Genomic DNA, 60,948 nt, shown 5'->3' with positions numbered 1-60,948 from the left:
GGTGAGATATCTTTGGTATGGTCAAGAGCCCTACTTACTCACTCACGCTAGAGGTCAGTTACATTTATATTGAGTCACATTTATCCGGGGTGAGCAGTCACACTAATTTGGACATGCATTCATTTAAGGATATATTATTGATCTTACATACATCTTGCTCTTTATCAGAGTAATTGCCTGAAATTTGTGATGAAAGTCTAATCCTGAATAGGTTTGAACACTCTATTTACAGGCAGGGGCTCGGTTAACATTATCCTGGCATAATCAGAAACAAAAATGTGTCGGGACAGCATGGTGAAGACACTGGACCAACATACTTGAGAATTAGTTTGGTTTCATCAAGATGGTTGACATATAAGCGTGATTAGACCTGTCACTACTTAAGCTTTCCTCCTTCATCACGCTGACGTGCAGTTATATTACTGAAATACTGTTTAATGTGCTATTTAATCAAACTCACAAAGTCAATATACACCAAACCACAACTGTTTGCAGTCAAAATATAAGTACTCACTACAAAGAACCTTTGTGACTTATAGAATTGATAAGTCATGTGGAGTTAATTACTATCCCTAAGTGCATACATACTTATGACTATATATATATCGTGCATATTTCATGTAGGCAAAAATCATGATGAAGATACCAATATCACATCTACTATCTTTATGACATGAAATTGTGAAATTTTGTTTTCTTGTTTTACTTTGAAATGTTGTTGATTACATTCATAGTATTCTGAATATACAAAACATAAAATGTGCAAACTTAACGATGTTTCATTTTTCATATTTTACCCCTTTATTAGAAATTTCATGAAATTCATCACTACCGTTACGAAATTTGTAACATCATTTTGAAAAGAAAAAAATCCAAAGATGATATTTATTTAATGTACATATATATTAAACTATCTAGTTTTACAATATAACATGGTTAATGAGTTTTGAAATGTTATATTTATTGCTTAAAAGGGGCCAACAAGCCACAAAAATTCTTTCATTTCTGATTTGCAAATCTAAAGTAAAATGTAGTGAAAAATTCAAAACGAGAATATGAATTATATTATGCTTACTTGAATTTGTACTACCAAACATAGTTGCACTACAAATTCCAGACATAAACAGATAAATCAATTTTACTTAAATAAGGAAAATGATATTGTTATGGCATGGACATTGGAATTAACTGTTACGGTAGTAACATAAAGATGCACGAATTTTGAGAATGACTCATATACTGTCAAATTATCCGTCTCTGAAGAATATGATTTAGTCTATAGCAAAATGAATGAATATAAAATGAACAAATTCACCTAAAGACATTTTATCATCTTGGTGTCAGAACTCGAACGCCACTTCTGACTGCCACGCGCTTCCAGGAAAACCTACCTATCTCGGCCCGGTTGTTCAAAACTCGGTTATCTTTTAACCACTGGTTAAATACTCTTAACCGGCCGTTAAAGTTAACCAAGTGTTAAGATAACCGAGTTTTGAACAACCGGGCCCTGGTGGAGAGTTACCTAAGCTGGGCCCCGTCTCGCATATCGCAAAGGGAGCCGGGAACCAGCTTAGAGAGTTACCTACCTAAAAGCGGAGGAATCCACTTATCACATTCCTTTGGCATAATTAATTAATTCCTTTGGCGTAATTTATTCATTAGAAAACAGCTGTTACACTGTGAGTATATCATACTTATAATCATGTCACAATCGCTGTTTGTTTATGGGCCTTTATTTCGCTTGCGATATCGAACTTGATTTCGCGCATTGCGTTGTCACTTGGAGTGATTAGGATGTAAACAATATGGCGACGAAAAGGCAGCACTGGTCGTGAGGTATGTGTTACTAACGACGCTATCTCTTAATGTCGTTGTCTGTCACACTATGGGTGCATAACTTTAAGACAGACATAACAGGTATATTTACTGACCGAAAACACACACTGTGTTCTGTCTGCAAGGAGTACATTTTATATGCGTTGTGATGACAAAATACTCGACAGCTCGATTGAGAACGCAAATCGGGCAAATTGGTCGCAGGCCATGTTACATGTAGAAGAATTTTAGCAAACCCACCCATTTAATGCTTACATATATTTATCTTGCGGTTAAATGCACCATGTAAATACTACAGTACATACCATTAATAAAAAAGGCCAGGCATTAGACTTACCTCCCTTACATTAGACTCACAGCAATGCAATATGTGGTTTGTTTTGATCTCAGATATCGATAACGGTGTCACTGAAAACTTACATAGAGTTCTAATTACACTCAAATCTGACCTCCATTATTTCTTCATAGACTGACATATATTTTATTTACTTCTCACCACTGTACATATGCAGATATAGTACTCACAGTAAGAATATGTCATTCTATATCCATATAGAATACGTTTTTATGTTGTAGTATTAAAAAGCGGGTTTTGGCAGTAAGGTTGATCTTATGCTTGAAAAGCACACATGACTTTTCGTAGTTTGACATTGTTAAAAAGTTGGATACATTAGACAGAACATTTGGAAAAGAGAAATATTCTAGATTTTTGATATAAGCAAGGGAAACTGTAACAAAACATGCTCCTCGTCTTTAATAAATTCATGACAGTTAAAACATACTATCCTCAACATTTAATTTAATATATCTGCTCTGTTCCTACTCTTAAAGGTACAATAAAACTTCTAAATTTTGTAGAAGTGCTGACATAATTTTCCCAGCAATAAAAAGCATTAAAAGGTCTGTGGGTACGGAGCTTACTTCTACCAGTAACATCATTATCTTTCCATGAAATCTGTTACCCTCTCTGACATGTCTGATAATAATAGTTCAGTGTAAAAATCTGGTCCATGAGCAGTGTTTGCCTGGTATGACGCAGAAAACCTGCGTATTTAACGCACAAATTATTTCAAATACGCAGTGAATTTAGAAGCTTGAGTCATTGTTGACGCAATGCTACTGGGCCCTTAGTTCAGATAATCTAAACTTCGGTTTCTCTGCGATGAGTGGGTTTTTTTGACTGCTCGGTGCTGATTAAATATCTGCCCTGCCTTACCTTGTTTTTTGTCATTATTAAACAATCACAGTTGATGTCTTGATGAAAGTTCTAAACTGAAGTTGACTCCTAAAATGATGTCCATGACTCCCTCTCATGACACCAGGAAGTCATGATGACTCCTAAATTTTTATGCCCAGGGCAAACACTGCATGAGCACAAAGGAATCTATTCTGCTCTCATCAGCAGTGCTTTTGATGTGACTTTCATCAAGTAAGTATGACTGTTGACTGGTGTGATGCATTATCATGATTATGTCTCAGCAAAAGTATAGATCCTCATCATGCTTATGTCTCGCCTATTCCAAATGATTCCTACCACTTTTCTGTGTTCCTTACTGTGTGCACCTTGAGCATGCATTGTGCGTGGAAAGGCGCCTTATAAATGGACTATTATTATTATTATTTATTATTATACATGATGTGGCGTGCACGGATGTTGCAGGTCACAGTGCTAGGTATGTTGAAGGGCCCGGCCACATAACAAGTTCCAGGATGTCAGGAGTGAATCCTGGGGGGTCAGCCCTCTACCCAGGTTTAGACACACTCTCCAAAGCTGACCCCGATGTTGTCATTGCAATGGACCTAGAATACACCAAAAGAAACCAGAAATGTGTCAGCCCATTTCAAAACAAATCAAAGAAGTCTGTCAAATCTAGAATGTCTGATAAGAACATGAAGAAAGAAGGAACGTCGGCATCACTTAAAACAAGAGCCAGACAGATAAAGGCACATGAGGTTAGTACAAATAACACTGAACATACCCTGCTGAAGTAGGTTTTATCTACTTCATGGGATCTACTGAAGTAGAATGTAACATAATGTCCTCTTAATAAGAAGCTCTACGTCCCATGAATAGTTCTTTACAAACATGGTCACAATCTGTTTCTTCTCTGATAAGTCTTAAAAAACATCTACCTCCAAAACAATGACCTGTGATGCAAGAACTGACTTTTCTAAAAATAGTTCATGACCCTGATATACAAACCTGAATGCAGCATGATAATTTCTCATTGATTCCAAGTGGTAACAATTTGCATACAGAAATCTCACACTTAGATATGATAAAAATGAATTTGTTTTAAGTCAGTGTTTGGAAATACTATGAATTACCTAAGAATTGGTTTTCATCAGAACAAGGATTCCCAAAACACATAACAAACTCAAGATTGAGAAAGGGATTCATGTTGCAGTGGTTAAATATGTTGAATTGTGTTTTTCGATAGACGGAACCATTCTTGTCTGTGGACACCATTCCAGCTGATAAAAGGAATCTATCCACAGGTCTGTATGTCTTTCTAACTTGTCACATTGAAGGATTATAGTTATGTAAACGTCTGTTTATCTTTACATCACATTGCTGATCATCATCTATATCTAGCTATGGCGACGGTCTGTAAATAATTGAGTGGGGACCAGACAATCCAGTGATCAAACAGCATGAACCTTTATCTAGACAAATGGGATGCAATGACATGTGGCAACAACGTCAGTGAGTCTGACCACCCGATCCTGTTAGTAGCCTTTTACGACATGCATGAGTTGCTGAAGACCAATTCCATCCCGGACCTTCATGGGTTGCTAAAATGGAAAGATATAGAAAGTACATTAAAATGGAAAGATATGTAAAGTCATGGTAGTTATAACAAGATGGTTGGTTATACAAGCACCTAACATTGACTGAATAAAACAGTGTTAGTTGTTCAAGCATTAATATTTACAAATATTTTTGTATATACATGTGTTGTATATGCCAGTGTAGTCATTTTATACTCTATTATCACATTGTTATACTGACTGACTGAGTTTAGTTTTACGCCACTTTTAGCAATATTCCAGCAACATCACTGTGGGGATGCCAGAAATGGGCTTCACACATTGTACCCATGTGGGGATTCGAACCCGGGTCTTCAGTGTGACGAGCCAACACTTTGACCACGAGGCTACCCCACCGCCCTCACATTGATATAACATGCTTATAATGACATATCATTCTGGCAGAGTAATTCAGTTAGCCGGAGGCCAGTAAGTACTCACGGTCATGATCTTATTGTACAGACACACGCAATATGTAAGGCCTAAAACGGGTGATGTATCACCATGCTGAGATAATGTATGATCTCCAACCAAGGAACATCTACCTAAACTGAGAGTTTGTACAAACCAGATACAGATAGCGTTTTTTCATAATAATTCCAATATGCTTACATGAAATCTGTATGAGCTATTTTACCAGGTTAGAAATACAGGTGAAAAGGTCTTTGTGTTAATCCTAATCTTACAAAGTTAATTGTAGGTGCCTTGATTTCAAATATTACAGCAGGGCCCCTATAATGTCTAGCATTGCTGTTTACACAGATGTTAGCAACATGTGAATTCCAATTTTAATGTGAAGTTAGATTTTGAATACATTATGGTGATACTTGTAGAGGGATCAGCTCGACATAGTCACCATAGCATGAGCAGGGGACAGTCAAGCAGCTGGGCCAGTCCTGGTTCTCCCAGCGGTCAGAGGGGGATGTCTCGCTTCTCCATGTACTCGTCGGCCAGCGTACCTGCCAGGTGTGTAGCCATTCAGCTTAGTGTACCAGCCATCTAGGTGTACACATGATCTTGTATAGCAGCTTAGTGTACCAAGATTAGTGTAGCAGCCATCTAGGTGTACACATGATCTTGTTTAGCTGCTAGGTGTATAGCCATTGCTTAGTGTACAAGCCTGGTGTGTTGTTGACATGTGTTGTATCCCTTGTATAATGCTATGTGTTGTATATTGCCATGTTTTGTATTCTCTTGTGTGTTGTATAATGTTGTGTGTTGTACGTTGTGTGTTTTATGTTGCTGTGTGTTGTATACTGCAGTGTGTTGTATGTTGCTGTGTGTTGTATACTGCAGTGTGTTGTATAATGCTGTATGTTGTATGTTGCTGTGTGTTGTTTACTGCAGTGTGTTGTATGTTGCTGTGAGTTGTATAATGCTGTGTGTTGTATGTTGCTGTATGTTGTATGTTGCTGTGTGTTGTATGTTGCTGTGTGTTGTATAATGCTGTATGTTGCTGTGTGTTGTATGTTGCTGTATGTTGTATGTTGCTGTGTGTTGTATAATGCTGTGTGTTGTATGTTGCTGTATGTTGTATAATGCTGTGTGTTGTATGTTGCTGTGTGTTGTATACTGCTGTGTGTTGTATGTTGCTGTGTGTGTGTTGTGTGTTGCGTATACTGCTGTGTGTTGTATGTTGCTGTGTGTTGTATGTTGCTGTGAGTGTGTTGTATGTTGCTGTGTTTTGTATGTGCTGTGTGTTGCATAATGCTGTATGTTGTATGTTGCTGTATGTTGTATCTTGCAGTGTGTTGTATACTGCTGTGTGTTGCATACTGATGTGAATGCTGTGTGTTGTATCTAATGTTTATTATATGGTGCTGTCTGTTGCTACAGACACAACTTGACTCGGAGCAGTCGAAGAGGAATGGCTTCATCCATGTCTCAAAGAACCCTGCCTTCCACCAGCAGCAAAGCCAGGACGCTGAACTCACACATCAAGAGTCCATTCAAGCACTCCGTACACAAGCCGACCGTCGCAGTACCACCAGTGAGTATGGCCGACTCATGTCATTACCAGCAGATTATTTACACTTCATGTTTTACAGCTGTAGAACTTGTCTGCAGGGTATTATGTTATTCCTGTGGAACTAAGAGTTTCTGTTCAGTGAGGTATTCCATTCTGTGTGACAGGAGAATGAGAGCCCCTCCCAGGATCTGAAGGACCGGACTGCCCTGGCCACCTACCACATCAACAAGATGCTGCTACTGGATACCCACAGCAGTGGACAGAGGCCAAGGGGGAAACTCCTCAAAGCCAAGTACGTACCAGACATATGTTAGACCTGTTATCTAGTGTATGAAACTTTAGGAGCTAAACAAGATCCTGTCGTTCCCAGTCCTTCCTTTTTTTTCAACCATTAGCTAAATCTACACACATAGCACAACAATCTTTATCAGTTGTCAATCCGCACATTTCTTGAATAAAATCATCAAATTTAGTTTGTATTAAATCACAATTAAAATAACCACTTTGCATGTATATTTCTGGAAAATAGCTCTGTAGTGGACACTGATTATCATAGATGGCCAGTTGTTAATACATACTGACTGTGGAACCAGTTTCCAGTATACCATGATGTCACAACTTTTTTGTCTTCATACTCTTATGGTGCTGAATATTTTGTATGCATATGTGGATTATATTTTGTTTCCCAATAGCCAGGATCTTATGTATTTGTAATGGTTAATTAGTTTATCAAGGGATACATTATGTACCATTTGACTGTTTGAGACACTCCTGTCTACTACTTGGAACGTGCTGCTCCACAAACTCAGGAGAACATTTCTTACCTTGATTCATCTCCTGACCAGACAAGTCTGCTATTTGGGCTGGGCTGGGTAGCCCGGATATCCAGGATGGGTGGGTAAAGAGTTGGACCTGGGTACCCATCACATTACCCGCACCTGCTTTGATCACGTGACTAATGAATGAAGAATTAATTGAATGTGTTTGTCTTTGTGCCTGATGCGACGGATTAAAAATGTTTCCAGATGCCGCTCTTAATCTCGGCCATGACTGATTTTATTGAAAGGGAATAACTCACAATTAGTTTTGTAAGGGGTGCCCGGGTCGGGTCGGGTAATAGGGGGTTGGGTACCCAGATAGGAAATTTGGACCTATCCCAGCCCTAATAATATATATATGGATATGACACGACCAGATGTTTTTGTAGAATCTACATTTACAGATTGACAACATTTTCTGGAGGAAAAAATGGATATTGCTTCACAAGCAACTAATTATTTTTTTTATGTGTTTTGTTGGTTGTCCAAGTGTTAAAAAAGTTGGTGTCATTTGACATGTTGAGATAGGTAGCATGATGAGAGCTGGGTGATCCTTGTCCAGTGTTTTATGTGTGTGTTATAGCTGTGTGTGATGGTTTCCACTCTAGCTCTACCACTAGCTGCTGTATGGAGATACTGTATGGGTATGTTGATGTACTAGCACAGTGTACTGAGTGGATCATACTAACATTGTAACACGAGGGACTGGCAACAGAGGTGGGCAGCATCACATCCCTGTCCATGAAGGATTGACCGCAACATCATGTGCAACATGTCTAGGTTCAAATAGGCAGTATTCCCCCTGAAGGTCCCAGTACAATGTGTTGAGGTTCACTGACAAGTGAACAATGTTTTCCTCGGCACGAGCATGTTAAGGTAATGAATTCTATGAATAAGAACTGGGTGTATTAATTAGGAAAATTCTTATGGAACATTGTGTCGGTATTTATTACTCATGTAAACTTAATCAAAAATGTTAATTGTTATTGATATTTAAGGAAGATGACATGATTACTTTTTGTTTTTGTAGTAATAATGATTTCAGCGACAATGATGGGTTTTGAGTAGTTTATCGACAGTGATTAATAATCAATGTTAATAATCCACCATGTTGATGCATAATAATCTCACACACTTCACGTGTTTATTTGATGAATATGTATTTTCTCCACTGTGTGTTGCATGGTATGTGAATAACTGGTATGATGGTATCACAAATTCAAATCATTATCGTGACTTATCTGATAACAACTCACATCATCGTAATCATCAAGTCACCAGTGCGATACAATGTTCATGTACAGAAAAATAGGATTCAGATAGTAGTCAGGATAAGTATAAAAATATTAATTTTACTTTAAAAATTTCATACATTAGTGGTCTGGGACCAGATCCATGTAACCCTAAGATGATCGTTACTCCATTACTTTAACATAGACTTATCACAATCATATCACTACGATCACTTTGTAGAACGAGTGCCATGGTACTGTCCATGCTGACCTGTGAAGATTAAGGTTAGAATTGATTTTCAGCAAGAGGCAGACAGGCTTGCTGACTTGGTCGATGCATGTTGTATCGCAATAGCGTTGTGCAAACAGGGCCAAAACTGCTATCATACATTTTGTGCTGAATGGGTAACTCCAAAGTGGTTTCATGTGCTTCACTGCGGTAAAGAACTGTATGCATTTTGATAACATCAACAGTCAACAATATATGTCAGATATGAAACAAGAGGAAAGTAACGGCACTTACAACAGTTAAGCATACAATTTGTTATGTCTACATGAGTTACAAAATGTGTGAACTTAGATAGTAATCATCCTGGTGAATAGTATATATTGTTAAGATGTCCGGGAATGACTCCTCCAAAACAAGTGTGCAGGTTGGAGAGTCAGAAATGGGGAAAGAGTCAGAAGGACAGTTTGTCCGACAGTGTGGTGGTCGAGTGACAGTATACACTAGCAGTGTTCACGAATAGTGCCTGACCCTCTGACAAATCCGGCAGATTCGCTAATGGTCCGATAGAACTGTACAACCCGCCGGCCCCAGTGTCTGACTGCATACTTCACAATGACTTTGACTGAAGTTGTTATATGTGACATGTCACACTTGTTTGCTGTTTATAAATCTTATGTATGTTAATAATTTCAATGTAAATTATAAGAAATATTAAATCTGTAATGTGTGTTTAATTTTATTCTATTGGTCCTGTGAATTTTCAATGGGTCAGACAGACATCTGAAACTTACAGGACCCAATGTCCTGTTACTTTGAAACACCATTCGTGAACACTGCACTAGAGAGGAAAATTTGATGAGACATTGCTAACTGACTTGATAATCATCCTTGTAAATACTGTCTCTGATTGTAACCTACTGACATCTACATCTCCTACAGTAGTGGCATGTTTATAATGTACCCTTCTGTACAGAGTTAGTCAGGCACTGGGATGACAGCCAGGGTTGATTCTGTGAGGGTTGAGACTGTGATGCTGGATGCTTGGGTTATCACAGAACATATGCATGGTGTGACTTAGCAATATCGTGTGTGGTGATATGATACTGACAACACTTCACCGTTGTCTTCACCTTTCAACTGTAATCATGTTAAAGGTCACATGCAACCAAAAAATTAAGCATAATTAAAACACATTTATCACTTATTCATGACATATAATATACATTGCCGATTATGAAAAAACATATAAACAAAATAATAAGCGTACAATCGCAAATCAAAAGTGCAATATTTTGTACTTGGGTTTACTTCCCTAGAAACGAAGCAGTCGGGATACTGAACCCAGTCAGAGCGGGTGGGTGTGCACTCAAGTGTAACAGCTGGTTCATTTGCCGATGCCCTCATGGCTCATTGTGTGTGTGTGTGTATATAGAGATGTTGGGTTTTGTAAATACATGCTCAATTTTTTTGTATAACATTTTGCAGTCAACAGACATCATAACATGTCATGTGTTCAAGTATCACACCTGCCTGTCTGTGTAATTACATAATGTGACAGAGACCGAACTCGGGCCATAAATCAATGCGTTTTGTTTAGTGTTTTTATGTTTTTCATCACTTGCTTGATAACAGTGTTAGAACTTAAAGCGAAACATCGCTCTCATTGTAATAAAGAAGTTGTTCATCCATATATTTATATTCTTCCTTTACTGCCCCAACTTTTAAATGCCTCTCAAAGAAGTTATAGACTGATGAGTTTGTGATCAGCCATTGCTAATTATTGTTGACAACAACATCTTCCCATCTACCATCTGGACTCTCCGCTCTACATGCTTGTGTTTCAGTCTTGTGACTGTTTGTTTGATATTGTTGCAGGCTGAAGCCACTGTACCCAGTCAAAGTTCAAGGCCCACAGATTGAACACTGTAGAGGAATTGTTGCAGGTATCCAAGCTTCTATGTTTTTATTCTGTGGTTGTAATCTTCATTCATCACTGAAATCCTTCTGGACATGATGCTATGAATAACAAACCTTACTATCAGGATAATATGAGTTCTGTTGTAGTAATGTTTACTGTTAATATTTTCACCATGTCGAAGTTCTTGAAAAAGGACTGTCTATAGATGATGTACATTGTCAAACACGAGAATCAGTTACAGGTAGTTTATGTTTTTATTCTGACCCTGTGAAATGGTAGCTATGATTGGCTCTGTGTGTCCTCCATGCAACAGACACACACTCATACAGCGCCAGCCCAAGCAAATCCTTGCAGCGCAGGAAGCAGATCATGTCCAGCATGAACGGTGGTGAGCTGAAGGACCTGATGGACCGACCACGGACAGTGGAGTCTATACACCGGACATCTGTGGCCTCCAGTGTAGATGAGAATCGGGACAACTTGCTGGAGGAAGACATCAGTCAACTCTCACAGGGGTATGTAGGGTAGTGCAGCAGCTCCACCAGGAGACACATGGGTATGTAGGGTAGTGCAGCAGTTCCACCAGGAGACACAGGGGTATGTAGGGTAGTGCAGCAGCTCCACCAGGAGACACAGGGGTATGTAGGGTAGTGCAGCAGCTCCACCAGGAAACACAAGGGTATGTTGGGTAGTGCAGCAGTTCCACCAGGAGACACAGGGCTATGTAGGGTAGTGCAGCAGCTCCACCAGGAGACACAGGGCTATGTAGGGTGGTGCAGCAGCTCCACCAGGAAACACAAGGGTATGTAGGGTAGTGCAGCAGCTCCACCAGGAGACACAGGGGTATGTAGGGTAGTGCAGCAGCTCCACTAGGAGACACAGGGGGGTAGTGTGTCCAGGGACACAGTAGGGTAGTGCAGCAGCTCCACTAGGAGACACAGGGCTATGTAGGGTAGTGCAGCAGCTCCACCAGGAGACACAGGGGGTATGTAGGGTAGTGCAGCAGCTCCACCAGGAGACACAGGGCTATGTAGGGTAGTGCAGCAGCTCCACCAGGAGACACATGGGTATGTAGGGTAGTGCAGCAGCTCCACCAGGAAACACACAGGGTATGTAGGGTAGGTGCAGCAGCAGCCCCACCAGGAGACACAGGGCTATGTAGGGTAGTGCAGCAGCTCCACCAGGAGACACAGGGGTATGTAGGGTGGTGCAGCAGCTCCACCAGGAGACACAGGGGTATGTAGGGTAGTGCAGCAGCTCCACCAGGAGACACAGGGCTATGTAGGGTAGTGCAGCAGCTCCACCAGGAGACACATGGGTATGTAGGGTAGTGCAGCAGCTCCACCAGGAAACACAGGGGTATGTAGGGTAGTGCAGCAGCTCCACCAGGAGACACAGGGCTATGTAGGGTAGTGCAGCAGCATCCCCAGGATGTTTAGTTTGTTGTTTAATTGTGGCCCATTGTCTGTTGTCGGTGAACATGTCAGACATTGTTTTTGGTAGCATTTCAAACTGTAGCAACCGTGAATTATCAGATGAATTATGGATGTTTTGGCAGTTACAAAGATTTGAATCTTTCCACCTTTGATATGTAAACATTTTTCCTTATCCTGACTCATGCTTATTTACTTTCTCATCCTCTTTTCCAAACGGTCAAGTGGAAACTTGAATCCCTTCAATTCCCTTGAAGCGAACGTACAATCACTCACCCTGAATTACCTCCCTTTTCCCGCCAAAACTGGCACGTGACCTGCCATGCCTTGCTCCTCACTCTCTCCTCTATCGCCCAAGCGGACGGTTGGGCGGTCACTTCAGGGTCCCTTCGCGGCTTATAACCTCAAACATTTTGGATATATAGTACAAGTTCTGCCATGATTCACAATTTCACTTCGTTCCAGGTGACTGTTTGTTCACATGTTTTCAATGTAAACAACAGTCCATCACGTCTCAACACTTGATTTACACCCTAGGTGTTCTTCTTGGCTGGTTTACGGTTTGAATAGGTCTTGATGACCTCTACGATGTCATCACAGTCGATGTCTGCGACGTCACCAGTAGGGGAGAAGTCTACCCCACGTACTGTAAGTAAAAGGAAGTCCCCACAGGCAGAGACGGCGCAACATAAGAAACACCGGACGGCCTCTACGATGTCATCACAGTCGAACTCTGCGACGTCACCAGTAGGGGAGAAGTCTACCCCACGTACTGTAAGTAAAAGGAAGTCCCCACAGGCAGAGACGGCGCAACATAAGAAACACCGGACGGCCTCTACGATGTCATCACAGTCGAACTCTGCGACGCCACCAGTAGGGGAGAAGTCTACCCAACGCATGTAAGTAAAAGGAAGTCCCCACAGGCAGAGACGGCGCAACATAAGAAACACCGGACGGCCTCTACGATGTCATCACAGTCGAACTCTGCGATGTCACCAGTAGGGGAGAAGTCTACCCCACGTACTGTAAGTAAAAGGAAGTCCCCACAGGCAGAGACGGCGCAACATAAGAAACACCGGACGGCCTCTACGATGTCATCACAGTCGAACTCTGCGATGTCACCAGTAGGGGAGAAGTCTACCCCACGTACTGTAAGTAAAAGGAAGTCCCCACAGGCAGAGACGGCGCAACATAAGAAACACCGGACGGCCTCTTCAGGGAAGCAGTGCACGTCATCCAGGCACTCATCTAGATCTTCCCACTCTACAAGATCTTCGAGGTCGTCGTTGCATAACCCTATGCATCGACTTTCAACAGATGTTGGGGCGCCTGGTGCTGAAGTAGTTGGTTCCAGTCCTTTGGGACCTCCAGTGTTGCAGCCTGAGGTCTTCCTTGCAGCGTCGCAGAGAGTATCCAGTGCTGAGAACTTGTCAGCGCAGAAGTATGTCATCGTTGCAGTCTACCCCTGGCAGTGATGCTGTGAGATCATCGAAGATGTAACATCTTCCTGTTGGCAGTCTACCACAGCAGGAGCAGACCATACTCAGAACCCTTTGGCGTTTGAAAACGCTACGTCGTCAGCGATGTCGACAGACGAGTCAGTTGCAGTCATCCCGCAGCAGCGTCCGATTTTGAACGCAGAGATCCTCAACGTGGAAGATTTTGCTGACACCATTACCCGTAGGGTGATGCAGGCCATGGAGAAGAGGCTAGAGTGGGAGAAGAAGCAGACGGTTCCTGAGAACAACGCTGCAGAGGGCGAGATGATGGCAGACATCGCAGACCAGTCCTTTACTACGTCGTCAGCAGTCAACGTAGACATCTCTAGTCAGAGCCTAGCAGCTGAGCGGGGACAACCTGCAGAAGATGATGACTTTGTCTTCACTGAGGCAGAGGTACTGGCGTGGGTGGCTGATGGTCTCCCGATATCGTCTCCATCCAGAGACTCCAATCCGGCCGAGACGCACTGCATGAAGGAAGATGACTTCGAGTCGATTACCATACTGCCGATGAAGCCCATTGCGCAGGTTGCAGACAACCTGAAAACAGCCTTTGAAAAGGCTTCAAAGACACAAGGGCAGCATACTCCTTAGTTCAGCACTAGATGGTTCCGGCATCATAACGTGGACCACTTCAACAAGGCGCCTGACATCGATGAAGATTTCTACCTTGTATCAGACTCAAAGTCTCGCAGTTACAAGGTGGAAGACAAGAAGTTTGCACAGCTTGATACGACAATCTGTAGGGCTTTTTACGGGTTAGCAAGGTCCAGAGCCATTAATGAAGCGCTGATGTGTGCTTTCAAGCATCCTAAGACGGAAGAAGAAAGAATGATCTGGTCTACACTAGTGTTACAGCGCAAGGATCAGGAGTTTATCTCCGATCACTTGGCCTCTACGCCGGCGGGCATCACACTATTACGTCGTCAGGGGCTGCTGAGTTCCTCTACATTGCCAGATGTCTACACCAAGCCTTTACTACGAAACCCTTGGGCAGCGCCTACACTGTTTGACGGCGGCATCCAGCAGTTGTCGCGTGAAGTAACTCAAGATTCCAAGGACTTGATGTTGATCAAGTTGGTCCAGACGATAAAAACCATGGTGCGTCAATCTACTCAGTGCAGTCAACTACGATCCCGCTTCTCAGGTATGCAGAGGTCCAAAGAGAAGAAGTTCCCATCCACACGTGGCGGCAACTCAGGATCTTTTCGTCGCCCAAGTAATACCAGAAGTTACTCCAGCCGTGGGCGGTCCTTCGGCGGGAGCAGGAGGTCCCGTTATTGAAGATCAGGTTTGGAACGACTGGCGTCTCACATCCCCAGCCGTTCCTGTACAACCGTCAACCGTGGGTGGACGGTTCTTAAGTCTAGTCTATACTGGGAGAATTGGAGAGTACTACAGGACGACTATGTCATAGAAGTATTACGAGAGGACCACAGTATCCAGTTGCAGTCGACGCCGCCGTTGACCAACAACCCGTTGGTCTTCAAATATCCGCAGCTGCAGTGAGACAAGCTCACCGAAGCTATCGAGATGTTATTGATGAAAGGTGTGGTATTACTCTCCAATTTTCCTAGTACCCAAAAGAGAACTCCAAAGAGAAGTTTCGACTTATCTTCAACATGAAAAGCTTCAACAGAGATTACCTGTTGAAACCAGAGAAGTTCAAGATGCTACATCTACCTCAGCTGAGACATCTTATTCGACCCAACGACTTCATGGCCAGCATAGATCTGCAAGATGCCTATCTACATATCCCGATGCACTTAGAATCACGGAAGTACCTGCGATTCCTGTTCGAACAGCGGCACTACCAGTGGAAGGTCCTGCCCTTTGGAATTTTGTCGGCCCCGTGGTTATTTACGCGAATAACCAAACCGATTGTCGCTTATCTCCATCAGAAGGGGCTACGCAGTGCCTTCAACCTAGATGACGGCATCCAGGCACATCAAGATGCAGATCAATTCTGACTACAGCTGCAGTTTACGATCAACCTGTTGACACAGTTGGGCTGGAGCTGGAGCCGACCCAAGATCTACAGTTCCTGGGCATCAGATTCCTGACGTTAGAGAACCGCGTCCTGGTACCAGACGACCGATGGCAGAGCATCCAGTTGTGCATACCAGACGCCCTCAACTCTCCACTAGACTTAAGAACGTGGCAGCGACTCTTGGGTCTACTGACGTCAGCGCAGGCTCTCGCACGCGGAGGAAGATTGCAACTTAGACCGCTACAGAGGTTCCTGATAGCTCATCTAGACGATGTCCAGAAGTTCGCCATCCCGCAACATCTAAAGCAGTACCTGTTTTGGTGGACAGTAAGATCGAATGTTTGCGCGGAACCTATTTGAGAGAGCCAGAGTACGATCTTCATCTCTACGTGGAGGCGTCCCTCCAAGGCTTGGGGGCACATCTCAACGACGAGGTTGCAGCAGGGCAGTGGTAACAAACAGAGAAGAGTCTGCACATCAACCAGCTAGAACTGAAAGCAGTAATAGAAGCAGTTCTATATTGGGCGGCGCAGTTAGAAGATCAGGTCCTGATGATACACACGGACAACTCCACGGTGGCCTTTTACATAAATCTGCAAGGGTCCACGAGATCAGCGCCATTGCTTCAACTGACGTTCCAGCTGTTCGACATCGCAGACGAAATCAACCTGAAGATGAGGGCTTGCCACATCCCAGGGGCAAAGAACGTCCTAGCCGACGCCCTATCCAGACCAGTACAGCCGTCTCCCACAGAGTGGAAGTTACATCCAGAAGCGTTCCAGTGGGTAACAGCTCAACTAGGCCGTCCCCTCATCGACCTGTTTGCAACCCGTTTCAACCAGCAGGTGACAACGTTTGTCTCGCCAGTGCCAGACCAGCTGGCATGGGCTGTCAACGCCTTAACCATATCCTGGGAGGGAATGAAGGCCTACGCCTTCCCTCCACCGATCCTGCTACCTCAAGTATTACGCAAGATCAACCAGACGAGGGTGCTACAACTGATTTTGGTAGCCTTATTGGCCAGCGAGACTATGGTTCCCAGACCCCATAGATCTTCACGGCGAACCAGTTCTATGATTACCAGATTGGCCGAACCTACTCGTCCATCCTCACACCAAGCAGCGCCATGGCAACCCAGAAGCGTTCCAGTTACACGTATGGGAGCATATTACGTACTGCTTGAAGAATCAAGGTTACTCCACTAGAGCAACCAAGGCTGTGACCTTGGCCCTACAAAGATCTACACGTAACCTGTATGATGACAAGTGGAGAATTCTTTTTCAGAAGAAGTCCTCCTTGGGGTACTTATAAGCATTAAAATGTCCATTTTGAAACCTACGACAGTTGTAACTATATTTCAATAAAAAATATTTACAAAACGAAAAAACACGTTCTGCGTTATGAGACCACCCCTACAGGGCCCCCGCGTGGCCCCCTACCGGCAAGAGCAGGTAACTCTAGCCGACAACCTCGCAGCTCACTTTTCATGCTGTCGTCTTAGAAGAGAGACGTGCGTGTCGTTCATTGATGAAAATGAGTGTTAAAGAATCAACTAATGTATGTATGGTTCCTCTTTTCTCTCGCATGGGCGCTAGATGGAATTGTAGGTTGATTTTTTCATTCATGATTGTTGTAACTTAGTCGGACAGGCTCCATTTTCCAGCTATGTGGCAGGCAAGATGGCGGTCGGTTTGGCTTCCTTCTGTCCTACGGTGGTAACTTTTTTAAGTTACATCGCTAGGGTGGTAGGGTAATTTCTTGTATTACTATTGTAGGCTTGCCTAACGTTTTCACTTCCAGCAATGTAAGGTGAGTTGGGTAAGTTTTTTCATATTTTTTACGCTGTATATGTTACGCAGGTAGCTTGCATTTTCGCCCCTTGTTCATGATACATGTTAAGGGTAAAACTGCCTTAGCTTTTCACATAGGGTGTATCGCCCGTGCGTATTATATTTTACTTGTGTTGCATATATGTGTGTATTTTAGGCTGTACATCAGTTCCATTAAAAATGGTTCTGTTTGTTACAGTTTCACCCGTGCGTTGCATGTGCGGCCATGTTGCCACCACAGGATTCGCACGATGTGTGCCTACGTTGTTTGGCTGTTGAGCATCATGATGATCAATCGTGTGAGAGTTGCCAGATTTTCTCACCCAAGACGACTAAGCGTCGATCCGCCGATTTTTTGTTTTATACAAATCTGCTGCAGGCGGGGGGGGACTTATGGGCTCAGGACCCACCATCTAAAGTGGCTAAAAGTAAGAAGAGTTCTTCTTCTACTAGCGGGGGTGGGGGTAAGCGGGCCAAGACGGTGGATAAACCTTCTTCCCCTATCCCCTCCACTTCCACTCATTCAGATTCTGCACCCATCTGTATTAATGATTTAAATTCCATATTGCAGCAACAGATGACTTCGGTTCACTCGCTGATCACGGACGCGATGTCCGGTCTCCGTGAGGAGATCGGCTTCCGTTCGGGAGTTGGCGGCGCTCCGAGGTCATCTGTCGGGGGTTCCCCTGCCTCGGGCTATGGTCCGGGGATGGGTTCTACCCCCGGAGGGGTCATTGCCTTGAGCCTCGGCTCTGGTGACCCCTCTGCTGGCGCGCCTGTGTCTGGCCCGAGCTTCGGCTCCGGTTCAGCGCAGCGTACTAGCACGGTGGATACGGGTCACGTACCGTTGGCCACCAGCTCACAAGCGGGGGTTTCCCAAACGCCGGTGCTACCGGTCGACTCGGGGCCTTACGTTACTTCAGGGAATCCTGTTTCGGCAGGCTCTTCCCTGGGTCCTCGGCAACCTGGCTCATCCTCGAGCCTAGGGTCGGTCGGGCCAGGCGCCTTGGCTCTTATGGCTCCCCTATCTTTGTCTGTGGAACCGACTTCCGTGCTCTCGGAGGCGACTCTGGATACCGAGAGTTCGCTATCGGGGGAGCGGGAGGAGGAAGCCATGGATGAGGACGGGGGGCATGAGACGTCGGGGGAAGGTTCCTTCGCGCTTGGTCCGTCCCTGCGGCAAGTAAGGGAACGCATTGCTTCCATTTTGCCGCAGAGGAAGCTGGTGGACCAGCGAGGCAGCTCACGGAGGTGCATTCACATCTGGCACGCGACGCCATTCGGTCGTGCGCTAGCCAGATGATGTCTGCGGTTATGGGCCTCCGTCGGTTGTGGCTGTCTGTGGCCAGATATTCACCGGCTACACAGCAGGCCCTGTTGTCTCTGCCGTTCAGGATGGGCTCAACCCTGTTCCAGTTTAAGGACTCAAAGCCCTTACTCGAGCAACCCCTCACTGCTCGCGCCCGGCCTTCCGTCCTTGCCTCAGCTTACCCTTCCTCTTCAGGAAAGGAAGCGCCCAAGTGGACGGCTCCACTTCAGGCAGGTAGAGGCAAGGGCAGGGGTAGAGGTAGGGGCAAGGCTGCCTCCTCTCAGCAGCATTTTCAGAGGAAGGGGAAGTCGGCCCCGGCTTCCCAGTAAGCATTCCTCCGGAGCCCTTGTTGGTCCCGGCACAAGCGGTTGTTACACTGCCGACTGCCGGGATTCACTGCCTCTTACCCGAAGTCCCTGTCGGCGGCCGGCTACCTGTCTTCCTTCGGGAATGGGAGAAAGTCACATCAAATCCCTGGGTCCTGTCCACACTCAGGGATGGAAAAGGCCGATGTTCTCCGTGCCGAGGTCCAGGCTGACCCATTCTCAATTTAAAGGGTCTGAACAGTTTGCTAGAGGTACCGTCCTTCAAGATGGAGACACTGCGGTCGATGATCTCATCTGTGGAGGCAGGGGATTGGCTTACGTCAATCGACCTCAAGGACGCGTACCTTCATGTACCAATGCACCCCGAGTTCAGGAAATACCTCCGGTTTTCCTTCGACGGGAGGTGCTATCAGTTTCGTGTGCTCCCCTTTGGCATCTCCACGGCGCCAAGGGTGTTCACAAAACTCATGCTAGTGCCAGCTCAAGTCGCCAGGGCACAGGGCAACTTTTGTTACCCGTACCTGGACGACTGGCTGCTCAGGGCGCTTTCCACTCACTTGAGTCGGGAATCGACACAGACGGTGATGGATATTCTCAACCTCAAGAAATCCGAGCTGGTTCCGTTCCCAGGATCTGGTTTTCTTGGGGGCGAGATTCCAGACACAGCAGGGCTTAGTCTCTCTGTCTCAAGACCGCATTTCCAAAGTCCAAAGGGTTGTTTTACAATTCCTTCAGTCCCCCAGGGCCTCAGCACGCACATGGCTTCAGTTGCTAGGCAACATGGCGGCGACGGTGGACGTAGTTTGGCGTGCGCGTCTGAGGATGCAGCCAGTTCAGCAAGCGTTAGCACAGCTGTGGTCACACTCGGGGAGTTACGAGACAATTCTCCTAACTCCAGAGTGGCTTCTCCCCCACCTGAGGTGGTGGACCGACACCGGGAATCTAGTCAGGGGTATCCCACTGGAGACCCCGGTGCCTACGCTCACAATTCAGACGGACGCCTCCCTCACAGGGTGGGGGGGTGTCCTAGGGGACCTCACAGCTTCCGGACTTTGGTCCGTGAACGAGGCGACCTTACACATCAACGTGTTAGAATTGAGAGCGGTCCGACTGGTGTTCGAACGCTTCATGGAGCAGGTTCGGAACCGTGTGGTTCGTCTAGAAATGGACAATCAAACGGCGATGTCCTATATCCTGAAGCAGGGCGGTACGGTGTCTCCGTCACTCCTCCAGGAGGCGTGGCAGTTTCTGCTGAGGTGCGACCGGTTCAACACACGGGTATTACCTGTGTATCTCCCGGGGGAGGACAACGTGCGTGCAGATGCACTCTCACGTCGTATCCTGGCCCCTCTCGGTGGGTTTACGACCGGAGATATTCGGGCTATCTCCCAGTTGTTCGGTCGCTCCAGGTGGATCTGTTTGCCTCTGGGGTGACGAACCAGACTCCGGTGTTTTGCTCCAGGATCCCGGATCCGGGAGCGATCGCCTCCGACGCCTTCCAGCTAGATTGGACGGACAGGGTGCTGTGGGCTTTCCCACCGATACCCCTGATTCCCAGAGTCCTATCGCAGCTAGCCACCCAACCAGCGCGACTACTTGTGCTTCTTGCACCTCTGTGGTCGTCTCTACGCTGGTTCCCGTAATACTCAGATCGCTAGTACAGCCTCCTGTGCTATTACCGATCGCGACCGACCTCCTATCCCAGGAAGGCCAGCCACACCCGGATCCATGGATCCAGTGGGTGGCTTGGCCACTGTCAGGAGTCGCCTCCGTCTGAAGCGAATTCCTGCACCAGTTGCAGACACAATTCTGGCTTCGCGGAGGGATTCGACTAACTTACAGTATGAGGATAGATGGGCCTGTTATGCGCGCTGGTGTGGAAACATAGGGATACTTGATCCCTTTTCTTCGACTGTAGTTGAAGTTTTGGAGTTTTTACAGTCTCGGTTGGAAGCCGGCCTAGCCGCGTCTACTATCCGAGGCTACTCCACAGCTATTTCAGCTTTCCACATTCCTACCGAGGGTGCCCTTTTAGGACAACACCCTCTGGTTCAGCGTTTCTTAGCAGGTGTGGACAGAGTGCGTCCGGTCGTCCGACGGACAAGTCCGCCATGGGATCTGTCCATCGTTTTAGATTGGCTATCTAGTCCTTTCTTCTACGATATGTCGGGATTGTCGCTTCAACTGTTAAGTTGGAAAGCGGCATTTTTGGTGGCCATTACTTCAGGTAGACGGGTGGGAAACATTCATGCTATGTCCTCAGACCCGGAGCTTACCGTTTTTCACAAGGATAGGGTAAGTATTCGTTTACCTGATTCCTACCGCTCAAAAATCGATAAAGCGTTTCATGTCACCGCTCCTATTGATTTGCCTGCCTTTACGCTTCCTGCTTCGTCTGGTAGCGCAAAGCGCAGAGTACATGTGTTGGATGTACGTAAGACACTTAAGACGTATGTCAAGAGAACAGTGTCAATCCGTAAAGAGAAGCAGTTATTCTGCTGTTACGGGGGCGGTAAAGTAGGTCACCCAGTTACCACACAGACCATATCGAGGTGAATCGTGTCGGCGATTTGTATGGGTTACATACACAAGGGTATGACTCCCCCAGAGGGTTTAAAGGCTCATTCGGTTCGAGCAGTTGCCACGTCTAAAGCGTATGCTGCTGCTCTGCCCATTGAGGAGATCTGCTCTGCGGCTATTTGGAGCCGACCGAGTACGTTCATTCGCCATTATCAGCTGGACAAACATTCGCGTGAGCGTGCTCGGTTCGGCCAAACGATTCTCCACAGTGGACAGAGTAACACGCCTCAGGCCGAGTGAGCCTTGTCGCTGATTTACTCAGTGTTTTATACTGGTGTTGGGTCTATTCTCCCCTATTTTGCACTGGTGAAGGTATGTGGTGGCGGTTTTTATTTCCGTTCTTTTGGTATCGGTGCCTTTGGCTTATATTTTCCATTTTTCCCCGCTTGGCTAGCGGTGTGCTATGGACAGTAGTTTGTTTTGGCGAGTCCCTAGTTTTTACTCACTTCCACCAATCAGGATGGGAGGCGGAGTTTTATCTTGGGGGTGTGTACCAATTGACCAATGGACACTAAGCTTTGACCTCCCAGGGTCCTCGCCTTAGTCACGCCCCCCGCCTTGATTGACATTGGCGGACACGCGACTGGGTAAGTGTGATTTCTATTTTCATACGGGCTGTACTACACGTTACTGCGTTCGGACCAGTGTGTCAGACAGAATGCCACTCCGGTTTTCTGATCTTTGGGAGTCTGTTTTATGCTTATAAGTACCCCAAGGAGGACTTCTTCTGAAAAGAATTATACAAACCTGTAGAGGTTATGAATTCTTTGAAGAAAGTCCTCCTTGGGTCTGACACCCTCCCCTCATTCTGTCTGATCAGTTCAGCATGAAAAGTGAGGTCGCGAGGTTGTCGGCTAGACTTACCTGCTCTTGCTAGGGAGCCCCATGGGGGCCCTGTAGGGGTGGTCTCATAACGCAGAACGGGTTTTTTCGTTTTGTAAATATTTTTTATTGAAATATAGTTACAACTGTCGTAGGTTTCAAAATGGACATTTTAATGCTTATAAGTACCCCAAGGAGGACTTTCTTCAAAGAATTCATAACCTCTACAGGTTTGTATAAGTTTTGACCAGTATGCTGTTCAACAGGGATTCACAGCCAGAAAGACGACACATCCACAAGTAGCAGACTCTACGCTGTCTACATACCTTGCGGCAATCAGCTCGGTCATCACCATGAAGACAGGGGTAAAGTTGACCAAGGTGCTTGGAACTAGTGGCCCTGCTGAAATTTTTGAAGTTGGAAGATCAACAACAGAAGTTCGGAGCACCAGCATGGGACCTCAACATAGTGTTGCAACACCTCATCAGTGATGTATACGAACCGCTGACGCAGACGACATTTGAGTTATTAACTCAAAAGACGATATTCCTCCTCGCCTTGGCTACTGCTGCTCGGATGTCAGAAATACACGCCCTTGACTTCCGCCGTACGAGATTCGACACAGAAAGAAGGGAAGCAGTCCATCTAGGCTTTAGATGGGACTTTATAGCCAAGAACCAGCTACCGGGCCAACCGGATCGTCAGTTCTACGTTCCGTCATCAACAATCCTGGGTCCAGAAGACACTCAAGATTTATCTTTATGCCCGGTCAGAGCGATATATATCAAGCGAACACTGACGTGAATACAATCATACAGGGAATCCCGTTAGATGGTTGACCCACCACCAATTCTGTCGGATTCAGTAAGCAAATAAGCATGAGTCAGGATAAGGAAAAATATGTAATTTTTATGATAAAATTAATATTTTATACTTATCCTGACTCATGAGATGAAGCCCTCCCAACCGTCCCCTCTCACCACACGGGTTTCCTTGTAAACCTGTGTGGGGCTTATATCGGAGAGAGTGAGGAGCAAGGCATGGCAGGTCACGTGCCAGTTTTGGCGGGAAAAGGGAGGTAATTCAGGGTGAGTGATTGTACGTTCGCTTCAAGGGAATTGAAGGGATTCAAGTTTCTACTTGACCGTTCGGAAGAGAGGATGATGAGAAAGCAAATAAGCATGAGTCAGGATAAGTATAAAATATTAATTTTATCATAAAAATTACATATTCATGTGAAAAAAAGTGGTTGGTTGTCATGTTATTTGTTAGCAGGTGTGTCTTCTGTTTCCAAGTACCAGTGTTGTGGAGGTTATTGGGTTAGTGTTTCTGTGTTGCAGGTTTCCCCAAGCATCCTCCTCCGCCTCTTCCCTGCCGAGTGTCTCGACAGTCCCGTCTCAGACTCATCAAGGTACACCAACACACAGATACTTCATCCCTTCTCTTCAGGTTTCAACCCATGAAGATCTGGGTTAGAATTGATCTTCAGTAACCCATGATTGTTGTAAGAGGTGATCGGGTGGTCAGGCTTGCTGACTTGGTTGACACATGTCATTGTATCCCAATTGATTGATGCTTATGCTGTTGATCACTGGATTGTCTGGTCCAGACTGGAATATTTACAGACCGTTGCCATAGAGCTGGAGTAGTGCTGAGTGCAACGATAAACAATAACCAACCAACCAACTCCAGATACAATTTTTTTTACTTGCAGGCATCAGTGAAGTGACTCAGCCCTCAGACTTGGCCTCTGCATCTCCAATTGTATCTCCAGAAGGCAGTGAAACAGTGGTCAGAGGATCATCTCGGGACTCCAGCAGAGACACCAGTACAGTGTTCCTTACATCGGGCAGAAATGTGGAGGCTCTGACTGATGACCCTGTGTCAGGGGAAGTTATTCCACCTGAAGTGGAAGCTGCATCAAGGGAGGTAATACAGATGGCCCGAAATGCTGGAGAAGAGAATAAGTCTTTTGGGAATTGACACAAAAGACTTGTTGGAAGCTGAGGGTCGAGATGATGTTGTGGAGGCTGAGAAGAGTAATGGTGGATCATGTGAGAAGATGACATATGTTACTGCAGGTACTGCCCAGGAGGAACACCAGAGTGGGAACTCATCAGTCGAAGGAAGAGTCCGACCATATAGTGCTACAACCCAACTCACACAGAACTTCAGGACAACAGAAACCAGGCCTCTCTCCACTGGTGATTTGTCTCGTCGTAAAAGTACAAGTAAATCAGTTCGTTTTGCAGATGAGACTGAAAGCCCCAAAGTAGAAGCATGGAATGATGCAGTGATTGACAAGGATGTGTCTTCAGGAAGTCCAGACTCCAATAATAAAGCATGTGAAAATGAGGGTAACAATCTTTCTTCCTCCAATCAGTCTAAGTCACGATGCAAACCCAGTGAGATAGAACTAGGCAAAGAACCTGAGGATCCTGATGATGACAAAGAGAATTATTCGCCAAAGAAATCAGTGTATTTTCAATCTTCACAGACATTTTCACAAACTTTGGCATCAACAAGTCAACAATGTAGCTCAAATAAAACTCCTGACAAGACAACAAGCAATGCTTCTGACTCTGTTGTTCGGACATCGTTCATGGAGGAATTCCTGGCACATGCAGCTCCTGTTGATGATTCCGTCTGTTCAGTCAGCTCAGAGGAGTGCCAGCTAAATGCTGTCCAAAATGACAAGGGGCCATGTGAAGACCAAGAAGCTACTGCAAGGCCATTTCCACTCATTTCTCTGTCAGAGAGAATTGCAGCTGCAAATATTTGTATGCCAGTAACTTCTGATAAAAGTATGCATTTTACTGAACCAGATAAGGAACAGAAAGAGGATGAGGTTGAGGAAGACTTAGAAGAGGTCATTATAGCATCTGATCCACCAGTTGTTGAAACTTTCATGGAATCTGATCCGTCAGTTAATGTAACATTCTCATCTCATGAAATGTTGAATCAGTTTGAACATTGTTATGGCAGTGTTAACAATTTGATAGAAAAGCCACCTGTTAATGTTAATCGTAGAAAGAAAACTAAGGGAAGAGGAACAACAGCATCAGAATTTAAAAAACGTCCTTTCTCTCCTCCATGTCCTCCCAGCCAAAGAAAAGAAAGTAATGCATCTTCACGAAGTAGAAGGGGGAAGAGCAGCCAATCACCTTCAAAGCCCTCATCCTATGGGGTAGGAGCAAGGCATCATTACCCATCAGATCTAATTGACAGTGGGGCTGAGAGTGGAACAGATAAACCAGTATGTAAAACAAATATCCAAGGACAAAGTAAATCACGTTCAACCCAGAAAAGACCAAGTAGTGGCCGGTCTGTTAGTAGTTACAGCAGCCAAACAAGCAACTCAAGTTCAGGCAGGTTAAAACACAATGTACCAAATCCAACTGGATTTCATATTGATGAGGAAGAGATAGAGGTTCTCACATTTGATGACCTGGACCATCAGATAGATTTGATTCAATCAGAGCTGAAGAAAAATATTGATCAGCAGGCCCAGCTCCTTAGCGAGACAGAACATCTTCGTCATTCTCTAAAAAGTAGAGAGGACTTTTACTCTAATCCAGACAAAGTAAATGACGAGGATGCAGAATCTGTTTGGTGTCCAGCAGCATCCCTTGGTCTTCAGTCTGATGGTTACTACCAGTCACTTTTGAAGACCTACAGGAAGAAGTGTATGGAGGTGAGTGAGAACTGCCTGATGATCAGTGAACACATCACAAGTCCAAGATGGCAGGGGTCAGTCGCAGTTTCTGGGGGAACTGGGAGTGAAGAAAAGGCAGCTGAAACACCTGAAAACATATCTCAGAACACCGAGGGGAAAGTGCCACTTACAGAAGATACCTCACATTCAGACAGAGGAGATGTATCTGAAGAATGTGAAGAGCATGACCATGGTTGTGCAGAACAGACTGAGATTTCAGAGAAGGAAGACACCACTGACAGAATCCCTGAGAAAGCAGACACCTTCCTGAAGATGCTGTGTACAACAGTGGAGGAAGTGGAACAGGTATGTAACCCTGACCGTTATAACCAGTTTTCAAATTTACAGATTGATAAGTGAGTGAGTGAGTTTACTTTTACGCCGCACTCAGCATTATTCCAGCTATATGGCGGCGGCATGTAAATAATCTGGTCGGGACCAGACAATCCAGTGATCAACCATGAGCATCGATCTACACATTTTGGAACCGATGACCTGTGTCAACCAAGTCAGCGAGCCCGACCACCCGATCCCGTTAGTCGTCTCTTACAACAAGCATGGGTTACTGGAGATCAATTCTAACCCGGATCTTCACGGGTAGATTAATAAGTAGCCTTGTGGGCAGACAGCAATGTTCTTGCCTGATGAGGACTGGGCTGAAGCAGATTGAACCTCGCACGCCTCAAAACAAAGCCAAGCATATGCATCTACTGGCACAGGTTGATGTGTAAGTTGTGAGAAAAGACCACATCAGTATCATTTCAATAGAGAGAGGACATTTGTTCTGTTTGGTGTGTTGGTGAATGTACTGTAGCTGACAGCAGCACTCACCTACTCATGCAGACATCTTTACATATTTCACATGATCATGAAAGAAGCGACACCGCAATGTTTGTTGGGTAATTGCATTCTCTTCCCACACTTGTCATATATTCCTACGAACCTCTGTTCTAATAGGGCCATATTTCCCAGTTCTCGTAAAATCCCCTAGCGGCACAAAATCGCAACACGAATTATCTCCCTTCTTTCCATACAAGCAAATGTGGGGCCACAAATATCCCTCCTCTGCCGGGTACTTGTGTTTATGTGACACACAAGACATTTGATGGCTAGCTTGCCTGATGTCATCAAGGGCGCCATTGATCCGCTATTTACATGACTGAGTTCTGTCTAGAAGAAATGTTTGCGCATCGTGCAGGGGAAGAGGTTCTAGTTTTCCCAAAGCATATGGAAATTACCGAGACTTTGTGAATGATTACTTTTGAAACAATGTCGCTAATTGCACAACTTAATCTGATTGCAACCAATCACGAATCCTGAACACTCGCACCATGAAAGGGTATTAGAACAGAGGTTCGTAGGAAATTATGACAAGTAACCTCTGTGGGAAGAGAATGGGGTAATTGTAGTTATATAAAGTTTCTTTGCAGTAACAGAGTAAAGTGTATATGTAGATACATGTGTATATTCAAGAAACATATTTTGTTATGTTTCAGCCTGTTGTGAAGTCTACCTGTTTGGAGATAAGGTAAGTGTAGTTCACACAGAGCATGACTATTTTTTGTGTTCCTGAAGAATGAAAATGGTAGTCTGAGTCCAAGGCCATCTGAGTTGACTGGCGAAGACGTGCTTCTCTTCAATAGTCTACCTTTGCTTCATTACTGTTCCAAGTCTTCAGTACTGACTCCTCTTGTATTGTATTAGTAAAGTATGATCAAAACAAGAAGTGACATTTATTGTTCAGTTTGTAATGCTCGTTACAGACAGCACCACGTTTCAGGCAAGAAGGAGCTTACCGTAGTAGCAACCACAAAGGAATTGTCAAAACAGAAGTAAGTATTTTAAAATGACAAGGTATGCTTTGAAAACCCCTTTTTATCCAATATATATACAGTCAAATCCCGATGAGTCGAATCTCTGTGGACCAAGTAATAAATTCGACCTATCGATGTATTCGAGACATAGGTATGTCTATGAGGGTAGAAAAAAAAAGATGATCCAGTCCTAATTCCTCCACGTAAGCATTTGTTTATGTAATGATTTCCCTATCACTAATAGGGCCACCTTATCAGTTCCAGTCTGATTAGCACAGACAGGAATTTCCGTAAAATCACTAATCTGCCTTTTGAACTCACCCGTCAATGGCGGAAAGGTGTGAGCCACGCTGGTTTGTTAATTGGATCAGTTTGCTACACCAATCAACTTCTCATTGACTGACTTCGGCTTATGTATACAAGATTGCTGTTGTTTGAATCTCATGGGACCAAATTTTCTTCTCGAGTCATAGTGTGTATTTATGAGACGAATCTGTGTAACCGGAAATCAAATGATGACAACTATAACAGGGAATGGTCGGGACCGACAGGTACTTCGAGTTATACATAATATTCGAGACACCGGCATTCGACTCATCGGGATTTGACTGTAGATATTTGGGAGTGGGATAGACCAGTCAGCCACCATAATGTCCAGACATCTTTGTTCTATCTATTTCTGACTGACAGGGTCTAAATGCTCAGAGGCCATGTGTAGGCCATGAGTCTTTTCATTTCAAGCATCTGATAAAAAAAGTATTTCACTGATGCATGTATTGTTGATATCATGTAACGGTTGTCATGGTTACAAATGATGCTTCAAATAATGCTTCTAAGTAGTTACTGCCAGACTCTTCTTTGTGGTACTCTGTACACTTCACAGATTCTCTATGGTACACATCTGTCACATTGTACGATAACTGCATTCAAACATGTCAGTACTCCTTTGAGGAACAATCAGCATAATTAGCCTATGCCTGACATTTCATTTAGTTTGACAATTGTGTTGAAGTTATTATCATCAAGCATGAGGCAGTGTATGATTTAGTGTCTGTTGCTCATATACACGATCTGTCCTATAGAGTGAAGAAAGCTGACAAACCTTCAGCCCCATTTCCCCCCTTTGTGCTTCTCCATCAACGCCCGGCCGCCACAGGGATATCTGTACTACTTCGCCTACGGGGCAGACATGAACAATGACAGGTACGTGACTAGAATGACAACCTTCAATGTCATTGTCTGTCCCAAGGAACAAAAGTTCTGATTTTTTTAAAGCAGGTTTTATTATTTGTCAAGAACATCTATTTTTAATCCCCACAAGAAAGGTTAGTCTTTGTATAATAATGATGTATGGTTCATTATATATGACAATTGATTTCTAATGCTTCTGCACAAGAGTTGCTTCCAGTCACACATTGTTTTAGTTTAAATTATGCTGTGTAAATTATGAAGTCCATGTGGGTTTGGGTTTTGGTTTTCAGGATGAGCCTGTACTTGAAGAGGGACATCAGCCAGCGTTTCTGGGGGCTCCTCATGGGTTTCAGTCTGGTCTTCAACAAGAAAGGTATGTACATGACTGGTCACTGGCGCCCCATAACTGAGATGGACAACTTGTGAACCGATTCTGTCCTGTTGTCCAGAGTTATATAAAAAACATCTCACTCATTGCCACTTACATTGTCAAGCATGTAACAGCAGACTGATATAGATTTATCTATACTTGAACGGAACATGATATCTGATTGTACTAGATCAACCTGCTATTCTATTATAGAACTGATTGATGCTCGTGCTGTTGATCACTGGATTGTCTTGTCCAGACTTAATTATTTACAGACCGCTGCCATATGGCTGGAATGTTGCAAAGTGTGGCATAAAACTAAACGCATTCATTCACCATTAAGAACAATGGAGTGTTAAAGCTATATGTAGCTTGACAGATCAGATGAACATATATCTGACCATCAGCTTGTAAATGCTCTGCTGCCTAATAATATTGTGTGTATACCTGTACTATAGGCCTGTGGCTTTTTAAGTGCAAATAATGATTGAATGACACTGCAGTGGTGATAATTGTGTACTTCATTGCCCACCTTCTGTCCCCAGGTGCAGATGTTGAAGCAGGATGCTTCCCCAACATAGAGTTCAACCCATTCTGCTCCGTGGAGGGCTGTGTGTATCAACTGACTCAGGCAGATCTCAATGTTCTGGACAAGTGTGTTGGAGTCCCACAGGTACAAACCGTTAATCTAGTAGCTACTTGCTTTGTAAAAACTTACTTACGTCATCACTTCAGTATGTTCATGTTAACTAGTTACTACTGTGTCTTCTCTCAGAGGAATTTCATGTAAGGAAAGCAACTTTACAAACCTAACATAATATTTGAGTGTAAACTGTATGAAGCAAATGCAATGTGACTGATGATGTGGTACTTCTGTCTGTGTTGCAGCATTACTGCCATGTTGTCCTGCCAGTGTGGATGTCCAATACCACAGACCCAGACAAACTTGGAGTGGCTCAGTACTGTGTGCCAGCCGTCATCTACATAGCACAGGACCAGTGGGTGGACAGAGGTAGGTACTGACTGTCATCTGTATAGTGGGTGGACAGAGGTAGGTACTGACTGTCATCTGTATAGTGGTTGGACAGAGGTAGGTACTGACTGTCATCTGTATAGTGGGTGGACAGAGGTAGGTACTGGCTGTCATCTGTATAGTGGGTGGACAGAGGTAGGTACTAACTGTCATCTGTATAGTGGGTGGACAGAGGTAGGTACCAACTGTCATCTGTATAGTGGGTGGACAGAGGTAGGTACCGACTGTCATCTGTATAGTGGGTAGACAGAGGTAGGTACTGACTGTCATCTGTATAGTGGGTAGACAGAGGTAGGTACTGACTGTCATCTGTATAGTGGGTAGACAGAGGTAGGTACTGATCATCTGTGTATAGTGGGTAGACAGAGGTAGGTACTGACTGTCATCTGTATAGTGGGTGGACAGAGGTAGGTACTGACTGTCATCTGTATAGTGGGTGGACAGAGGTAGGTACTGACTGTCATCTGTATAGTGGGTGGACAGAGGTAGGTACTGACTGTCATCTGTATAGTGGGTGGACAGAGGCTGGTACTGACTGTCATCTGTATAGTGGGTGGACAGAGGTAGGTACTGGCTGTCAATCTGTATAGTGGGTGGACAGAGGTAGGTACTGGCTGTCATCTGTATAGTGGGTAGACAGAGGTAGGTACTGACTGTCATCTGTATAGTGGGTGGACAGAGGCTGGTACTGACTGTCATCTGTATAGTGGGTTGACAGAGGTAGGTACTGGCTGTCATCTGTATAGTGGGTAGACAGAGGTAGGTACTGGCTCTCATCTGTATAGTGGGTAGACAGAGGTAGGTACTGACTGTCATCTGTATAGTGGGTGGACAGAGGTAGGTACTGACTGTCATCTGTATAGTGGTTGGACAGAGGTAGGTACTGACTGTCATCTGTATAGTGGGTAGACAGAGGTAGGTACTGACTGTCATCTGTATAGTGGGTGGACAGAGGTAGGTACTGGCTGTCAATCTGTATAGTGGGTGGACAGAGGTAGGTACTGGCTGTCATCTGTATAGTGGGTAGACAGAGGTAGGTACTGACTGTCATCTGTATAGTGGGTGGACAGAGGCTGGTACTGACTGTCATCTGTATAGTGGGTGGACAGAGGCTGGTACTGACTGTCATCTGTATAGTGGGTTGACAGAGGTAGGTACTGGCTGTCATCTGTATAGTGGGTAGACAGAGGTAGGTACTGACTGTCATCTGTATAGTGGGTAGACAGAGGTAGGTACTGACTGTCATCTGTATAGTGGGTGGACAGAGGTAGGTACTGACTGTCATCTGTATAGTGGTTGGACAGAGGTAGGTACTGACTGTCATCTGTATAGTGGGTGGACAGAGGTAGGTACTGACTGTCATCTGTATAGTGGGTAGACAGAGGTAGGTACTGACTGTCATCTGTATAGTGGGTAGACAGAGGTAGGTACTGACTGTCATCTGTATAGTGGGTAGACAGAGGTAGGTACTGACTGTCATCTGTATAGTGGGGTGGACAGAGGTAGGTACTGACTGTCATCTGTATAGTGTGGTGCAGACAGTGGACAGAGGTAGGTACTGACTGTCATCTGTATAGTGGGTGGACAGAGGCTGGTACTGACTGTCATCTGTATAGTGGGTGGACAGAGGTAGGTACTGGCTGTCAATCTGTATAGTGGGTGGACAGAGGTAGGTACTGGCTGTCATCTGTATAGTGGGTAGACAGAGGTAGGTACTGACTGTCATCTGTATAGTGGGTGGACAGAGGCTGGTACTGACTGTCATCTGTATAGTGGGTGGACAGAGGCTGGTACTGACTGTCATCTGTATAGTGGGTTGACAGAGGTAGGTACTGGCTGTCATCTGTATAGTGGGTAGACAGAGGTAGGTACTGGCTACTGGCTCATCTGTATAGTGGGTGGACAGAGGTAGGTACTGGCTGTCATCTGTATAGTGGGTGGACAGAGGTAGGTACTAACTGTCATCTGTATAGTGGGTGGACAGAGGTAGGTACCAACTGTCATCTGTATAGTGGGTAGACAGAGGTAGGTACTGACTGTCATCTGTATAGTGGTTGGACAGAGGTAGGTACTGACTGTCATCTGTATAGTGGGTAGACAGAGGTAGGTACTGACTGTCATCTGTATAGTGGGTAGACAGAGGTAGGTACTGACTGTCATCTGTATAGTGGGTAGACAGAGGTAGGTACTGACTGTCATCTGTATAGTGGGTAGACAGAGGTAGGTACTGACTGTCATCTGTATAGTGGGTGGACAGAGGTAGGTACTGACTGTCATCTGTATAGTGGGTGGACAGAGGTAGGTACTGACTGTCATCTGTATAGTGGGTGGACAGAGGCTGGTACTGACTGTCATCTGTATAGTGGGTGGACAGAGGTAGGTACTGGCTGTCAATCTGTATAGTGGGTGGACAGAGGTAGGTACTGGCTGTCATCTGTATAGTGGGTAGACAGAGGTAGGTACTGACTGTCATCTGTATAGTGGGTGGACAGAGGCTGGTACTGACTGTCATCTGTATAGTGGGTGGACAGAGGCTGGTACTGACTGTCATCTGTATAGTGGGTTGACAGAGGTAGGTACTGGCTGTCATCTGTATAGTGGGTAGACAGAGGTAGGTACTGGCTCTCATCTGTATAGTGGGTGGACAGAGGTAGGTGCTGACTGTCATCTGTATAGTGGGGGGTCAGAGATAGGTACTGACTTTCATCTACATATATATGAGACAGTTGTGTTTATGATATAGTTGTGTGATATACTGTTATGTGGATGTGTGATTTAGTTGTGTGATAGACTGTAATGTGGATGTGTGATATAGTTGTGTGATAGACTGTAATGTGGATGTGTGATATAGTTGTGTGATATACATGTAATGTGGATGTGTGATATAGTTGTGTGATAGACTGTAATGTGGATGTGTGATATAGTTGTGTGATATACATGTAATGTGGATGTGTGATATAGTTGTGTGATAGACTGTAATGTGGATGTGTGATATAGTTGTGTGATATACATGTAATGTGGATGTGTGATATAGTTGTGTGATAGACTGTAATGTGGATGTGTGATGTAGTTGTGTGATAGACTGTAATGTGGATGTGTGATATAGTTGTGTGATATACTGTAATGTGGATGTGTGATGTAGTTGTGTGATAGACTGTAATGTGGATGTGTGATATAGTTGTGTGATATACATGTAATGTGGATGTGTGATATAGTTGTGTGATATACATGTAATGTGGATGTGTGATGTAGTTGTGTGATAGACTGTAATGTGGATGTGTGATATAGTTGTGTGATATACATGTAATGTGGATGTGTGATATACTTTGTGATATACATGTAATGTGGATGTGTGATATAGTTGTGTGATATACATGTAATGTGGATGTGTGATATAGTTGTGTGATAAACTGTAATGTGGATGTGTGATATAGTTGTGTGATAGACTGTAATGTGGATGTGTGATATAGTTGTGTGATAGACTGTAATGTGGATGTATGATATAGTTGTGTGATAGACTGTAATGTGGATCCGTAATATACTTGTGTGATATACTGTAATGTGGATGTGTGATGTAGTTGTGTGATATACTGTAATGTGGATGTGTGATATAGTTGTGTGATATACTGTAATGTGGATGTGTGATATACTGTTATGTGGATGTGTGATATAGTTGTGTGATATACTGTAATGTGGATGTGTGATATAGTTGTGTGATAGACTGTAATGTGAATGTGTGATATAGTTGTGTGATATACATGTAATGTGGATGTGTGATATAGTTGTGTGATATACTGTAATGTGGATGTGTGATATAGTTGTGTGATAGACTGTAATGTGGATGTGTGATATACTTGTGTGATATACTGTAATGTGGATGTGTGATATAGTTGTGTGATATACTGTAATGTGGATGTATGATATAGTTGTGTGATAGACTGTAATGTGGATGTGTGATATAGTTGTGTGATATACATGTAATGTGGATGTGTGATATAGTTGTATGATAGACTGTAATGTGGATGTGTGATATACTTGTGTGATATACTGTAATGTGGATGTGTGATGTAGTTGTGTGATATACAGTCAACTCTCGTTAATCCGACACTTGTGGTTGCAGAGAAATATGTCGGATTAACGGAAATGTCGGATTAATGAAAATGTCGGATTTATGTATTTGTGTGAAAATATCAATGTTTACTAAATGTCATGATCGTCATACTGTTGCATGCATATCAGAAATGGTAGATCTAGTTATCTTCATCCTACGTAAAAATATTCACAGAAATAAAAAATACTAACAATACATACTTGTTATCATTTATTAGCATTCATAGATGGCATAACATACATATATAATCACGTAAGCAAACTGTTTCATATCTATTTCATGACCACATTGACACAAAACTCACGTTTGTTTTTACCGCATATCAGCTGCCATTATGACCCGATGTTGAATATGTTACAGTTTCCATACAACTAATTCCATAATAACATGTGGACGTCTAATGTACAATCTGGCGTGTATCATAACATATATAATTTATAACTTGAAAAAGTCTTTGATGGTCATTAACATCAAACACGTCTAAGTGGTGTGTCAAAAATGTTTGCAAAGTGTTCAACGATGTTTTGGCCTCAGAGAGCTTGAAGCATTGGAATCAGTCGTAGAGACGCTCAACCCCTAAGCAGATTGCTTCAGGTAGTCACATACGGTTGATCGTCCAATCTTCACTTCAAACTTCTGCTCAGCAAAAGTAATGACTTCTTGTTGTGTTGTCTGGGGTTTGTGTTTCTTCAAAAGGAGATTTCATTCTTGATCAATGGCGTAACTTCTACAAGGGGTCGCTTAGCAGGTGGTGTACATCTTGTGATGAAAACTCATGTCGTTGTAAACATTTTATACAGCTCGCTCTACTGTTGTTTCTTGATTAAATCGTCTCAATTAATTATCCTGTGTTCCTAATTAATAAGTGTGATGTTCACTGACGTCAGTGTCAAGTAGCCAGTAAGGCACACGCTAATTACCACTCATGTGTGATTGTTTGTATACGGTCAGATTATCCGACTGGCTGTGTTGATTGTCGGATTAACAAATGTTTTTACAATGTATTTACAATAATCAGTTGCTAGATTGGTGTGTCGGAGTCGGAATGCGAGAATGTCAGATTAACGAGAGTAATTATCACTGTTTTAAATTGTTCCCTAATTTTTTCTCAGATTAATGTGATTGTCGGATTAATGAGTGTCGGATTAACGAGAGCTGACTGTACTGTAATGTGGATGTGTCATATAGTTGTGTGATATACTGTAATGTGGATGTGTGATATAGTTGTGTGATATACTGTTATGTGGATGTGTGATATAGTTGTGTGATAGACTGTAATGTGGATGTGTGATATAGTTGTGTGATAGACTGTAATGTGGATGTGTGATATAGTTGTGTGATAGACTGTAATGTGGATGTGTGATATAGTTGTGTGATATACATGTAATGTGGATGTGTGATATAGTTGTGTGATATACTGTTATGTGGATGTGTGATATACTTGTGTGATATACTGTAATGTGGATGTGTGATATAGTTGTGTGATAGACTGTAATGTGGATGTGTGATATAGTTGTGTGATATACTGTAATGTGGATGTGTGATATAGTTGTGTGATATACATGTAATGTGGATGTATGATATAGTTGTGTGATATACTGTAATGTGGATGTGTGATATAGTTGTGTGATAGACTATAATGTGGATGTGTGATATAGTTGTGTGATATACAGGTAATGTGGATGTGTGATATAGTTGTGTGATATACATGTAATGTGGATGTGTGATATAGTTGTGTGATAGACTGTAATGTGGATGTGTGATACAGTTGTGTGATATACATGTAATGTGGATGTGTGATATAGTTGTGTGATATACATGTAATGTGGATGTGTGATATAGTTGTGTGATAGACTGTAATGTGGATGTGTGATATAGTTGTGTGATATACTGTTATGTGGATGTGTGATATACTGTAATGTGGATGTGTGATATACTTGTGTGATATACTGTAATGGGGTTGTGTGATATTGTTGTGTGATAGACTGTAATGTGGATGTGTGATATACTTGTGTGATATACTGTAATGTGGATGTGTGATATAGTTGTGTGATATACTGTAATGTGGATGTGTGATATAGTTGTGTGATATACTGTAATGTGGATGTGTGATATAGTTGTGTGATATACATGTAATGTGGATGTGTGATATAGTTGTGTGATAGACTGTAATGTGGATGTGTGATATAGTTGTGTGATATACATGTAATGTGGATGTGTGATATAGTTGTGTGATATACATGTAATGTGGATGTGTGATATAGTTGTGTGATAGACTGTAATGTGGATGTGTGATATAGTTGTGTGATAGACTGTAATGTGGATGTATGATATAGTTGTGTGATAGACTGTAATGTGGATGTGTGATATAGTTGTGTGATAGACTGTAATGTGGATGTGTGATATAGTTGTGTGATAGACTGTAATGTGGATGTATGATATAGTTGTGTGATAGACTGTAATGTGGATGTGTGATATAGTTGTGTGATAGACTGTAATGTGGATGTGTGATATAGTTGTGTGATAGACTGTAATGTGGATGTGTGATATACTTGTGTGATATACTGTAATGTGGATGTGTGATATAGTTGTGTGATATACTGTAATGTGGATGTGTGATATAGTTGTGTGATATACTGTTATGTGGATGTGTGATATACTGTAATGTGGATGTGTGATATACTTGTGTGATATACTGTAATGTGGATGTGTGATATTGTTGTGTGATAGACTGTAATGTGGATGTGTGATATACTTGTGTGATATACTGTAATGTGGATGTGTGATATAGTTGTGTGATAGACTGTAATGTGGATGTGTGATATACTTGTGTGATATACTGTAATGTGGATGTGTGATATAGTTGTGTGATATACTGTAATGTAGATGCCAGTGATATAGTTGTGTGATATACTGTAATGTGGATGTGTGATATTGTTGTGTGATATACTGTTATGTGGGATGTGTGATATAGTTGTGTGATATACTGTAATGTGGATGTGTGATATAGCTTGTGTGATATACTGTAATGGATGTGTGATATAGTTGTGTGATATACTGTAATGTGGATGTGTGATATAGTTGTGTGATATACTGTAATGTGGATGTGTGATATAGTTGTGTGATATACTGTTATGTGGATGTGTGATATAGTGTGTGATATACTGTAATGTGGATGTGTGATATACTTGTGTGATTTACTGTAATGTGGATGTGTGATATAGTTGTGTGATATACTGTAATGTGGATGTGTGATATAGTTGTGTGATATACTGTAATGTGGATGTGTGATATAGTTGTGTGATATACATGTAATGTGGATGTGTGATATAGTTGTGTGATAGACTGTAATGTGGATGTGTGATATAGTTGTGTGATATACTGTAATGTGGATGTGATATAGTTGTGTGATATACTGTAATGTGGATGTGTGATATAGTTGTGTGATATACATGTAATGTGGATGTGTGATATAGTTGTGTGATATACATGTAATGTGGATGTGATATAGTTGTGTGATAGACTGTAATGTGGATGTGTGATATAGTTGTGTGATATACATGTAATGTGGATGTGTGATATAGTTGTGTGATATACATGTAATGTGGATGTGTGATATAGTTGTGTGATAGACTGTAATGTGGATGTGTGATATAGTTGTGTGATATACTGTTATGTGGATGTGTGATATAGTTGTGTGATATACTGTAATGTGGATGTGTGATATAGTTGTGTGATATACATGTAATGTGGATGTGTGATATAGTTATGTGATAGACTGTAATGTGGATGTGTGATATAGTTGTGTGATATACTGTTATGTGGATGTGTGATATACTATGTAATGTGGATGTGTGATATACTTGTGTGATATACTGTAATGTGGATGTGTGATATTGTTGTGTGATAGACTGTAATGTGGATGTGTGATATACTTGTGTGATATACTGTAATGTGGATGTATGATATAGTTGTGTGATAGACTGTAATGTGGATGTGTGATATAGTTGTGTGATATACTGTAATGTGGATGTGTGATGTAGTTGTGTGATATACTGTTATGTGGGATGTGTGATATAGTTGTGTGATAGACTGTAATGTGGATGTGTGATATAGTTGTGTGATATACATGTAATGTGGATGTGTGATATATAGTTGTGTGATATACTGTAATGTGGATGTGTGATATAGTTGTGTGATATACTGTAATGTGGATGTGTGATATAGTTGTGTGATATACTGTTATGTGGATGTGTGATATACTGTAATGTGGATGTGTGATATACTTGTGTGATATACTGTAATGTGGATGTGTGATATTGTTGTGTGATAGACTGTAATGTGGATGTGTGATATACTTGTGTGATATACTGTAATGTGGATGTGTGATATAGTTGTGTGATATACTGTAATGTGGATGTGTGATATACTTGTGTGATATACTGTAATGTGGATGTATGATATAGTTGTGTGATAGACTGTAATGTGGATGTGTGATATACTTGTGTGATATACTGTAATCGGATGGATGTGTGATATAGTTGTGTGATATACTGTAATGTGGATGTGTGATATAGTTGTGTGTGGATGTATACTGATATGTGGATGTGTGATATACTGTAATGTGGATGTGTATTGATATACTTGTGTGATATACTGTAATGTGGATGTGTGATATTGTTGTGTGATAGACTGCTGTAATGTGGATGTGTGATATACTTGTGTGATATACTGTAATGTGGATGTGTGATATAGTTGTGTGATAGTCTGTAATGTGGATGTGTGATATACTTGTGTGATATATACTGTAATGTGGATGTATGATATATTGTGTGATAGATATATGTGTGATATACTTGTGTGATGATACTGTAATCTTGGATGTGTGATGTAGTTATTATGATATACTGTAATGTGGATGTGTGATATACTTGTGTGATATACTGTAATGTGGATGTGTGATATAGTTGTGTGATATACTGTTATGTGGGTGTGTGATATACTGTAATGTGGATGTGTGATATACTTGTGTGATATACTGTAATGTGGATGTGTGATATAGTTGTGTGATAGACTGTAATGTGGATGTGTGATATAGTTGTGTGATATACTGTAATGTGGATGTGTGATATAGTTGTGTGATATACTGTAATGTGGATGTATGATATAGTTGTGTGATAGACTGTAATGTGGATGTGTGATATACTTGTGTGATATACTGTAATGTGGATGTGTGATGTAGTTGTGTGATATACTGTAATGTAGATGTGTGATATGGTTGTGTGATATACTGTAATGTGGATGTGTGATATAGTTGTGTGATATACTGTTATGTGGATGTGTGATATAGTTGTGTGATATACTGTAATGTGGATGTGTGATATAGTTGTGTGATATACATGTAATGTGGATGTGTGATATAGTTGTGTGATATACTGTAATGTGGATGTGTGATATAGTTGTGTGATAGACTCTAATGTGGATGTGTATGATATAGTTGTGTGATAGACTGTAATGTGGATGTATGATATAGTTGTGTGATAGACTGTAATGTGGATGTGTGATATAGTTGTGTGATAGACTGTAATGTGGATGTGTGATATAGTTGTGTGATATACTGTAATGTGGATGTGTGATATAGTTGTGTGATATACTGTAATGTGGATGTGTGATATAGTTGTGTGATATACTGTAATGTGGATGTGTGATATAGTTGTGTGATATACTGTTATGTGGATGTGTGATATACTGTAATGTGGATGTGTGATATACTTGTGTGATATACTGTAATGTGGATGTGTGATATTGTTGTGTGATAGACTGTAATGTGGATGTGTGATATACTTGTGTGATATACTGTAATGTGGATGTATGATATAGTTGTGTGATAGACTGTAATGTGGATGTGTGATATACTTGTGTGATATACTGTAATGTGGATGTGTGATGTAGTTGTGTGATATACTGTAATGTAGATGCGTGATATGGTTGTGTGATATACTGTAATGTGGATGTGTGATATTGTTGTGTGATATACTGTTATGTGGATGTGTGATATAGTTGTGTGATATACTGTAATGTGGATGTGTGATATACTTGTGTGATATACTGTAATGCGGATGTGTGATGTAGTTGTGTGATATACTGTAATGTGGATGTGTGATACAGTTGTGTGATATACTGTAATGTGGATGTGTGATATAGTTGTGTGATATACTGTTATGTGGGTGTGTGATATACTGTAATGTGGATGTGTGATATACTTGTGTGATATACTGTAATGTGGATGTGTGATATTGTTGTGTGATAGACTGTAATGTGGATGTGTGATATACTTGTGTGATATACTGTAATGTGGATGTGTGATATAGTTGTGTGATATACATGTAATGTGGATGTATGATATAGTTGTGTGATAGACTGTAATGTGGATGTGTGATATAGTTGTGTGATATACTGTTATGTGGATGTGTGATATAGTTGTGTGATATACTGTAATGTGGATGTGTGATATAGTTGTGTGATATACATGTAATGTGGATGTGTGATATAGTTGTGTGATATACATGTAATGTGGATGTGTGATATAGTTGTGTGATAGACTGTAATGTGGATGTGTGATATAGTTGTGTGATATACATGTAATGTGGATGTGTGATATAGTTGTGTGATATACATGTAATGTGGATGTGTGATATAGTTGTGTGATATACTGTAATGTGGATGTGTGATATAGTTGTGTGATATACTGTAATGTGGATGTGTGATATAGTTGTGTGATATACTGTTATGTGGATGTGTGATATACTGTAATGTGGATGTGTGATATACTTGTGTGATATACTGTAATGTGGATGTGTGATATTGTTGTGTGATAGACTGTAATGTGGATGTGTGATATACTTGTGTGATATACTGTAATGTGGATGTATGATATAGTTGTGTGATAGTCTGTAATGTGGATGTGTGATATACTTGTGTGATATACTGTAATGTGGATGTATGATATAGTTGTGTGATAGACTGTAATGTGGATGTGTGATATACTTGTGTGATATACTGTATACTGTCTTGGATGTGTGATGTAGTTGTGTGATATACTGTAATGTGGATGTGTGATATACTTGTGTGATATACTGTAATGTGGATGTGTGATATAGTTGTGTGATATACTGTTATGTGGGTGTGTGATATACTGTAATGTGGATGTGTGATATACTTGTGTGATATACTGTAATGTGGATGTGTGATATAGTTGTGTGATAGACTGTAATGTGGATGTGTGATATAGTTGTGTGATATACTGTAATGTGGATGTGTGATATAGTTGTGTGATATACTGTAATGTGGATGTATGATATAGTTGTGTGATAGACTGTAATGTGGATGTGTGATATACTTGTGTGATATACTGTAATGTGGATGTGTGATGTAGTTGTGTGATATACTGTAATGTAGATGTGTGATATGGTTGTGTGATATACTGTAATGTGGATGTGTGATATAGTTGTGTGATATACTGTTATGTGGACGTGTGATATAGTTGTGTGATATACTGTAATGTGGATGTGTGATATAGTTGTGTGATATACATGTAATGTGGATGTGTGATATAGTTGTGTGATAGACTGTAATGTGGATGTGTGATATAGTTGTGTGATAGACTCTAATGTGGATGTGTGATATAGTTGTGTGATAGACTGTAATGTGGATGTATGATATAGTTGTGTGATAGACTGTAATGTGGATGTGTGATATAGTTGTGTGATAGACTGTAATGTGGATGTGTGATATACTTGTGTGATATACTGTAATGCGGATGTGTGATGTAGTTGTGTGATATACTGTAATGTGGATGTGTGATGTAGTTGTGTGATATACTGTAATGTGGATGTGTGATATAGTTGTGTGATATACTGTTATGTGGATGTGTGATATACTGTAATGTGGATGTGTGATATACTTGTGTGATATACTGTAATGTGGATGTGTGTGATATTGTTGTGTGATAGACTGTAATGTGGATGTGTGATATACTTGTGTGATATACTGTAATGTGGATGTATGATATATAGTTGTGTGATAGACTGTAATGTGGATGTGTGATATACTTGTGTGATATACTGTAATGTGGATGTGTGATGATGTAGTTGTGTGATATACTGTAATGTAGATCATTGATATGGTTGTGTGATATACTGTAATGTGGATGTGTGATATTGTTGTGTGTGATATACTGTTATGTGGATGTGTGATATAGTTGTGTGATATACTGTAATGTGGATGTGTGATATACTTGTGTGATATACTGTAATGCGGATGTGTGATGTAGTTGTGTGATATACTGTAATGTGGATGTGTGATACAGTTGTGTGATATACTGTAATGTGGATGTGTGATATAGTTGTGTGATATACTGTTATGTGGGTGTGTGATATACTGTAATGTGGATGTGTGATATACTTGTGTGATATACTGTAATGTGGATGTGTGATATTGTTGTGTGATAGACTGTAATGTGGATGTGTGATATACTTGTGTGATATACTGTAATGTGGATGTGTGATATAGTTGTGTGATATACATGTAATGTGGATGTATGATATAGTTGTGTGATAGACTGTAATGTGGATGTGTGATATAGTTGTGTGATATACTGTTATGTGGGCGTGTGATATAGTTGTGTGATATACTGTAATGGATGTGATATAGTTGTGTGATATACATGTAATGTGGATGTGTGATATAGTTGTGTGATATACATGTAATGTGGATGTGTGATATAGTTGTGTGATAGACTGTAATGTGGATGTGTGATATAGTTGTGTGATATACATGTAATGTGGATGTGTGATATAGTTGTGTGATATACATGTAATGTGGATGTATGATATAGTTGTGTGATAGACTGTAATGTGGATATGATATAGTTGTGTGATATACTGTTATGTGGGTGTGTGATATACTTGTGTGATATGCTGTAATGTGGATGTGTGATATAGTTGTGTGATATACATGTAATGTGGATGTGTGATATAGTTGTGTGATATACTGTAATGTGGATGTGTGATATAGTTGTGTGATATACTGTTATGTGGATGTGTGATATACTGTAATGTGGATGTGTGATATATACTGTGATATACTGTAATGTGGATGTGTGATATTGTTGTGTGATAGACTGTAATGTGGATGTGTGATATACTTGTGTGATATATATGATATGGATGTATGATATAGTTGTGTGATAGACTGTAATGTGGATGTGTGATATACTTGTGTGATATACTGTAATGTGGATGTGTGATGTAGTTATTGTGATATATACTGTTATGTGGGTGTGTGATATACTTGTGTGATATATGCTGTAATGTGGATGTGTGATATAGTTATTGTGATATACATGTAATGTGGATGTGTGATATAGTTGTGTGATATACTGTAATGTGGATGTGTGATATAGTTGTGTGATATACTGTAATGTGGATGTGTGATATAGTTGTGTGATATACTGTTATGTGGATGTGTGATATACTGTAATGTGGATGTGTGATATACTTGTGTGATATACTGTAATGTGGATGTGTGATATTGTTGTGTGATAGACTGTAATGTGGATGTGTGATATACTTGTGATATACTGTAATGTGGATGTATGATGATATAGTTGTGTGATAGATATGTAATGTGGATGTGTGATATACTTGTGTGATATACTGTAATGTGGATGTATGATATAGTTGTGTGATAGACTGTAATGTGGATGTGTGATATACTTGTGTGATATACTGTAATGTGGATGTGTGATATAGTTGTGTGATATATACTGATAATGTGGATGTGTGATATAGTTGTGTGATATACTGTTATGTGGATGTGTGATATATAATGTGGATGTGTGATATACTTGTGTGATATGTATGGATGTGTGATATTGTTGTGTGATAGACTGTAATGTGGATGTGTGATATACTTGTGTGATATACTGTAATGTGGATGTATGATATAGTTGTGTGATAGTCTGTAATGTGGATGTGTGATATAGTTGTGTGATATACTGTAATGTGGATGTATGATATAGTTGTGTGATAGACTGTAATGTGGATGTGTGATATACTTGTGTGATGTACTGTAATCTTGGATGTGTGATGTAGTTGTGTGATATACTGTAATGTGGATGTGTGATATACTTGTGTGATATACTGTAATGTGGATGTGTGATATAGTTGTGTGATATACTGTTATGTGGGTGTGTGATATACTGTAATGTGGATGTGTGATGATATACTTATGTGATATACTGTAATGTGGATGTGTGATATTGTTGTGTGATATACTGTAATGTGGATGTGTGATATAGTTGTGTGATATATACTGTAATGTGGATGTGTGATATAGTTGTGTGATATACTGTAATGTGGATGTATGATATAGTTGTGTGATAGACTGTAATGTGGATGTGTGATATACTTGTGTGATATACTGTAATGTGGATGTGTGATGTAGTTGTGTGATATACTGTAATGTAGATGTGTGATATGGTTGTGTGATATACTGTAATGTGGATGTGTGATATAGTTGTGTGATATACTGTTATGTGGACGTGTGATATAGTTGTGTGATATACTGTAATGTGGATGTGTGATATAGTTGTGTGATATACATGTAATGTGGATGTGTGATATAGTTGTGTGATATACATGTAATGTGGATGTGTGATATAGTTGTGTGATAGACTGTAATGTGGATGTGTGATATAGTTGTGTGATATACATGTAATGTGGATGTGTGATATAGTTGTGTGATATACATGTAATGTGGATGTGTGATATAGTTGTGTGATAGACTGTAATGTGGATGTGTGATATAGTTGTGTGATATACTGTTATGTGGGTGTGTGATATACTTGTGTGATATGCTGTAATGTGGATGTGTGATATAGTTGTGTGATATACATGTAATGTGGATGTGTGATATAGTTGTGTGATAGACTGTAATGTGGATGTGTGATATAGTTGTGTGATATACTGTAATGTGGATGTGTGATATAGTTGTGTGATATACTGTTATGTGGATGTGTGATATACTGTAATGTGGATGTGTGATATACTTGTGTGATATACTGTAATGTGGATGTGTGATATTGTTGTGTGATAGACTGTAATGTGGATGTGTGATATACTTGTGTGATATACTGTAATGTGGATGTGTGATATAGTTGTGTGATATACTGTAATGTGGATGTGTGAATGTGGATGTGTGATATACTTGTGTGATATACTGTAATGTGGATGTGTGATGTAGTTGTGTGATATACTGTTATGTGGGTGTGTGATATACTTGTGTGATATGCTGTAATGTGGATGTGTGATATAGTTGTGTGATATACATGTAATGTGGATGTGTGATATAGTTGTGTGATATACTGTAATGTGGATGTGTGATATAGTTGTGTGATATACTGTAATGTGGATGTGTGATATAGTTGTGTGATATACTGTTATGTGGATGTGTGATATACTGTAATGTGGATGTGTGATATAGTTGTGTGATATACATGTAATGTGGATGTGTGATATAGTTGTGTGATAGACTGTAATGTGGATGTGTGATATAGTTGTGTGATATACATGTAATGTGGATGTGTGATATAGTTGTGTGATATACATGTAATGTGGATGTGTGATATAGTTGTGTGATAGACTGTAATGTGGATGTGTGATATAGTTGTGTGATATACTGTTATGTGGACGTGTGATATAGTTGTGTGATATACTGTAATGTGGATGTGTGATATAGTTGTGTGATATACTGTTATGTGGGTGTGTGATATACTGTAATGTGGATGTGATATACTTGTGTGATATACTGTAATGTGGATGTGTGATATAGTTGTGTGATAGACTGTAATGTGGATGTGTGATATAGTTGTGTGATATACTGTAATGTGGATGTGTGATATAGTTGTGTGATATACTGTAATGTGGATGTATGATATAGTTGTGTGATAGACTGTAATGTGGATGTGTGATATACTTGTGTGATATACTGTAATGTGGATGTGTGATGTAGTTGTGTGATATACTGTAATGTGGATGTGTGATATGGTTGTGTGATATACTGTAATGTGGATGTGTGATATAGTTGTGTGATATACTGTTATGTGGACGTGTGATATAGTTGTGTGATATACTGTAATGTGGATGTGTGATATAGTTGTGTGATATACATGTAATGTGGATGTGTGATATAGTTGTGTGATAGACTGTAATGTGGATGTGTGATATAGTTGTGTGATAGACTCTAATGTGGATGTGTGATATAGTTGTGTGATAGACTGTAATGTGGATGTATGATATAGTTGTGTGATAGACTGTAATGTGGATGTGTGATATAGTTGTGTGATAGACTGTAATGTTGATGTGTGATATACTTGTGTGATATACTGTAATGCGGATGTGTGATGTAGTTGTGTGATATACTGTAATGTGGATGTGTGATATAGTTGTGTGATATACTGTAATGTGGATGTGTGATATAGTTGTGTGATATACTGTTATGTGGATGTGTGATATACTGTAATGTGGATGTGTGATATACTTGTGTGATATACTGTAATGTGGATGTGTGATATTGTTGTGTGATAGACTGTAATGTGGATGTGTGATATACTTGTGTGATATACTGTAATGTGGATGTATGATATAGTTGTGTGATAGACTGTAATGTGGATGTGTGATATACTTGTGTGATATACTGTAATGTGGATGTGTGATGTAGTTGTGTGATATACTGTAATGTAGATCGCGTGATATATGGTTGTGTGATATACTGTAATGTGGATGTGTGATATTGTTGTGTGATATACTGTTATGTGGATGTGTGATATAGTTGTGTGATATACTGTAATGTGGATGTGTGATATACTTGTGTGATATACTGTAATCTGGATGTGTGATGTAGTTGTGTGATATACTGTAATGTGGATGTGTGATACAGTTGTGTGATATACTGTAATGTGGATGTGTGATATAGTTGTGTGATATACTGTTATGTGGGTGTGTGATATACTGTAATGTGGATGTGTGATATACTTGTGTGATATACTGTAATGTGGATGTGTGATATTGTTGTGTGATAGACTGTAATGTGGATGTGTGATATACTTGTGTGATATACTGTAATGTGGATGTGTGATATAGTTGTGTGATATACATGTAATGTGGATGTATGATATAGTTGTGTGATAGACTGTAATGTGGATGTGTGATATAGTTGTGTGATATACTGTTATGTGGACGTGTGATATAGTTGTGTGATATACTGTAATGTGGATGTGTGATATAGTTGTGTGATATACATGTAATGTGGATGTGTGATATAGTTGTGTGATATACATGTAATGTGGATGTGTGATATAGTTGTGTGATAGACTGTAATGTGGATGTGTGATATAGTTGTGTGATATACATGTAATGTGGATGTGTGATATAGTTGTGTGATATACATGTAATGTGGATGTGTGATATAGTTGTGTGATAGACTGTAATGTGGATGTGTGATATAGTTGTGTGATATACTGTTATGTGGGTGTGTGATATACTTGTGTGATATGCTGTAATGTGGATGTGTGATATAGTTGTGTGATATACATGTAATGTGGATGTGTGATATAGTTGTGTGATATACTGTAATGTGGATGTGTGATATAGTTGTGTGATATACTGTTATGTGGATGTGTGATATACTGTAATGTGGATGTGTGATATACTTGTGTGATATACTGTAATGTGGATGTGTGATATTGTTGTGTGATAGACTGTAATGTGGATGTGTGATATACTTGTGTGATATACTGTAATGTGGATGTATGATATAGTTGTGTGATAGACTGTAATGTGGATGTGTGATATACTTGTGTGATATACTGTAATGTGGATGTGTGATGTAGTTGTGTGATATACTGTTATGTGGGTGTGTGATATACTTGTGTGATATGCTGTAATGTGGATGTGTGATATAGTTGTGTGATATACATGTAATGTGGATGTGTGATATAGTTGTGTGATATACTGTAATGTGGATGTGTGATATAGTTGTGTGATATACTGTAATGTGGATGTGTGATATAGTTGTGTGATATACTGTTATGTGGATGTGTGATATACTGTAATGTGGATGTGTGATATACTTGTGTGATATACTGTAATGTGGATGTGTGATATTGTTGTGTGATAGACTGTAATGTGGATGTGTGATATACTTGTGTGATATACTGTAATGTGGATGTATGATATAGTTGTGTGATAGACTGTAATGTGGATGTGTGATATACTTGTGTGATATACTGTAATGTGGATGTATGATATAGTTGTGTGATAGACTGTAATGTGGATGTGTGATATACTTGTGTGATATACTGTAATGCGGATGTGTGATATAGTTGTGTGATATACTGTAATGTGGATGTGTGATATAGTTGTGTGATATACTGTTATGTGGATGTGTGATATACTGTAATGTGGATGTGTGATATACTTGTGTGATATACTGTAATGTGGATGTGTGATATTGTTGTGTGATAGACTGTAATGTGGATGTGTGATATACTTGTGTGATATACTGTAATGTGGATGTATGATATAGTTGTGTGATAGTCTGTAATGTGGATGTGTGATATACTTGTGTGATATACTGTAATGTGGATGTATGATATAGTTGTGTGATAGACTGTAATGTGGATGTGTGATATACTTGTGTGATGTACTGTAATGCGGATGTGTGATGTAGTTGTGTGATATACTGTAATGTGGATGTGTGATATACTTGTGTGATATACTGTAATGTGGATGTGTGATATAGTTGTGTGATATACTGTTATGTGGGTGTGTGATATACTGTAATGTGGATGTGTGATATACTTGTGTGATATACTGTAATGTGGATGTGTGATATTGTTGTGTGATATACTGTAATGTGGATGTGTGATATAGTTGTGTGATATACTGTAATGTGGATGTGTGATATAGTTGTGTGATATACTGTAATGTGGATGTATGATATAGTTGTGTGATAGACTGTAATGTGGATGTGTGATATACTTGTGTGATATACTGTAATGTGGATGTGTGATGTAGTTGTGTGATATACTGTAATGTAGATGTGTGATATGGTTGTGTGATATACTGTAATGTGGATGTGTGATATAGTTGTGTGATATACTGTTATGTGGACGTGTGATATAGTTGTGTGATATACTGTAATGTGGATGTGTGATATAGTTGTGTGATATACATGTAATGTGGATGTGTGATATAGTTGTGTGATATACATGTAATGTGGATGTGTGATATAGTTGTGTGATAGACTGTAATGTGGATGTGTGATATAGTTGTGTGATATTCATGTAATGTGGATGTGTGATATAGTTGTGTGATATACATGTAATGTGGATGTGTGATATAGTTGTGTGATAGACTGTAATGTGGATGTGTGATATAGTTGTGTGATATACTGTTATGTGGGTGTGTGATATACTTGTGTGATATGCTGTAATGTGGATGTGTGATATAGTTGTGTGATATACATGTAATGTGGATGTGTGATATAGTTGTGTGATAGACTGTAATGTGGATGTGTGATATAGTTGTGTGATATACTGTAATGTGGATGTGTGATATAATTGTGTGATATACTGTTATGTGGATGTGTGATATACTGTAATGTGGATGTGTGATATACTTGTGTGATATACTGTAATGTGGATGTGTGATATTGTTGTGTGATAGACTGTAATGTGGATGTGTGATATACTTGTGTGATATACTGTAATGTGGATGTATGATATAGTTGTGTGATAGACTGTAATGTGGATGTGTGATATACTTGTGTGATATACTGTAATGTGGATGTGTGATATAGTTGTGTGATATACTGTTATGTGGGTGTGTGATATACTTGTGTGATATGCTGTAATGTGGATGTGTGATATAGTTGTGTGATATACATGTAATGTGGATGTGTGATATAGTTGTGTGATATACTGTAATGTGGATGTGTGATATAGTTGTGTGATATACTGTAATGTGGATGTGTGATATAGTTGTGTGATATACTGTTATGTGGATGTGTGATATACTGTAATGTGGATGTGTGATATAGTTGTGTGATATACATGTAATGTGGATGTGTGATATAGTTGTGTGATAGACTGTAATGTGGATGTGTGATATAGTTGTGTGATATACATGTAATGTGGATGTGTGATATAGTTGTGTGATATACATGTAATGTGGATGTGTGATATAGTTGTGTGATAGACTGTAATGTGGATGTGTGATATAGTTGTGTGATATACTGTTATGTGGGTGTGTGATATACTTGTGTGATATGCTGTAATGTGGATGTGTGATATAGTTGTGTGATATACATGTAATGTGAATGTGTGATACAGTTGTGTGATATTATACAATTATAGACTCTTGTAGAGGTCGATATCGGTTTTTATTGACCTGAGTAAAACAATATCGACCGAGCTTACTGTAATGTGGATGTGTGATATAGTTGTGTGATATACTGTAATGTGGATGTGTGATATAGTTGTGTGATATACTGTTATGTGGATGTGTGATATACTGTAATGTGGATGTGTGATATACTTGTGTGATATACTGTAATGTGGATGTGTGATATTGTTGTGTGATATACTGTAAAGTGGATGTGTGATATAGTTGTGTGATATACATGTAATGTGGATGTGTGATATAGTTGTGCGATATACATGTAATGTGGATGTGTGATATAGTTGTGTGATATACTGTTATGTGGATGTGTGATATAGTTGTGTGATATACATGTAATATGGATGTGAGATATAGTTGTGTTGTATGCAATGTTTCAGATGGTGGCCTGTCAACTGAGTACAGCATCTCCCAGTGCAGGAAGAGTGCGGATCTGCTCACACCAGCATACAGAGGTCACCTGACCAAGCTGGCCTCTGTGTCCGGCCCTGCGCTCCAGCCAGCAACAGCATAGCCCTGTCTGACCACCCTCTCCAGCCGGACACACAAGATCCACCACTATACCTACTGAACTTGTCTCCAGCTGATTCCAATGTTGCCTCTATGACACAGCGCTTGTCATGTGGTAAAGGTAGAACGAGAAAAGTATTATTCAATATTGAAAGCTATTTTGCTAATATGTTAAAAGTTTGCTATACACAAAACTGCTCAACATTGTTTATAATCCTGGAAATATTTTCAGGCAAAACTGTATTTCATGAGTATGTCAGACATACCTTAGTTATGTAAAGTAAATTTTGTTAAAAACTCTGTGTCTTTGTGAATAATATAAACAATAAGAAATTGTTTATCTGTGAAGAAGTACGAGGTGTTGTGTTTTCAACCATTTGTTAGTTGTGGTTATGATTTTCAATTTTGTTGAGCTTGTTGTTTTAATAATTTGTAGTTACTACTGACAAGAAAGCTAGTGAATTTTTAAACCTATTTTGATCTAAAAAAAATATTCAAATTTGGCAAATGTTTATAATTGTACAATTGCTGAAAGAAGGAATACTGAATACTGTTTTGTATTTAAGTAATTACCCAGACCAGGCGGCAGCTATGGAGATTAAGGCTTTAGCCTTATTGTATTTTATTTTTGTGTTTTGTACTGTGAAAAAATGTGAATGTTTTGTATATATACACTCATACTTACATTGGTGTTAACCCTGTCTCACATTGAAATTTGTTAAGCTATGTTGTAAATATAACTGCATTTTTATGATATGTTTTCTGTGTGTAACTGCAATGAAATTGCACAATACTGTGATACTGATGTACTGCTGTACTTGTTGGAACATGGGTCTACAAGTGTATCCACTGTGGGCTTCACAAACAGTTGCTGCTTGTGATGGAGATCAAGTTCATTCGACATGTTTGAAAGTGATTTTATATTTATATATGACAAGAGAACACCTTATACTCTTGATGTCTTGATGCATGACATGATTGAAAAGAGTTGGGTTACAGTTTGAGATGTCATTTTGTGTTTTAAACATCTTTGTTTAACAGAAAGTAAGAGTCCATTGCCTAGTTTAATATTACCACTGAAACAAAACAATGAACAATAGATCCTAACTATCTGTGTTGAACATCAAGCTGGCAGGTGATTTAGCTTGCTGAACATCCATCGTGAGGCATTTGAAGAATGTCATTGCAGTATTGCTTAGCGTGACTCAAATGGGTTGACACGTCGTAATGACCTGCCAAGTTCCATACATTGTACAGCATGTTTGGTGGTTGTAACGAATATCGACTAATCAATTTGCTACCTTTCACATGATTCGATCTGCTGATATTTGTGTTGATCTCATAATACTATGTGAAGAAGATGGCTATACAGTATTCTTTTATTCTCTTTTGGAATAATCCCTGCTCGTGATATTCCATGGTGTTTCGTGACAAAGAGCCATGAAACGCTTCTTTTTTGTCCCTTGAAAAATCAAGGTAAGGTTTCTTTGAAGCAGACGAAGCCATGTTTTGCAATTTTTTGCAACATCAAAATGCAATTTGATTGGCCGTGCCACATCGAACTTGCCAAATAACTAGAACAAGCTCTACACACTCCACACGGGTTCGAGTGGCCAATTTGTACCATTTGTTGAATTCGATTAATCACTCAGACGATATACGAATTCAGCATGTTGAATCTGCCTTTACATGATAGTTCAACAACAAAATATTTATGAACTTATTGATCAGTTCAATGTCATGATCTTTTTTCTTTGGCTTGAAATTCCCACCATGTCTGTGTTTTTGCTGCATCTTGAGTATTGTATGGTCAGTTGATGTAGCAGATCTAAAACGTACCTGACATAGGTGTATCACAAAGCACTCCTAGCTATGTGCCTTGAACATATCTCACATGTGAGAAAGGTCATATGGTCTTATCAGTATTGTATGCAGTATTGAACTTTTTGTGGTATTAACCGTGTCAAAGGGTCTAACAGCACAAAATTATCTCATCTCTGTGCACTAAGTGCAAGATGGTATTAAATGTAGTTTAGAATACTTACCTCTAGTGATAGTTGTAGGAATACAGTATAACATTGACCATGTGACAAACTCTTTCAGTTTTGCAATATTTATCTGCCAGTTTCTCCTCATCTCCACAATTTCAGGGTACTATGTTTCATGTTGTACATAATTTGAACAGTTATGTATTTTCTGGTGATTTCTGTGGAATGTATCATGTTGCTAGTTGTAGAGATAATAGCACAGGGCAAACACATGACCCAAGGGGAGGCAACTCTGTTTATGATTTGACACGTGTAGTAGAGAGTATTTGATGCTTGTCTTCACAAGCACTGTTTCAAGACCGTCCAACAATATTAGACCAAAGACAATGTAGGAATAGGTTTGTGTGTGTTTTTATTTCCTAGTTTACAAGGATTCACTTGAATGGTGGGGAACTGAAGTTTTACATGGAATATAGGTCATCATTTTTTTATGAAGTGGCCCTTAATATTCATGATTTGACACGTGTTAATGTAGCAATCGCAAGACATTTAGATCATAGAATTGCTGGACAAAGAAATGGCTTAACTTTCATACATGAACAATATTGATTATTATTGCATAATTTGTTTCACCTGTTTTGTGTAATTGTGCATCTTAATTGTGATAAATTGGCTGCTTCATTATGTGAACGACCAATTTTTATTTTTAATGCATATGGCAGCAACACAACAATGACTAGATAAATTGATTCCAGCTTTCATGTGGAAGAACAAGTTAGGTCTGAACAGCTGCTGCCATGACAGATGGATGTCGAAGTGTAACAAAGCATGTAGTAAACATTTTGTATCTTTTAGACATGTTATTGTTGACAGCCACATGTCCATGTAAGTTTGGAAACAAACTTTTGTAGTATTGTATGTTGTGTGGTGAATTCATCACACAAAGAGTTTGTGCCATATTTTGTGTTACATTTAAGCCAGTATTAAGCCCCATTCACATGCACCTGTTTGCACACTTATGTATAAATACACACATGAGCAAACTTTACATACGTGTGTAAATGTGTCATGTGAATGCATTTACTCGTGTATGTATATATACACTAGGAGCAAATTTACATGTGGTCAGGACCAGGTGCAAGATATATTTACACATGTGCAAATTTGCACTGTAAGTAAATTGTATAATGTCATCTTCATTTAGGGGAAAGGTTACATATTCCGGAAGCAAAACATCACATATGGTCTGACAAACTTCATGAATACATCTACAAACGCTGGACTTCCCAACACCAAACAAATTGCCCACACTTCTATATTCTGAAGTTGAAGCCATGAAGTATATGGCGATTGCAACAAAACTTTCATTCGTACATCCAAAGGTTGGCGAACAGATTGGTCGCTCACTACTTTTTAAGTAATCCTGCAGTTGTGTGCAGATAAGATAAAAAAAACCTTTGTTCATTCGAAAATTATCGTACCAGTCTTTGTCGTCATAAGTTATATTCATGTTGTTTCACCAAACAGACTGACTTTCTTTTCTATCTTGTGACAGACCTACTGCAAGAGCAGTACATATCTGATACTGTGTTTGTCTTCTTAAGTGCCAGTGATAAGAGAACATCTTTCTCTGTTGAAGTTCAGCGAAAAATTGAGACAATTTAATAATTTATCATTTACACTTTCACGTTTACTCACTCTACATAAATTCAATGTGAACGCAGAGTAAATTTACTATTACGCACGTATGTATATTTACACATGTGCAAATTTACTTACATGAGTAAATTTTGTGCATGTGAATGGGGCTGAAGAGGACGTCAGTTGGAGATGTTCTGCTGCGTCCTTATGTGAACGACCAATTTTTATTTTTTTAATGCATATGGCAGCAACACAACGAAAGCCCCGTTCACATGCACCTGTTAGCACACTTACGTATAAATACACACATGAGCAAACTTGACATACGTGTGTAAATGTGTCATGTGAACGCATTTACTCACGTATGTAAATATACACTAGGAGCAAATTTACATGTGGTCAGGATCAGGTGCAAAATATATTTACACATGTGCAAATGTTCACTGAGTAAATTGTGTCATGTCATCTTCATTTAGGGGAAAAGTTACATATTCCGGAAGCAAAACATCACATATGGTCTGACAAACTTCATGAATACATTTACAAACGGTGGACTTCCCAACACCAAACACATTTCTCACACTTCTATATTCTGAAGTTGAAGCCATGAAGTATATTGCGATTGCAACTTTCATTCGTACATCCAAAGGTTGGCGAACAGCTTGGTCACTACCTTTTAAGTAATCCTGCAGTTTTGTGCAGATAAGATAAAAAAACCTTTGTTCATTCGAAAATTATCGTACCAAACTTTGTCGTCATTAGTTATATTCATGTCGTTCCACCAAACAGACTGTCTTTCTTTCTTCCAGAGAGGTCTATCTTGTGACAGACCTATTGCAAGAGCAGTACATATCTGATACTGTGGTTGTGTTCTTAAGCGCCAGTGATAAGAGAACATCTTTCTCTGTTGAAGTTCAGCGAAAAATTGAGACAATTTAATAAATTATCATTTACACTTTCACGTTTACTCACTCTACATAAATTCAATGTGAACGCAAAGTAAATTTACTATTACACAGGTATGAATATTTACACATGTGCAAATTTACTTACATGGGTAAATTTTGTGCATGTGAATGGGGCTAAAGAGTATACTACACAAATACTCCAATAACGCTCTGCAATGTAACATACCAAACTGGAAGTGGAAATATATGCACACTTGTCATAGCAGAACATGTGACAGGTAGCGTGTACTGGTCACTGGTGGGTACTGATGCACTATCTGTTTGTTGTATTAGTAACTAATCCTATAATGTATAACATTGCTTAGAAATAGTTTCATGATCTTTAGAATGACATGCAGAACACAAACTGTTTTGAAAAAAGATAATATAGGAACATTTTAAACTTACTAGTAACGAAAGATTTTAATGTTTGCTACCCAGGTAATTTATTAGTTTTTACTCTTAAAACAGACTTAAAAGGCTTTAGAATCAGTGTCTTGGCTTCTTAACCAGAACAGTAGTCTTGGTAAATGGTTGATGCAAGTAAAAGAAAACTTTGTACCACCTACTGGGAAACAAGGACAAAGCACCAACCTGACAATTGACCCGTATTAGCATGTATGAGTGCCGCCCACTGCCGCTTGCCATTGTTAGCGAGTTGGCTCCAGGTTGTCTGCGATCAAGTGTAGTATGACTTGCTACACCGATGTAAGTGTCTTATGAGCAAGGTGTGTGCAGCTACGCCCGGGATCAATTTCATCGTCATGGGCACTAACCTACATCTGTTCTGCCTTTCACAAACCAAACGAGTTTGCTCATTGCCGTGCACCGCCTACTTCTCGTAAACGTGTTCTCTGCGCCGGTCCAACTTATCCTTGTTTGCCAGTATGACCTGAAATTGGGAAGACATGAGTTTGGCGAGTTGGGAGCATTCCAGCCCAAGTGTTAGTGTGGGGAAACTACAAAGACATGTAGATCTTACATACAGAAGTTTAGATAAATAATATGCTGATAAAACCAAGCTGTGAAATACCAAATCTGTTGTGCCATCCTATTCTGGGTGACTTTCTTAATGAATATATGTATAGAAACAAGTTATATTTTATTTATGATTATTTTATGCTTTTTAGCAAATAAAACTTGAAAGAAATCACTTAAGGTTGTTTTGATTTGTCATATGGAATAACATGTTCAGCAAAATAACGTAAGTGTGAAGTGAACATGCTACCAGCTACATTCAGCACATGGCAATTGTCTACATTCAGCACATGGCAATTGTCTACATTCAGCACATGGCAATTGTCTGCATTCAGCACACGGCAACTGCATTCAGCACAAGGCAACTGACTGCCTTTTATAGCATAGCAACTGTTTGCATTTAACACATGGCAACTGTTTGCATTTAACACATGGCAATTGTTTGCATTAAACACATGGCAACTGTTTGCATTTAACACATGGCAACTGTTTGCATATAACACATGGCATATAACAGCAACTCCACCGCCCGTGCCTTGCCTAGGAATGTGTGACAGACGAAATCCTTGTGGGGTCATTTCTGCTATCAACGCTTCATCACCACAATCTTTTAACCAAGTCTCAGTTAAGAAAAGTACATAAATATTTCTGTTGAGTAGGATATCCCTGATTTCAAGTGTTTTATTTCTAGATGACTGTGGATTCCAAACGGCCACACTTATATACTTGCTTGATAATTTTGAACAACCTGATCTCCAAGTCTGCACAGAAATATTCCTTTTAACTTTTCTACAAGCACGTTTTCCTCTCTTAGTTTTCTTAACAGCAAAAATCCCAAGTTGATTGAGTTTGTGAAACACTGCAGGAGAAAGTCTTGAATTAGAAAGCCTTGATACTGATTGTTGAATAGCCACCAGCTCACCTCTATTGTATCCAATACAACTCTGATTGGTTTCCATTGTCTTCTCCTGGCCTGTGTGTGTCGCAACACATCTTATCTCTACAACAGAAGACAATTTGTGTGTGTATCTGGAAAGCTATCTGAGAAAACTGCTCTCTTGTGGTGTGCCGCAAGGTTCACATCTTATCTCTACAACAGATGGCAATGTGTGTGTGTGTCTCTGGAAAGCTATCTGAGAAAACAGTGCTCTCTTGTGGTGTGCCGCAAGGTTCACATCTTATCTCTACAACAGAAGACAATGTGTGTGTGTCTCTGGAAGGCTATCTGAGAAAACAGTGCTCTCTTGTGTTGTGCCGCAAGGTTCACATCTTATCTCTACCACAGAAGACAATGTGTGTGAGTCTCTGTGCTTTTTTTGTGGTGTGCCGCAAGGTTCACATCTTATCTCTACAACAGAAAATGTGTGTGAGTCTCTTTGTCTCTTGTGGTGTGTCGCAAGGTTCAGTGCTGGGTCCAGTGTTGTTTCTTATTGACGTAAATCATCCAAAAAATGTCACTGATAAGTTTGACACTCCTCACTTTTCATATGCTGATGATGTAGAACTAATGAATAAATTCAATATAGACTCTTTACTTAGTACCCTTCAGCAGATCGAAACATGCACGTCTGAAATAAAATCGTGGATGACTGAAAGGAAACTAAAACTAAATGACGAGAAAACTGAGGTATTGTTAGTGGGTAGACAGCAACACATCGACATGGTGAATATGAATCAAGTGAAGATTGCCTCTGCTTGTATCTCTCCCTCAAGACAAGTCAAGGATCTAGGAGTGCAGCTGCAGTCTGACCTATCCATGGCCTCACAAGTTGAACATCTGTGTAAGATCTGCTACTAACATCTTCGTACCATCGACACAATCAGGAAGTACATCACCAAGCTGAGTGCACATATCCTAGTTAGATGTCTAGTGATTTCCCCGCCTTGACTATTGCAATAGCCTTCTCACCGGACTCTCTAAAGAACACTTAAAAAGGCTCCAGAAAGTTCAGAATACCGCAGCCAGAATTATTTCTTTATCTTCTAAATATGACCATATATCTCCTGTGCTAAAATCTCTACACTGGCTTCCTGTTCCATACCGGATAGATTTCAAAGTTCTGTGCATCCTCTACAAGTGTCTCAACAATCTTGCTCCTTCACATCTATCATCCCTGTTAACCCAGTATGTTCCACCCAGGGCTCTTCCTTCTCAAGATCAGCATCTACTGGTAGTTCCCCCGGCTCGCCTCTCTTCCTACGGAAAGAAATGTTTTCAGCATGTTGCCCCACCCCATGGAACTCCTTGCCACTCCACATAAAACTTTCTTCAACAACTGATTCTTTCAAGAAAAATCTTAAGACTTTTTTCTTCACTAAAGCCTTCCAGTGACTCTTGATTTCTCTTTGTACATAGGTTCTCAGCGCCATGAACATGCATTCGTGGGTATAAATATCCCTATTATTATTATTATTATTATTATTATTATTCAACACGTGGCAACTGTTTGCATTTAACGCCTGGCAACTGTTTGCATTTAACACATGACAACTATTTGCTTCACCACATGGCAACTGTTTGCATCCAGCACATACCAACGGCCTGCTTTCAATGCAGGAAAACTTTCTGATTCAACACATGGCAACACATGATTGTGTTAATACCATAACTGATGACGCTTGTTTCACCAGTGGTAAACATCTGAGACGTAGGATTGTTTGCTGGTCTAAAGGATGTTTGAATAACTGGTAAATTTTATACCATCTTAGTGTCCATGTATTCGAAGTTGGCAGCCTGTGTTAGGACTTCAAATGACCTCACTGATACTTTCAGGTGTAATCAAGGCACCAGTCAAGGTTGCATTCTGAGTCCCCAATTATTCATATTTTTATCAACAAGCTTTGTGTCAGTTGTAGAAAGTTTCGGAGGAAAAGGTGTTAATATCAAATTGATAATCTCTATGCATTAATGTTTGCTGCTGATGTGTCAAGAGTTGCTGTTACTACTCTTCAGTTGCAGAAGAGGCTAAATGCACTAGAGGTATTTTCCAGGCATACTGGTATGGAGATTAACTTGGACAAACAAAGATTATTGTGTTTCGAAACTCAGGATATTTAACTCATTATGAAAATTGGTTCTTCGAAGGTAAACAAGTTGAGGTTGTGTCATTTTATAGGCATTATCTTGGCATAGTTTTACTCCTAGGCTATCATGGACTAAGGTTCAACACTGTCTGTTCTCTCAAGGTAATAGAGCACTTATATATATCTATCTATTCTTTTCAAAGACATGTTGGTAATCTGTCAGCTCAGGATCTCTTTAAGTTGTTTGATCCTTTCATTCTTTGTTATGGGTCTGAGGTATGGGCAACATCATATTGTAAAATTATTGAAGGCCTTTAGACTAGGATTTGCAGACAATACCTCAGAGTTGGTAGAAATGTGAGTAGTAGTATAGTTCTGGGGGGAAGGTGGCAGGCTTCCTTTACAATTTAATTATATGTCCAGAGCGGTTAAATATTGGTGTATGTTAATTCAATTAGAATCACATAGACTCATACTCACACATACTCAGGTATACCACATGTTG

The 60,948-nt window shown here is 40.6% G+C and overlaps 1 protein-coding gene across 1 annotated transcript; it reads left to right on the top strand.

The window, feature by feature from the left end:
* The first annotated feature begins 1,792 nt into the window (after positions 1–1,792).
* LOC124257808 lies at positions 1,793–52,903 on the top strand. Its single transcript, XM_046691951.1, is given in 19 exon segments — positions 1,793–1,836; positions 3,497–3,789; positions 4,278–4,335; positions 5,481–5,613; positions 6,484–6,637; positions 6,781–6,908; positions 10,771–10,838; positions 11,127–11,328; positions 23,942–24,012; positions 24,316–24,560; positions 24,562–26,622; positions 27,813–27,844; positions 28,080–28,148; positions 29,213–29,243; positions 29,245–29,333; positions 29,612–29,694; positions 30,237–30,364; positions 30,580–30,703; positions 51,736–52,903. Coding segments are annotated over 18 exon segments (4,053 nt in total). The 5' UTR covers positions 1,793–1,836; positions 3,497–3,546; the 3' UTR covers positions 51,870–52,903.
* Positions 52,904–60,948: the final 8,045 nt, after the last annotated feature.

This window comes from Haliotis rubra, unplaced genomic scaffold, assembly GCF_003918875.1.
Source record: "Haliotis rubra isolate DU_JTF1 unplaced genomic scaffold, ASM391887v1 Scf117, whole genome shotgun sequence".
Lineage (NCBI taxonomy): Eukaryota > Metazoa > Mollusca > Gastropoda > Lepetellida > Haliotidae > Haliotis > Haliotis rubra.
This window is presented reverse-complemented; position numbering and strand designations above follow the sequence as displayed.